Source organism: Lolium perenne, chromosome 2 (genome assembly GCF_019359855.2).
Source record: "Lolium perenne isolate Kyuss_39 chromosome 2, Kyuss_2.0, whole genome shotgun sequence".
Classification (NCBI taxonomy): Eukaryota; Viridiplantae; Streptophyta; class Magnoliopsida; order Poales; family Poaceae; genus Lolium; species Lolium perenne.
The window spans coordinates 66,083,980-66,156,068 of NC_067245.2; the positions used below are offsets into that span (position 1 = coordinate 66,083,980).

The window sequence follows — 72,089 nt, forward strand, 5'->3', positions numbered from 1 at the left end:
GCTCTGTCCACCCTCGCTTGCGCTGCTGTGTCTCTTGCTCCACTCGTTCTTTCAGGAACTGTTGCTGCTACCGCAGGCCGTGGACTATTTTGCCTTGCTGTTCTTTCGGGAGGTGTTGCTGCAAACGCCGTTCCCATGGCCCCGACTCCTGCCATCGCCATGTTGTACAATGCCTCCCTTGGATCTCCGGGAGGTGGCCTGGATGCAAGGATAAAGGCATGTGTCGCCATATACCCAGCTTCTGGTGTCTTGGGGATAATGTTCCCTCTCGTGTCTATCGACATAAAAGACATGTCGAGGTTTTGAACCAAGTGCTCTCTTTCTCCCTCCGGTATGTTTTGCAGCCTGGATCTTGCTCTGTTCCGAGCTTCTCTGTGGCTATCTCCAGAAGTTCCTGAATGTCGACTTAGTTCTGCCCTTCGCCTGCTTGATTCGGAGGCTGCCTCCCTTCTTCTGTTCAGAGCAGTTGTCTGTTTTTCTAATTCCCTTGCAGCTCGCGCGAGCCTATATTGATATGCTTGCAACTCTTCTGGCGTGGCGGTTGTGGACATTGGTTCTGAACCATCCATAGCTCTTGCGGCTCTATCCCATGCTGCTTGTGGAAGTTGAACCCTAACACGTGGTGTAGGTCCGACATATTTACTGCCTAATCCTCGTCTTAGATCGGAGGGATCGACGTATGGATTTCCCAAATCGTCGAAAGCCTCATACGTTTCCTCCTGATCGCGGCTTGGCTCTCCGATGGCATAAATCTGATGATATTTTGAATTCAAATCTTTGCTGGGTTTGGTGACACCATCATAAAGATTGGTGAAGACCTTGCCCATAGTAGTGGATTTGTCGATGAAGTTGAAGCTGTCGATGCTGCTCGAGTCATCGCTTATATAGGAGTCCGCATATGACTCGAAGGACATGTCGATGAAGATCTTGGCGAGCTTTTCGCTTGCCCTGGTGCTGATGAATCGTGGCGATGAAGTCTCCTCTTCGCCTGACTCGATTGACGATGTTGAGTTCGCAAAATCGGAATCGACCGCCGACAATCCCGACGAGATCGGAATTTCGAGACGATACGCTCCCTCTTTCTCGACGCGAAGTGGAATCTTCCGAACGTCATCTCCATAGGCTCCTCTAGATACGCATATGCATCCAAACGGGAGGGCGGGTGAGGAACAAAATCGACAGGACCAATTTCGATCTGTTTACCTCGATCCATCGCGTTGCTTGCTGTTGACGAAGTCGACGATCTTGAACGTGCCATCGAGATCAGATCCTTGACGCCTCTAATTCCCACAGACGGCACCAATTGACAAGGGATTAACTTTTCAATGCCTACGGATTGTAGACTAGGGTTTAGTTAGAAGTAGAGGGCAAGTAGATCTCGAAGGTTTCAGCCGAAAAGTACTCGACGATATGAAAATTAGGGTTTGTGAGACAATGAATCGATGCTTTCTTTGTCCCTCGACTCCCCCTTATATAGGAGGTGGAGCCGAGGGATTCGTGATGTACAAGTTACAGAGTCCGGGAAGGTTTCTGACTCCTCCCGTAATATTACAAGTGTTCTCTCCTAATACAACTCTAGCTTTCCTTAACTAGCAAGTTGGGCTTCCGAATTCTTCTTATCCTTCGGGTCGTGAGCCTTTAGTAAACCCCGGGTACCTTCTTCGGCAGGCCCATTGTGGATGCCTATGTCACCAGGCAACAACGGCACCCCGATAACTGTTCATGGAAGCTTTGCTCGATCGGATAACTGCGATCGGGAGTTCCAGAAGATCGCCTCGAAGTTCGGAGCCAAGGAAGAACTCAACGCAATCGACACCGTTACAGATCACACGCAACCACCAGCCGACAATCGAAACGTAAGATCCGACGAGTTTGACGCTGCAAAGGAAGCCAAGAAGCTACAGGTGCACCCCACTGGCCCGAAGAAAACGGTCAATACGTCGGCTGACCTTACTGGCGCATAGGAAGGCGTGCTCATCGAGTTCCTCCGTGAGCGCTGGGAGATATTTGCATGGGAACCATCCGACATGCTAGGTATCCCCAGGGAACTCGCTGAGCACGCCCTTAATGTTGACCCGACAGCCAAACCAGTGCAGCAGTCAATGCGCCGATTTTCCGAACCAAAGAGGAGACCAATTGGCGAAGAAGTCAGTCGACTCCGTAAAGCAGGATTCATTCGGGGGCTCAAGGAAGCTGAGTGGGTGGCCAACCCTATCATGGTGCCCAAGAAGGACACCACCGCTCTACACATGTGTATCGATTACACCAGCCTTAATAAACACTGTACGAAAGACCACTTCCCGCTGCCTCGCATTGATCAGATAGTCGACTCCACAGCCGGATGTGATTGCCTCTCCTTCCTTGATGCATACTCCAGGTATAATCACATCAAGCTGAAGAAAGAAGACCAGGAGCTAACCGCGTTCATCACCCCACACGGCGTTTTCTGTTACAACGTCATGACCTTCGGGTTGAAAAACGCAGGAGCAACTTATCAATGTTGCATGCAGGCTTGCCCGGGAGAGCAGATTGGGAGGAACATCGAAGTTTACATCGACGACATCGTGGTGAAAACGAAGCACGCTGCCACTCTCATCGATGACTTACGGGAAACTTTCGACAACCTAGACAAGTATAAAATCAAGCTGAATCCCAAAAAATGCTTCTTCGGAGTGCCAGGGGGACAAGTACTCGGGTACTTCATTTCAGCCAGGGGGATTGAAGCCAACCCTTTGAAGATCAAAGCTATTCTCGACATGGAGCCGCCAAAGAATCTGCACCAAGTGCAGCAGTTGGCAGGACGTCTAGCGGCGCTTAGTAGATTCATCGCCAAGCTAGGAGAAAAAGCTTTTCCTTTCTATAACCTGATGAAAAAGTCAGAAAAGTTTGAGTGGACAAAAGAGGCGCAGGAGTCCTTCGACAACCTGAAGAAAATCTTGTCGACATCCCCAGTCCTCGTAACCCCGCGCGAGAAAGAAACGCTGCTTATGTACATAGCCGCAACAACACAAGTCTTCAGCAGCGTTTTGGTTGTCGAGCGAGAAGAGGCAGGAAAATTCCACGGTGTTCAGAGGCCTGTTTACTACCTCAGTGAAATACTCACACCCACGAAGCAGAGATACCCTCATCATCAGAAGCTGGCATATGCAGTATGGAAGTCGGCTCGCAAGCTGTGTCATTATTTCATGGAGCACCCGATTGTCGTCGTAAGTGAAGCACCATTGAAGAACATAATGACTAACCCAGAAGCCACAGGTCGAGTGTCCCAATGGGCCATCGAGATAGCTCCACACGACATAACTTACGTTAATCGAACGGCGATAAAGTCCCAAGTCCTTCCAGATTTCGTGGCAGATTGGATCCAGTCGCAGACACCAGTAGCACCCGACATGTCGGGATCATGGACAATGTATTTCGATGGGTCAAAACGGAGCACGGGCGCAGGAGCAGGAGTGATATTGATATCACCACAGGGAGATAAGATGAAGTACATACTACGTATGAATTTCTCCCTGCCGACGAACAATGAAGCAGAGTATGAAGCGCTGCTGCACGGAATGAGGATTGCGAAGGCATGCAGGGCAACCCGCCTAGAAATCTACGGAGATTCAAACTTGGTGGTGCAACAGTCGATGAACTTATGTGACGCGGTCAGTGACAACATGATCGCCTATCGACAGTTGTATCAAAATATGGAAGCCAAGTTTGAAGGATACGAGCTCAAACATATCGGCAGAGCCAGCAATGAGGAAGCCGACACTCTGGCGAATATCGGGTCCATGTGCTCCCCCATCCCAGACGGAGTGTTCTACGAAGTCATTGCTCAGCGATCGATAAAAGAGAAAGCTTCGGCACCCTCAAAACTGTCGACCGATGAATCAGCGGCAGGCCAGCAACAAACTGTCGAAGAACCTTCACCTTCATCAGCGGAGCAAGTCCTCCTCCTCGAGCCGCTATGGACCAAGCCATTCCTAGCATACCTGACGAAGCAGGAGCTGCCGAAGGATTCTGTGGAAGCAAGGCGGATCGTCAGACGGTCAAAGGCCTTCACTGTGGTTAATGGCGAGCTTTACAAGCGTAGCATCTCGGGTATCTTCCAAAGGTGTATCACCATTGATGATGGAAAAGCACTGTTGCGCGAGATACATGAGGGAACTTGCGGACACCACGCAGGAAGCAGGGCCCTTGTAGCAAAGGCCTTCAGGGCAGGATTTTACTGGCCAACTGCGACGTCAGATGCTCGAGATCTATTCATGAAATGTGACCCCTGTTAGCGCTTTTCTCCAAAGCCGCACGCCCCTGCAACAGATCTAATGACAATACCTCTAGCTTGGCCCTTTGCCCAGTGGGGACTCGACCAAGTTGGACCACTGCCGAGGTCGTCGCCTGGAGGGCACACGTACTTACTGGTTGCAGTCAACAAGTTCACCAAGTGGATCGAGGCAGTGCCTGTTCGAAATCAGAAGGCCAAAACAGCAGTTCGGTTTTTCAGAGGAATAACTTGTCGTTTTGGTATGCCCCACAGTATCGTCACAGACAACGGATCTAACTTCGATTCCAAAGAGTTCCGAAAGTTTTGTGACGACGGAGGAATCAAATTGAAGTTTGCATCAGTGGCCCACCCACAGACCAACGGGCAGGTGGAAAGGATCAATGGTCTAATAGGGGATGGCCTCAAGAAACGCCTTACAGGCGCAGCTGGAGCCTGGGTTGAGGAGTTACCATCTGTGCTATGGAGTTTGCGCACTACACCTAACAGGTCGAATCAGTACACCCCATTCTTCTTGGTGCATGGAGCCGAAGCAGTTCTACCAGCCGATGTTCGGTTTGAAGCTCCTCGAGTGACATCGTACACAGAATCTTCCTCCAATATTGCGCTGCAGGATGCTGTGGACCTCCTCGACGAGGCACGAGATATTGCCTTGGCAAGAAAAACGGTATACCAACAGGCGTTGAGAAATTACCATAGCCGACGAATATGCAGTCGAAGCTTTAATGTTGGGGATATGGTACTTCGGCTGAAGCAAGAAAGACCCTTGAAACATGAATCACCATGGGAAGGACCATACATCGTCACTGAAGTGATACCAGGAGGAGCATATCGGCTCAAAAACCCAGCTTCAGGAAAAGACGTCGTGAATCCATGGAACATCGCACAGTTGCGACGGTTCTATAGATAGGATACAATTGTTTTTTATTACTCGACAGCCCTTAAGGTTACTTTTGCATTATGAATAAAGTTCTAATCATATTTTCTACCTTTTTTCTTCATTTAGGCCCTATCACCCGAACAGATCGTTCGGGGCCCCTACCATTGGCTCTTACTCCCATCGGGAGCGCTGGCCTAAAGAAAACGCTTACACAGTGTCATTGATTAAATACTCTCAACGAGAGCTAAGATTAATGACACACCAAAACAACCAATCCAAGCCTCGAGAAAATACGCGAGTGCTGCAGTCGATGGTTACATTATCACAAAATAAGGCTCAAACCGGTGCACCACGTGACGAAGCCAAGCGTCTAATTCCCTCGACTAAGTCGATGGGTCTCGCTCTTACAAAACTTACATATCGACTTCGCAATAACATTGCAAAATTCAACGAAGTCGTCGAGAGAGCAGGTTGAACTGATCACTCAGCCGCCCTCGACAATAAATTACCAATCAAACTAACATAGCGTGTAACGCACACAGTAAATTTGTACAAAACAATCTTATGCAGGTACAAGGTTATTACATTCATGACTGGGCTCCCTGGTTCCCTTGGTCCCTCAGTTCCCTCTCAAGGCATGACTCCATCCAAGAGATAATGGTATATGCAGGGCCTCTAGCAATATCATAATATTGGCCTAAACTCCTCTCGGTGTTTGCTATGGCTCTCAAGTCTAAGGATGGATAACATGCCAATATCGAAGCAAAGGCAAGTTCAGCACCAGCCACAAGCTCTTTCCGCACTAACTGCCGAATCCTTTCGGGCGACTTGAATCGGGTGAACAGGGCAGACAAGGTTTCGGGTGCCTGGTCCAGAGGAAACAAAGTCTTCCAAACCATCGTGAGATGGGCGTGGAACTTATCGAAGTAGTAATGCGCCTTCTCCACCCGATACTCAAACTTCGCCATGATAACAGCCTTCGGACGATGCAGCCACAGGTCGTGCTTCGGGTGAGCAACATCAGTCATCGCCTCGACCTTTTCATGGATCTTCCTGTTCTCCTCGGATTTATCTGAAGATACAACTGAAAAGGAACGAATATCAGTTAAAAAGAACATCCGAGCTACGCCAGGAATCGGAAGATGGGGAAACACTTACAGCCCAAACTTTCGATGGCGACATGAAGACCATCGAGAGCATATTGCTCAATAGCAGTTGCTATTTCGCCCTTTTTCTTCACCAACGCTGCCATGGCCCGAAGAGAAGTAATGTCTTTATTTAAACGAGACACTTGGTCACGTAAGCGGTGAACAAGGTCAGATTCATCGTTAGTCGAAGGATTTGAGAAAAGCTCGGCACGAGAAGAATATGAAGGAATCTGCAGTACAATCTTCGATTCAGAACGACATTAACATAAAACTCCCATCGAGAGCGTGTGGCATATATGTTACATCCAAAAGATTGTTCGAATTGGCAACAGAGCCGAAATAAAATAGGACTAAGTCAAATTACGATTGGTCTTATTTACAATTAATGAAGCAACAAGTTCAAGGAGGTGTTGACGATGAGCCAGGGGCAGCTTCAGGAGTAGGCTTGGCATGTGCTTCGTCTACCAACTTTAGGAGTTGATTGGCACATGTTACTGCCGATCTTTTGAAGGGTTCAAGGTCGACTAAATGGTTGTCGTCATCCACAGGCAATGCCTTAGATAACTTCCCCAAGTCAGACCCCATCCCATGACCCATTAGCAGCTGGAAAGTAAGAACCGCCCCAAACAATCGAGAACGGCGTTTCAATACCTCCACAGGCTTGGAAGAATCAACAAGAAAAGCATCCGCCATCTCGCCAAGGGTCTTGTCCTGCTTCATCTTCGGGAAGATCATCGAGTACAGCCTCGACAATGCTCCTCTAGTCTTTTGTAGGAGCCCAGGGACTTGGACATTAGACTCAGCAGCAAGCGACAGGGCATCGGATGTGGATTCCTCCCGAAGCTGGTGGCGTCGAGTGACGGTTATATTGGCGGCCTCTGAAACAAAGACAGATCAGTAGCCAGTAAGGAAATACCAAGAAAGAAACTATGTGTCGTGAATTTTACCCAATAAATCCTTGATGGATTCGCGGAGGACGCCCTCCTTTTTATCGACTACAACCGTTGCCGCACGCCTGGCGTCCTGTTCATCCTTCATTTGCTGCTTCAGCTTCGACAGCTCCTCCTTCAGCAAGGCATTTTCCTTCTTGGCGTCGGTGGCAAGCCTGTTGGCCTCCAGCACTTGATCAACCGAAGACTTGATAGTCTTCCGAAGCTGGGCGTTTTCAGCCTCCAATCGAGTAAACTGCTCAGCGAAATCTACCACAGCATCGACTGTGGCATAAATCGGCTGCAGCAAGGGAAATCAAGAAGACTCAGTTGACATGAAGAAAATTCAGCAAAACAAGGTAGAGTAAATACTTACGTGGTCGCGAGCAGCCGACGAAGTAGGAGCGTCGCCAGGAGGAATAACCTTCGACACTGGAATTTTTTCCACGGCCGTCCTCGTGGGAGGCGTCGACTTGGCAGGAGAAGGATTCGGTTCCTTAGCTGATGCCGCTCTCTCAACAGATAATTTAGCCCTCTTTGCGAGAGGAACATGATCGTCATCAGAGCTACTTGAGAAAAGAGAATGATTAGCATACAAAACGACAAAGGTCAAATTACGAAGGAGTAAAATGCTCACAGTTCCAGGTCATCTTCGGCAGCAAAGAAGCCTGACGGCCCCTTGTCGGCAGGAGAAGGCGGAGAAGCTCCAACGGCATCATTATCTTGCTCACTGGGACTTGATTCAGCCGTTGTGATAAAATCCTCGTCTATCTGCAAGCGACGCTTGCTCCTGGTGAAAGCGGCCTCCTCGGCAGTGTCATCCTCTTGGACATCGCTGTCCTCGAAGACCTGTTGGACGTCCTCGGTCCCCTCAGAATCATCGTCATCGTCCTCTGGTTCCACACCGCTTTCCGGCGAAGGAGGATAGCATTGAACGACGGAGGAGGCCTATCAGAAAAAAAGAGGAGGAAGTTTGTAAAACACAACAAAGAAAGAAGAGATGAAAGCAAGGAGTAGCAAAGATTACCTCAGTCGGGATATGGTCAAAATCGTAAGGGGGACGAGCCGATGTCAAGACAATGTTATCCTTCATACTGAGGCACGTCAAGCGGCGAACCTCGTCCCGAAGCTCATCTACCGACAGGTCGGTAGAGCTGATCCTTGACTTGTCGCCCTTGCCAGTATAACGCCATAACTGGTGGGGTCGAGACATTAGCGGCTGCACTCGACGTTGCAAGAACAATGAAACTACTTCAGTGCCGCACATCGTCAAGCCTCCCGTATTCTTCAGGACGACGACCTGCTCAAACAGTCTGTTGGCTGTCACCCTCTCTTCGGGAGAAAGGGCGTTTTGCCAGGACTTCTTCTGGTGAGCTACCAAGACGTCATCGAAGGGAGGGAGATTCGAATGCCGCCCAGGCACTATGGGATCTCGCAGGTAGAACCATTTGTTGCGCCAGCCCTGGACGAATTCCTTCATGGGGTAGTCGAAGTAGTCGACCTCTTTCCTAACAACGAAGCCAACGCCACCGACGACGGGGGGCCATTGCTGTCGTTGTGACGCTTCACGTAGAAGATCTTCCTCCAGAGACCCCAGTGGGGGTCAATGCCAAGGAAGGCCTCACAAACGGTGATGAAGATGGAGAGGTGGAGAATGGAGTTTGGGGTCAGCTGCCAGAGCTGAATCCCGTAGAAGAAAAGAAGGGAGCGAAGGAACTCGTGGGCCGGGGGAGAGAGACCGCGGAACAAGAAGGCGACGAACATGACGGTGAAGCCCTTCGGGGGCCTTGGGCGAGAAACCGCACCTAGAAGACGAATGTCGTCGTTAGATGCGGAGATGAAGCCGAGGGCGCGCAGCTTGTTCACGTCGCGATTGGAAATGGCGGAGGCGCTCCAGTCGCGGCTGACTTTGGCCGCGTCAGAGGTGCTGGCGCTCTTCTTCTTGCCCATGGCGTGCAGAGCTTCTGAAGGAGGAGCAGGGGAGGCAGGAGAGCTTGAACAAGAAGATGAGCAGTAAAGAGGCGTGAAAAGTAAAAACGAGGAGGCCCTCTATTTATGCCGTAAGAATTTGTGTGAGATCGTGGCCATAACTCCACAGGCGTCGTGGGAGGTGGAGAAAATCTAGCTGTATATGTGGCGCTTAAAGAAAGAATGGAACCGGCGGCTCATTATTCCCATGTTGTGCGAAAATCGAGGAGGCGCCTCTGTCGCCGCACGTGCACTAGTCAAGTCCTAAAAATTGCCCGCGCAGAACTAGGGTGGGCCCGCCAGGTCAAGTCTTGTCAATCAAACCACAGCAGCAACACGTCAACAGTGACGTCATAGAGATTGTTGTGAGCAGCCGAAGAAAAATGGAGAAAACGTCGAATGATCTTGCGCCCAGACTCGGGGGCTACCCCCATCAGGAGCGCTGGACGCGCACCTGACAGAATGAGGACTCGAAGAAAAAAGGATGAAGAAAAAGATGGTTGCTCAGTTCGAGTCTGCGCACGGTTGCAAGCGCCCGTGCCCAGACTCGGGGGCTACTCCCATCGGGAGCGCTGGACACGCACCCGACAGAACTTTTTTGCACTCCAGGATCATGCCCGGGGACTTGATTCTGTGTAGGGTAGCGTTGTTTTGTCATCGGTAGTTAACCAACAAAAGTTGGGCACGTTACTCATCATCCCTTGCATGCGGAAAATATATCGGATGACCTGTAAAGACTTGCAGAAAAACTTCGGCAGAGCAGAACGTTCGAGTGGTACAACTTGAGTCTATGCACGGATTACAAGCATCCGTACCTAGACTCGGGGGCTACTCCCATCGGGAGCGCTGACGCGCACCCGACAGAAGAAGATGATGCTGATTCAAGATGAACAAGAACAATCAAGGAGAAGAACATCAGAAGGAGACATGCTTCAGTCTCTACCCGAACTATGTTTGGCTAGACACTCGGGGGCTACTGACGTGGGCATTACCCTTCGGGTAACCGATATTGCCCTATCCTGTATTGTCTAGTTGGAGGCCCATGAAGGCACTTGGAGGCAAGACGGGCCACCTGGACGGCGCACCAGAAGATTCCTTGACGGGCAAGACAAGGAAGCAGCCAAACAAACGAAGATTAGAATTAAGACTACTGTAAACCTAGTCGTACTCGGTTAGATCTCTTGAGACCTGGCCCCCTATATAAAGGCCAGGAGAGAGGCTGTCGAGGGACACAATCAATCTTAGCAGCCTTAACCACCAAAAATCTAGAGCTAGGTCGCCGCAGCGCTTAGCCTCTCGACGAGATCTCAGCCGAACTATTCGGCACCCCATTGTAACCCATTATCTTCATAATCAAGAACAGACAGGCAGGACGTAAGGGTTTTACCTCATCGAGGGCCCCGAACCTGGGTAAATTGCTCTCCCCGCTTGTCTGTGAACCGATGTCTCGTGTCAGCTTGCAGGATTCCATCAACCCTAAGCCCCAATCGGAGGGCATTGCCGAGGAGTACCCTCGACAGTTAGTCCTCATTAATTCAGTACTTACGAATATGGTACTGTATATGATTTCTTTCTTTCAGTTACCCAAAGGAGTCTTGAAAAGATTGGACTACTTCCGATCAAGATTCTTTTGGCAATGGGATAGTGAGAAGAAAAAATACCGGTTGACTAAATGGAGTGTTATCTGCCGTCCAAAAGATCAAGGTGGACTTGGTGTCCACGATCTTGAAGTTAAGAGCAGGGCCTTGCTAGGTAAATGGCTGGCCAGGTTATTAACGGAGGGCGGTGTTTGGCAAGAACTACTGCGGAAAAAGTATTTAGGCTCAAAGGTGATTTCTCAGGTCTTTTGGAAACCAGGTGATTCACATTTTTGGGCTGGCATTATGGCAACTAAAAAGCACTTTTTCCAAAAAAATTCTTTCTCTATTAGGAACGGGGCGATACGGTTTTGGGAAGATAGATGGTTGGGGACAACCACTCTTCGTGAACAGTTTCCAACTTTGTACAGCATTGTTCGTCATAAAGGATATACCCTGGTGAAGGTGATGGAATCTTCTCCTCCCTCTATGACGTTCAGACGAAATATTTTTGGTCCCTAACTAGATGCTTGGAATGAACTGCTTCGACGGTTAGATCAGGGGAGTGATGTATTTCGTTGGAACCTCACTAAGAATGGTGTATTCTCAGTAAGTTCCATGTACAAAGAATTATGCATACCGTCTCAACCGGTAGTGAATAATAAAAACATCTGGAAGATGAAGATACCGCTCAAATAAAGATCTTTGCATGGTATCTTCGTCGAGGTGTGATTCTTACTAAAGATAACCATGTTAAGCGTAACTGGAAGTACCCATCCCGTAGTATTGCAAACATTTTTAGCAATTGGCTAAATGGGATGGATTCTAGGTATAAAATCATTATCAGAGTGGGAGCGATTGCGGTTGCATGGTCGCTTTGGCTATATAGAAAGGACAAGGTTTTTGATGATAAAAATTCTTCTATTATGCAGGTTATTTACCGGTGTACAACTTTGCTCCGTTCATGGTCGTCACTTCAGCGCTTGGAGGACCGAGACCTCTTTATGGAGATATCTACATGATTGGAGAATACGGCCAAGTAGTTTATTTCCCAACATGGGTGGTTGCATAGCCATAGGATCGAAGCCAATACAGCTCTAGACTAGTTGGTTTTTTTTCCTTTTGTTGTCACTTTCTTTTCTTTCTTTCGAACTGGACTTTTGAACGACTGTGTGCATCCTGGTTATGCAGAGACTGGGTGTAATGCTTAAAACATTTTGAGTAATAAACTCGCCCTTTATCGAAGAAAAAAAGAAGAGATTTGGGTGCGCATACCTGCTTTCAGTTCACCAAGCATTTGGCCCCAACAACATTTTCTTCTCCACACAAAAGGAAACTTCTTCGGATTCTATCAATCTTCTTGACCATCCACTTAGGAGGATAAAAAACAGTAAGAAAATACGTCATGGAGGATGTGAGGATAGAATTTACAAGAGCAAGTCTAGCTTCCCTTTCCAGGGCTTTAACTTGCTAGCAATCTTGTCAATATATTTCTGGCACTCAACTTTTCTTGGTTCTCTGCAGCAAGCCGTTTTCTTCCAAAGAAACTTGGTGAAGTTATCTTGTTACCGAAAATTAATGAGGCAGAAAGGATCCAACAATATAGACCCATTTGCCTATTAAATGTAAGTTTCAAGATTTTCACTAAAGTGGCCACCATTAGACTTAATACGGTTGCGGATCATGTGGTCTTGTTATCACCAGATTTTGGACAAATCCAGAGGTGGGCCGTAAGAGAGATGGGCTTGGAAGACTACACGTGGAAGATCTCTGAAGCGGCCTTGCACGGAGAATTTGGGCTAGTTTGCCCGTGTATCTTTAATTATAGTAGATTATATCTTAGATCAAGATTTAGAGTTTGTATCGCACACGGTGGGATATTCCCACGTTAGAAAGTCCCCTGGACTATAAATATGTATCTAGGGTTTATGGAATAGACAACAACTCACGTTCAACCCAAAACAAACCAATCTCGGCGCATCGCCAACTCCTTCATCTCGAGGGTTTCAATCAGGTAAGCGACATGCTGCCTAGATCGCATCTTGCGATCTAGGCAGCACAAGCTCCACGTTGTTCATGCGTTGCTCGTACTGAAGCGTCTTTGATGGCGAGCAACGTAGTTATCATAGATGTGTTAGGGTTAGCATAGTTCTTCGTATAACATGCTTACGTAGTGCAACCCTTGCATGTCTAGCCGCCCTCACGCCTATCTCAGGTGTGGGGGCGGCACCCTGCTTGTTCATCATCTAGTAGATCTGATCCGTTACGATTGCTCCTTGTTCTGCAAGGATTAGTTTAATATCTGCAATAGTTAGGCCTTACAAAGGGGGGGAGGATCCAGCGGCACGTAGGGTGGCGTTCGCAAGTCCTAAACAGGATGTTCCGAGGACCAACGTCATGTTGGTTTTTAGGCCTTGTTTAGGATCGGCTTATGAGCACCGTGCGTGGCCGCGAGGCCCAACCTGGAGTAGGATGATCCGATTATGCGGTGAAAACCCTAAATCGTCGTAGATCTCATTAGCTATATCTTGATCAAGCAGGATCACCAAGTATTCGTGCACCCCGTACGAATCATGGGTGGATCGGCTCTTTGAGCCGATTCACAGGATAACCTGAGAGCCGATCGAGGCTCGTATTTAATGTTTACGTGTATGCCATGCAGGAACTAAGCGAGGCATCCCCATCACCTTCCCGACCAGGTATAGGTCAGGTGGCACGCCTTGCACTTCGCATCGCCGCGTGTGACCGAGAAGAGCATTGCGGGCCGTCGCTCGGAGGGGTCTCAGCCAGCCGCAGCTCTAGGCTCTTCCGGCTCTACCTGTGTTGACAGGCCGCTGCCCGCCGGTGGGTTTTGGCGATCAACACATTACGCACGCCCGGTGGGACAATCGTCTACACCAACCACATCGCCATCTACATCTGAGATGGCGGCGGACGGCACGCCAGTCACCTACGAGGAGCTGCCTGCCGAGCTCAAGAAGAAATATGACGAGATCAAGGTCACCCTCGAAGCCGACCTCATCGGCTCTTTTCAGAGAACCCGTTCCCATGGCATCAGATGGAAGGGATTCTCACCGCAAGGTGCACTCGATGGGATAGATCTCTCTGCCCCGTCGGAGGAACGCACCGAGGGCCTACGGCAGGAGATCAACTACTTGGTGGCTCACTCACTACACCGCCACTCTGAAAACTTGGTCAACGTGTTGGAGCGTCTCGCTCTGCGCGTGATCCAGGAGATCATGAGCCACCAGTACTCGCCGTCAGGACCAGCTCTCGGGACGCATCAAGGAGAGTTGCCGCTCCAGTCCCGTCCACCGCTGCCATATGCGTTGGCAGCACCACCTGAAGTGCCGGCTACACCGGCATTCGTCGTCTACAAGATTGGTGGTGATCCTAGTGACTACCAGTTCTTGACCGAGGCGCCTAAGGAGATCCCTCAAGGATACGCGTGCACGTATGTGCCAGATTGTGGCAACTGGGCACTCTCAAACCAGGCCACAACATCAGGGACTCCGGCGAAAACAGGAGAAACGTCAGCGACAGAGCTTGAAAAGCAGACGTGGCTAACTAAGTACGCAACCCCGACGAAACTCCCGAGCCCAGCTCCTACAGTTGGCTCAGAGCTGGAAAAGCAAGCATGGCTGGCTAAGTACGCCACCCCGGCGAATCTTCAGAGTGCAACTTCTGCAGCCAGCACAGCGGATCAGATCAGTACCATACTGAGAGACCAGTTCGGCATGGTGCCGAAAAGAAGGGCAATCGGCTATTCCAAGCCGTACCCCGATGAGTACGAGATGATCCCGCTACCACCTAAATATCAGCTCCCTGACTTCTCCAAATTCAGTGGATCAGATGGCTCCAGCTCCATCGAGCACGTCGGCCGATATTTGGCGCAACTAGGACCGGCTTCAGTGTCGGATCAGCTACGCGTGAGGCTCTTTTCACAGTCCCTCACAGGATCGGCTTTTGGATGGTACACCTCTTTGCCAGCAAATTCCATCCAGTCTTGGAAGCAATTGGAAGAACAGTTCCATATGCAATACCATTCAGAAGCTTCCGAGTCTAGCATTGCCGATCTAGCACAACTACGTCAGAAGCGCGGAGAAACGGTGACAGAGTACATCCAGCGCTTCAGGAATCTTAGGAACCGATGTTATTCGGTTCGTATAAGCGAAAAGGAAGCGATCGAGTTGGCGTAGCTGGCCTTGCAACACAGCTCAAGGACATGGCCTCCCAAGCAGATTATCCCTCGGCTGGCGCACATGGTTCAGTAAACTATCAGCATATGAACAGCGCCACCCAGACTGTACCAAGACAAGTTCAAGCGTGCGATAGTCATGGTCGATACAGAGGAAGGTGAAGTGCCTGCGGGAGACCAAGAAGTAGCAGTGGCTGAATGGACTCGGGGAGGAACCCCCGTGTCCTGCAAATGGGTAAAGCCACCAGGGCCGCCCAGGGGATTTGATTTTGACGTGACCAAGACTGAACAAATCTTCGACCTCCTGCTCAAGGAGAAACAGTTGACGATTCCTGAAGGTCTCAAGTTCCCCACGGCGCAAGAGCTGAACGGAAAGCCATACTGCAAATTCCACAACTCGCTCTCCCATGCCACCAACGACTGCAGGGTGTGGCGTCAGCACATCCAAGCGGCGATAGAGAAGGGGCGTCTAATTTTCAACCAGTACGCCATGAAGGTCGACACCCAACCCTTCCCCGCCGTTAACATGGTAGAAGTCATCTACCCCGAGGGCTGCCAGCCAGGTCCCACGTTCAGCATCAACATGGTAGGACCTGGGAACTACTCTGGCAAAGATGGAGATGAGGGCAGCTGCTCTCATAGCAAGGACACAGAGGAGGCCGCTCCACGCGATCGGCTCCATCATGATGGCAAGCGCTACGTCACAGAGGGAGAAGTGAAGAACATAAGATATCAACGACCTCTCTCTGATCACCTCCTCAACAAATATGTGAGTCAGTATGACCAACGCCGACGGTCCAACTATGATGATGAAGGAGATCGTCTGGCTAGAGAAGCCAGAAGACATCGTCGGCAGGATCGCGATGAGGAGGAGCACGAGCGCCGTGCCACGGACACATCAAGGGAGCAAGATGACAACGCCAGACACTGGGACTGCCCTTTCTTCAGACACTGCTGGGATTCAGGAATGAGCCGATTGCCCACAATCGGCAATTGCCCAGAATGCAACAAGAAGAAGAAGGAGGCAGCCAACGTGTCTGTGTTCGAGCGCTTAGGGCCTCTCCCGCCACAAAGCAAACGCGCTGAGTCAACTCGTTGGGAAGATCTTGAGGATCCCGAAGACGAGGGACCAGAAGAAGAAGACAGGTACCACCGTCCAAGGTGGTGCCCTGACGGACTCAGCCGTTCACAAAAACGCAGGGTTCAGCGGTTACGCGGCCTGGAGGAAGCCGAAAGGTTATACCTGCATACACTAAGGAAGGCACGGCCGGATCTGGCTGCAAAGGTTCAGCGAGCCCTGGATGAAGAGGGTCGTCCACGGAGAATGGAGTGGCGTCCCAAGCAAAAGAAAGCCGATGATGAAACATCGGCTGGCACAAACATGGTGCTCGTCTTGCCGACAGAGCTTAGTGCTCCACGATTATACGATGCACTCAAGGTGGACGACAGCAGGCGCATCAAGTCAGAGGTTGGGTTGGTTTTATCCAGCCTAACCGAGTAGCAAGATTAAACCAATGAGCAAACCGGGTGAGGCTGATCCTTGTGATCGGCCCCAAAAAATTTTATGGAGGAACATTACAAAACCTTCATCGAACAAGCAATGTGGAGGCCGATTCCAGCAATCGGCCAAAATTATCCTCTGCACATATTCTACTTGTGTTCAGCAACGATCCACTGGGCGGCGGCCACGTCAGCAGATGAAAGTCAGCATGAATCTTTGCGAAGCCGACGTACAAGAGCAGTGCCCTGACTAACCATGAAAGCCGATATCTGCAGTCATTTGGCAGATTCGGCTCGGGGGGCATATAGTCAGATGAACATGTGTAGATAAACATGTGCAAACTTGCGTGCAGTGGAACATTGGGGGCCGATTAAGGAAAAATCGGCTAAATAAAAAAAAATTCGCACGAAGTGAAGCCGATGCGCAGCCATCGACTAGTACAGTCACACAAGACCAAGACCGGCTGGTTATATGCTCAAAGTTCACATCGACATCAACGGTCAGTGCAGGGAAGGAGCCGACCTGGCCTGCAAGGCGCGAAAAGTAGACTGAAGAAGCTCGGGGGGCAGCTCACCCTGAAGGTTCTCTGCTTTGGGGAGCCGATTTTGTTGAAATCGGCTAACTCTGCATGGGCGGCACATTCGGCTGATCCATTACCGTTCTTGCCTCGACTGAGACTCGGGGGGCAGCTGGCTTGGTGGCTGCTTTGTTTTGGAGAGCCGATTGAAGTCGCATCGACTGGCCCTGCATTGTGATCTCCTCTGGATCGGGTTAGGAGGCCGTCGGTTTTTTGCAAGTTGGACCGTCCTGTCGCTGCAAAAGGAAGAAAGGGGCCAGATTCTCAAAATAGCCGATGAGTAGTCATCGGCTAAGGGATTGCGAAAAATTGTGGTCGTATACCAAATCGCAGCCTGAAATTGAGAAGTTCTTGGCCTACGAGCTAACTGACATGGGGTCCGGCTTCATGGGCGTCCAAAAGAAGAGAAATCCGATCCGCTGCTATCGGTCTTGGCATGACAGGCGGAAGGAATGAAATTGGAATAATCAGAAGACCGATTTCATTAATTCAGAGGAGCGGCTTTACAAGAAAGAGCCGATGGCTCTCAAAAGAGGGATCTAGTGCCTAGTACACTGCTACTACTAGTCCTATTCTACTAGTCGTCGCTGTCCTCGTCATCACCGCCGTCGATGTCGTCGGCGCTGCTCCCAGGGAGCTCCTCGTCGCTGCTGCCCCAGCCCGTGGCCGGAGCCTCTTCCTCCTCGTCATCATCATCATCCTCGCTGTCCGCCCAGGAGCGGAAGCGCTTGGTTGGCGGGTACCCGGCGGAAGAGGAAGATTCATCTTCCTCCTCTTCTTCTCCTTCTTCCTCGTCATCTTCGTCCTCGCTGTCCGCCCACATACGCGAGCGCTTCTTCGGCGGGAGCTTGGTGGAGGGAGAGGTCTTGGCCTTCGCTACTTCTCCTTTTTTCTTCTCATTATCGGAGGAGAGGGGGTTCACCTCGGAATGAGGCTTGTCCTCGTTCTTCTTCTTCGGCGAGAATTGGGGGAAGAGGTTTGAGAAGGAGGAGGAAGAGGAAGACATGGCTGAGGGAGAAGAGGGTTTTTTGGGTGCCGATGGCTGGAACAAAGGAAGGGGATGAAGAAAGCTAATCGATCGGCACAGTTAAATAATGAGGAGCCTGGTGGAAATTTAATGTCATTACAGTTTCCAAGGAGATGACGCCAGAGCTATCGAATTTTGCAGAGAAGCTGAGAAGACAGGGCGTAATGATAACGGATACTGCAACAGCTCTGTTCTGCCACGACATGACCCGACGAAGGAAGGCATAATGATTTTGGAAAAATTATTTCCAAAACCAGGGGGGCATGTGTTATCACCAGATTTTGGACAAATCCAGAGGTGGGCCGTAAGAGAGATGGGCTTGGAAGACTACACGTGGAAGATCTCTGAAGCGGCCTTGCACGGAGAATTTGGGCTAGTTTGCCCGTGTATCTTTAATTATAGTAGATTATATCTTAGATCAAGATTTAGAGTTTGTATCGCACACGGTGGGATATTCCCACGTTAGAAAGTCCCCTGGACTATAAATATGTATCTAGGGTTTATGGAATAGACAACAACTCACGTTCAACCCAAAACAAACCAATCTCGGCGCATCGCCAACTCCTTCATCTCGAGGGTTTCAATCAGGTAAGCGACATGCTGCCTAGATCGCATCTTGCGATCTAGGCAGCACAAGCTCCACGTTGTTCATGCGTTGCTCGTACTGAAGCGTCTTTGATGGCGAGCAACGTAGTTATCATAGATGTGTTAGGGTTAGCATAGTTCTTCGTATAACATGCTTACGTAGTGCAACCCTTGCATGTCTAGCCGCCCTCACGCCTATCTCAGGTGTGGGGGCGGCACCCTGCTTGTTCATCATCTAGTAGATCTGATCCGTTACGATTGCTCCTTGTTCTGCAAGGATTAGTTTAATATCTGCAATAGTTAGGCCTTACAAAGGGGGGGAGGATCCAGCGGCACGTAGGGTGGCGTTCGCAAGTCCTAAACAGGATGTTCCGAGGACCAACGTCATGTTGGTTTTTAGGCCTTGTTTAGGATCGGCTTATGAGCACCGTGCGTGGCCGCGAGGCCCAACCTGGAGTAGGATGATCCGATTATGCGGTGAAAACCCTAAATCGTCGTAGATCTCATTAGCTATATCTTGATCAAGCAGGATCACCAAGTATTCGTGCACCCCGTACGAATCATGGGTGGATCGGCTCTTTGAGCCGATTCACGAGATAACTGAGAGCCGATCGAGGCTCGTATTTAATGTTTACGTGTATGCCATGCAGGAACTAAGCGAGGCATCCCCATCACCTTCCTGACCAGGTATAGGTCAGGTGGCACGCCCTTGCACTTCGCATCGCCGCGTGTGACCAGAAGAGCATTGCGGGCCGTCGCTCGGAGGGGTCTCAGCCAGCCGCAGCTCTAGGCTCTTCCCGGCTCTACCTGTGTTGACAGGCCGCTGCCCGCCGGTGGGTTTTGGCAGTCAACAGGTCTTACCATCGCAAACAGCCTTTATGCAAGGACGGAATATCCTTGATGGAGTGGCGGTTTTGCATGAGACGGTACATGAGATGCACTCTAAGAAATTAAAAGGGGTTATTTTAAAGCTTGATTTTGAGAAGGCGTATGATAAAGTTAAATGGTCTTTCCTTCAACAGACACTCAGGATGAAAGGCTTTTCGCTTGAGTGGCGAGCTCTAATTAATGATTTTGTGTATGGGGGTAGTGTGGCTATACGGGTCAATGATGACACCGGACACTACTTCCAAACGCGAAAAAGGGTTACGCCAAGGGGTTCCGTTATCTCCGATGTTGTTTAACATCGTAGTGGATATGTTGGTGATACTCATAGAGCGGGCCAAGTCATATGGTCAAATTGAAGGGGTGATTCCACATCTAGTTGATGGTGGCTTATCTATCCTTCAATACGCCGATGACACAATTCTTTTTATGGATCATGATCTTGAAAAAGCTCGAAATCTGAAATTAATTTTAGCAGCTTTTGAGCAATTATCGGGATTGAAAATTAACTTCCATAAAAGTGAATTGTTCTGCTTCGGTGATGCCCAAGACGATGTAGCTCTGTATATTGCGGGCAAGGCCAATTTCCGATTCGCTATTTGGGTATTCCGATTCACTATCGGAGACTTACAATTGCGGAATGGAAATTAGTGCAAGAAAGATTACAAAAACGCCTCAGTAGTTGGAAAGGTAAACTGTTGTCCCTGGGTGGAAGATTGGTACTCATTAATTCAGTACTAACTAATATGGTACTATATATGTTATCTTTCTTCATCTTACCCAAAGGAATTCTGCATAAACTCGATTATTATCGATCCAGATTCTTTTGGCAAGGGGACAACGAGAAAAGGAAATATCGACTGGTTAAATGGAGTATAGTTTGTAGTCCCAAAGATCAAGGAGGGCTTGGAGTTCATGACCTGGAGGTCAAGAACTCAGCGCTACTGGGTAAATGGCTTTTTAAGCTACTTACTGAGGATGGGATTTGGCAAACTATACTTCGGAGAAAGTACATCGGCTCGAAGACATTATCTCAAGTGGTTTGGAAACCTGGGGATTCACACTTCTGGGCTGGTCTTATGGCGACAAAAAATGTCTTTTTTCGGCATGGGACTTTCTCCATTAAGAATGGTGCACAGATACGGTTCTGGGAAGATGCTTGGCTCGACAATGCACCCCTATGTGAACAGTATCCCGCTTTGTATAGAATTGCGCGTCGCCAAGGTGATACCATTGCAACTGTAATGGCTACCTCACCCCCGAATGTGACGTTCAGACGGGTTTTACTAGGACAAAGACTCGTGGCATGGAACAATCTAATTCTGCGGCTTGGAGATATTCAATTATCACCAGAGCCAGATGAATTTCGATGGAACCTCCAAGTAGATGGTTCCTTTTCTGTAAAATCTTTATACAATGCGATGCTGCTCTCTGATTTACCAGTTGATAATAATAATAAAAATTGGAAGATGAAGATACCATTAAAAATTAAAATTTTTGGATGGTATCTTCGTCGAGGGGTTATTCTCACCAAAGACAATTTTGTTAAGCGGAATTGGCACGGAAGTACACGATGTGTCTTTTGTCATCATGACGAAACCATCAATCATTTATTCTTCCAGTGCCAGTTTGCGAGATCTATATGGTCAGTCATCCAAGTAGCGTCTACCTTGTATCCCCCGACTAGTGTCGCTAATGTCTTTGGCAATTGGCTTCATGGTATCAACTCAAGGTTTAAAATGCTTCTTAGGGTGGGGGCGCTAGCAGTTATCTGGGCGCTCTGGCTATGTAGAAATGACAAGATCTTTAATGACAAAAATTGCTCTTTGTTGCAGGTTATCTACAGATGCACAGGTATTCTCCGTTCGTGGTTACCTCTTCAGTGGGAGGGGAACAGAGACCTGTTTACGGAGGTCTGTACACGGTTGGAGGATACGGCGAGGGATACTTTTTTCCTACATGGGTGGCAGCATAGTCTACGGATAGAGGCTCCACCTAGTTCTTAGGCGTTATATGATTCATCGTTCCGATATGTATTTCGCCTTTTTATTTTATGCAACTTTGGACACTTGAGACAACAAAACGGCTGTGTGCATCCTGGTTATACAGAGGCTGGATTTAATTGCTTCTTGAAGTAATAAAGCATCCTTTATCGAAAAAAAGAGTCAGCCCTATATATGTGCAAGGAAGGGTGCCGATGGTGCAGCCAGAGTCATGAACTCATTGAGCATGATCCAGCAGCTCACAGCGAATGGGGAAGATGGTGCATTTATTCAGGTTGATGCGAAGTCCTGAAGTTTGCCCAAAAAAGAATAGGATATTGAAGACACTTGCCACCTCATCTTTGATAGGGTTTAAGAATAAAGCTGCATCATCTGCATTATAACGACCTTACTTGAACGAATCAAACCACATTATTCTTACCAAACACACTAACCGCTAAGCCAGCGGTCATACGTCCCACACACATCTCACTAAGCACAATGAATTTTGGCACATAAATTCCCGTTGATTTTATTATTAGCTGAGTGGTTAGTGAGTTTGGTGTGATTTGTTTAAATTGTTCACAGAACGTAGGTTTCATAAAAAGAATGGCACACTTTTTATGCGGTATAATAATACACCTTAAACCAGGCAGAGATGGCGACTAGAACTTGGCGCCGAGACAAACCCAGTGCAGTGCATGCGCGTCAAATTTCGCCGCGCCGGCGGATGCGTTCCGGGCTTCCGGCCTGCGGTTGTACGACGACGTCATCTTCGGTTTGCTGCTCGCCTTCTTCTTCGTCTCTCTCCCGCTTGGTCATTCTTAGCAGCAGCATCACTATTCATCAGGCGACAGGTTTGAACTCGTTCAGAAGCCATAATGGTTGATTCCTTCCGGCGGTCGTCATGGCTGCAACGTGGTACGTGCATACTGTATTCTATCATAAAAAATTATACGTGTATACTGTACGTAGCAGGCACACAAAAAACAGAGAAGGAATCACTTTAGCATCGCTTTCTGCCCTCTCCTCTTTTTCCTAGCCATCAGTGGCAGCCCTCTGTACTTAAGGGTTTATCTACTGTTCCCATTGTTCTCTTCGTTGTCATAACTTTGGCATCCGTCTGCTTTTGGCACATCAAACTTCCCAACGTACCAACAGCCTACATAGTGATGGCCCTCAACCTCAGTGATCTGATCATTCAGGCTGAAGGTAGTTCATTGGGGATTTGGGGCGACGGCCTAACTTGGTCGCCCTACAAAAACAGCAAAATTTGGTTCAGAAATAAATGTTCTTACAGTGTTTTTAGAAGAAAGTTTACCTGATCAGCAGATTCAGAAGTGCACTCAGGAAAAGAAGGATGGGCATTGCAAGTTTCCAAGTACATATATTTAAGAGTAAAATGCTCCGTGATTTCATTCTGTGCTAAAAAGTACTGATGACTGCATAAGAAAAACTGTGAGCATCTTTTGACATATTGCGAGCTGAACAATTTCCCCATTTCCAGTATACCACAGAGCCAACTTTTTTTTTTGTCTTTGTACAGCTATCTTTTTAACCTTTGTAGATATCTAGCATATTACACAGTAATGTCCTCTTCTGAGTTTTGAGAGTGATGATTACACATGATAAACCCTCCAAGAATCACTTTCCTCAGATCTAAACTACTATCTGTGCATCCAAAAAGAGGTTCTCTAAGTTACTCTACGAAGACGAACTGTCCTCGTCTGAGGAGCTAAGCTCTCTTCGCGGTTCATACCGCCGTGGCGGCACTGACGTGCCAGCCGTGACACGGAATGACTTACCGGAACCCATCATCACCCTCTCCGGTGTTCTGCCGACGTCCCTGCACACACGGTCCAAGATCAAGAGGAATTCACTCACCACCATGAATACCCTCAAAGGGTGAGGTTCCTCTATGGTGGCATCACCGTGGAAGTACTGTGTGGTCTCCTTTACGCGCTGCAATGCGCTCCTCTCTGCTACTTTCATGCTCTCGATCTCTATTTGCGCTCTTCTGAGAAACGTATCCATTGTCTCGAAGAACTTCGCACTTGAGCCTTGATCGGGGCATGTCTCCTTAAGTTGCAAGACAAGTTTTACCTTCTCGAGGTCGGTTGTGAGTCTCAAGACACTACCACTCAACGTGTCCATCTCCAATGTGGCTGCCTTTTTCACATTTGAAAGCTGAACACTCAGCCCTGCATATACTTTCAGGCCATCCTTCTTGAACTGTTCTTTGCTAGCACTGCCAGGATCTGTTGCTGTTTGATCAGAATCGAAGCCTTCTGAACGGATGATCTCTTGAACGACGAAATGGAGCAATGTTGTTTTACCATCTGCTGACTTGACATCTGCGAGCTTTAGAAGAGAATCAAGTTTGATGGCACTTGCCTTGCCCCGATTAGTACCGTCATTCATGTGGTTCCCAGTCTTGAGAACAGTATCCAGCAACTTCAAAAATAGATTGCTGCTTCTTAAGTCTGAACAAGCTGCCTGAAAATTTTATGAAGGAATATTATATTTTGACAATTAACCTGAATATTTGTAATGTCTGCCATGAATTAATGGAATGCATGAAGGAACTGGCACAAATTCCATAGTGAAGTTCTTCTGGACACAAATAAACGGAAATTAACAAGGATGAACTTCACAAAATGACAAACATCACATGCACCAAAACTTGAATATTGACTCTTTTGTGAAGCATGAAAGTGCAAATGGAAATTTTATTTGATAAAAAATTGAATGGCTGTCTAGGGAACAGATGTAGTCCAGCTAGTTTATACAAGAGGAAGTATTGTAAAAATCAAACGAAAACATTGAAACATCATAGCTGTTTACCTCCAAAGTTCCAAAAGATTTCTTTAAATAATTCACTTCAGTGTCAAAGTTTGCTCTGTAAAGCATTGCATCCACTCTCTTGAAGGCAAAAGGAACATCAAGTACACTTTTCAGAAAGCGCTCGGCAGGATCAATTTTTGATAAGTCACCACTATTACGTTTTAGCTTCAACTCTTCTTCTTTTGTTGGTGCCATCTTAGCTAGTGTTTCATAGAACTCAGGCTTATCCTCTAGGTTTCCTGCTTGTTAATGTATTCAAAGTGTCAGAATTACAATAGATAAAAGTTCCATTATGCAAACACCAAACTATAAGAATAGTCCAATCTACAACAAATACAAAAGAAACCCCTTTCAGGTGAACCCGGCGACCTAATTAAAAATCATGTCAGACAAAAGAAAGAATTGGACTACTTATGTCAGCAGCTAACGGGAAACACACATCAATGTTCAGACCTGCTGCATACTGTAAAATAGTAAATGCAGCCTGAAGACTGAACATTGCTGCACAAGTAGTACTGAACTTTTGATTGTGTAATTCATTGTAACATATGAGCTATATATATACAGTAATGTGAAGTGTGAACAGTATTCTTGGGAGCTGAATTTATACCAAATATATAGATGAGATTTGTTGGTTGCGGACAATAAATTAACAAGGAGTAGAAAAAAGTTGGTTGGATCCAGCCTGCATAGCTAATGTCACCGCCAAAAAAATAGCTCATGAATGTTTCCATGTGGCCTCATAAGAGAAAAAACAGAACCATAGGTCCATTACGATGTCACCCACAGGCATTATACTTTTCTACAGACCGTACTCCGTAACAGAATAAGCTACCAGCTCTTAACAGAGTTTTTCTAATCATTCGAGTTGATGTAAGGGCACATACATAAGAAAGCTCCAAACAATAATACGCAAAGTTTGGGGCATAGCTCAATCACAACAGTTTATTTCAGAACTAGTAATGGGGCTAATCATGTCTGAAGGTGTGCATGGCCAAAGGTCCACTAAAATCCTACAAAATGTATGTTACTTCTATCAAACGATAAACTGAGTGGTGATCATATCCCTCACAACTCATATGTACTATTTTCCAGAGAAATAATCTCGGATTATTTATAACTCATCAAACGAAATGTAATCCATAAAAATAAAGGCGAGGCCATCATATGAATCTGTACCACGACATCAATAATGCATATCTACCGACATGGGCGGATGTAGAGTGTTAGCCATGGGGGGCAGATGCCCCCACTCAAATTTTTGTCCCTTTGTATTAGTAAGCTAAAAACAGTCATTTGCCCCCACTTAGCATGAGATTTTTCCCCCATTAGCACATTTTCGCCCCCTCTTGATTTTGATCCTGGGTCCGCCCATGTCTACCGATTAGAGAACTCGATTGCTAAAACATTTATACCAATAAAATTTCAATATCATTCAGTGACAGTTGGCGTCTCTTTACCAACCTTGTGATCTGTGAGAGCTTGAGAGCGGATTTCTTAGTAATAAATACAGCTTTAGAGGAGAAATGTTATGAAAAAAACACCTCAACTATTTAGATCAGGCAATGGAACCAACACCTTTGTTTGGTAAAGCATGACCTGGGAGAACAATGCATTACTGAAATTACACCTAACGGGAACTACTTTTATGATCCATACCGGCTTCTCTTTGGTGTATAATAATCTCAAATATTATTTCTAAGCATGGAAGAATCTGTGTAATGTTCACCAAGTTAATTTCTCCAGAATGGCTATCAACTACTTTCCTAACGGATTAGTAAGTTTTCAAATCCATTAATGAGACTTGAAAAACTGCCTAAAACAGTTCAAGAATATTTGTTAATAAATTGCATAAGTAACTGAATAATGGAACGTATTTACCACTACCTAGGTCTACCGTCAACAGATTCCATATCCTGTGATACCCCAAGAAATTTCGTATTCATAATGGAAATGATACCCCTCCTAAACAGTAGAAGATGATGTTTTATCCAGTGAGAAAATAGAAGAAAGAAGTTGGCAAGAAATGAAGAATTAGATGAGGAAAAAAAATAGTCTTAAATGAAGGGGCAAGCTTGAGATAACCAAAATTGGCATGGAAGGACTTCAAAACTGCTATATTTACAAAATAAGAGTACAGAAATTCAAAAGCAACTGGCATCTCATTCATATGAAATAATTGGTACTGGTAACTGCATCTGATACCGTAGCAAAAATTAGACCCATAACACCGCCACATGACAAAGCAGAAGCACCAAAAGGTAAAGCGCTTGCGTCTTTGTGAAAGATGCAGATCGCCTCTTTAATCCATGTCGTAATCTCCCTCCCAGCAAGATTGCTTAACTTGACATGAATGATGATGCTATATCACTGATGGTTCTCAAAAATATCAATACCAACTAATCAAGACTTAACCACGTAACACAAAAGAACTAGTTTAATCAGATGGGTCCCAGGGTCCAGGCCCTCAGCTCTGGAAACTCAACTATCCACCAGCAGAAGCTTATAATTCTCCTTGTTGGAACACACTGCATCCAGACGATTTGATCGTGAATGAAAGCAACCTCCCACCCCAAAAAAATCTTGAGTGTGACAATTGAGGTCAAAAGGCAGGACAAGTATAGGAGCCTTCACTATCGGCTCACATCAAAAGAAAAGAAAAGGTGTCATGCAGGGAAGTGGAGGAGAGATTCCCTGGTATGGTAGGCATGTATATTAGTTAGGTGAGCAATACGGAAATTGCTGAATTTATGGGTCTAAGTGTAGCATATGTGTATTTGGTGAACAAGGCGTTGTGTTTAGTCAATTCAGAGTAGTACCAGGGTTACAGAAATTAGCAAACATTTCACAATGTGTGAAACACATGACTAGAAAACAGTTTGATGAAGCACGTGGAACGTGTGACGCGGACCCATAAAACACAAGATTTGGCTCTCAAGCATTGCAGTAACTTCTGTGATCACCACAATATGACAGTTTTAAAGCACATGACCCGTTAAATACTAGCCATAATGAGTACAATCTGGTTAGTAAACTATTGCCAATTTAAGTAAATTTGTCAGTTTGAATCCAATCAATCCCCTCCCCCTTCCTATGCAACCTTAGCATGGGACTCCACACACAGGGGACCAACCAATGGTCTCCAATCGATTGCCAAGTTGCTGCTGAATGTACTTGGTTGAGCAATAACTAGATTGTACTCATGCAGCACTGCCATTGCCATGGCATGTGGCCACCGGAATTGCACGAGAAGAGAACAGAACACACAATTGGCTTGTGCAACCAGGACAGCAGGGGTAGGGGACCGTACTGGAAGTAAGATATTCAGAAACTCACCGTGCACGAGCGCTCCGATCACCTCGTCCGCGGTGACATTGAGCGCCTTGAGCATGATCGCCACGTTCTGCAGCCTCTTGGGGTCGAGCAGCCGGCTCTGCGGCTGCTTCCAGGGGCCTCTTGTCGGCGCCCCCTGATCGGAACTCCCCGCGGCGGCGGGGGCGGCGGCGCCGTTTTTCGGGAACAGGCTCTCCATGGCCGCCTCGTCCACGCTGCGCACGACACCGCACGATTGGCAACGGCGATTGGTGGGTAATGTGGAAGTGTGGAGACGTGAATGGGAGTGGCAGGGCGCTCACCGGAACGAGTCGGAGTTCTTGACCTGGTCCCAGACGGTGGTGCGGCCGGAGATGGCCCGGAGCTTGTCCCAGTGCAGCGGCTTCAGGCTCGGCGGCTGCGTGCTCCCGCGCTGGACGTCGGAATTCTCTGCTCCCCTGTCTAGGGCAGAGGAGGTGTCAGGCGGACTGGTGAGCGATAAATTGGCCAGGGCGGCAGGAGGCGGCGACTCGGCGGGCATCGGCCGCAGCAGTCTCTGCCTCGGCAACGGCGGCGGCGCAGGCGGGCGAGGAGGCCGTGGGTGGTTCGCGCGCGGTGGTGGCGCCGCGGGCGCGGGCGCGGGGACAGGCGGCGGCGGCGGTGCCACCGACACGGGCAGTGGCGCGGGCGCCGGCGGCGCTGTCTCGAGGGTGCTGCGCTGGCTGGTGCTCCGGCTGAAGGAGGACATGGCGGTCTTCCGCGCGGTGTAGAACGTGGCGTGGTCCTCGTCGGAGGAGGAGTACTCCGTCGTGCCGGTCAAAGGCGGGGTCGCCGCGGGCGGCGGCGGGGGCTGCGCGGCGCCCGCGCGCTTGAGCGGCGGCAGCGGGCGGAGGTCGGGGCTGGCCAGCGTCGTAGCCGTCAGCTGGAGCGGGCGGAGGTCGGGGCTGGACCGGTGCTGGCGCACCTCCATCGACGACGTGAGCGGGTCGAGGTAGATCGCGTCGGACGCCGTGGAGCTGGGCGGCGGCGAGCGGTGGCGCCGGGAGCTGCTCCCGACGTCGCTCGGGACCCGCGCGGGGACGGCCTTCGCCGTGGCGGCGGCGCGCTCGTCGTCGTCGCCCGCGTTGTCGGCGACGCGGCGCCAGAGGAGGACGCAGGAGTAGGACAGCACCGCCAGCGCGACGAGGCCGCCCGTGAGCGCGATCGCGATGATGTTGGTGACGCTGGGCGCGGACCGGCCCGAGCTCGACGTGGACGCGGCGGCGGCTGCTGCGGGTGGTGGTGGCACGACGGCGCCCCCGGACGCCGGCGGCGGCGGGGACCACTGGATGGGGAAGAAGGGCTGGTGCAGCGACCGCCGCGGAGCACTGGCCCCGTCGGCATGTTCCGCCGCCGTGGACCAGAGCAGCTCACGTAGCACGAGGGCGAACACTGCGGCCGCGACAGCCCTCGCTGCCATGGAGAATTCGGAATCGACTAAATCTCCATCGAGTTTTAATTTTCGGAACTTTTGCGCGTCGTGGTAGCTTCGGTTACTCGTTTGAGGCGCTGTCTCCGGGGAAGGGAAGTGCGTGTGATATAGGGAAGCTGCGCTTTCGTCCAAACGATGTCACGCTGGCGTCCGGGCCCCAGCATGACGCATGTCCTGGAGGTCAGCGAGACGGCTTGATTCGTAAATCTCGATCGTTCAGGTGTGGAAGAGCCGAGCTAGCCGACCCGCCATTTCGGCGTGTTCAACCGGGGTGGTCACAACGAACGAAAGGGCGAGCTAGCAGACGACGACGGGCATCAATGCGGAGCCATTGACGAGTGGGCCCGAGCTGCCAGTCGTCGCCATCGCCCTGACAGCCAGTAGAAATCCGGAGAGTGAATGAAGCGTAGTCCAGTCGAGAAGGTACGCGTGCGTGGAGGGGAAGACCCGGTGAAAGACTTGCAGCTGCCAGCGTTTATCACTGTCCGCACTTACCTGGGCTCCAGCTCACTTGTTTGGCGTCCCACTGCCAAGCTGGGTCTCACCGGACGGTGACCAGACGAGCTAGGTTGGGGATGAAATGACGCGATTATCCTGATATGTTCCTGTCATCTTTTCCTCCTCCTGCGGTGAAGACACACTGTTCGTGCGTGCCTGTCAGTCAGTCAGTGTCAGTGAGTTTAGCTCGTAGGGCCTGTCGGGAACCCAAGCGGTGGAAAACGTGGCACCCCGCGGCGAGCCGGAGAACTGGCTCTCCGTCACTCCGTGGGAAAACAAAATCTTCCAAGCAAGATCACACCGCGTCGGCGTCCCATCTGAAGAAACTGTAACGGGATTCCAGCGTGCAGTGTGTAATCTCCGGGACAAGAACAGTTTCCGGGAAGAAAGCTGAGAGGCTAGGCTTGTTTTGTTTGGTTGCTCGTAAGTGGCATCTCCAACCAAATCCGCGATCCAAACCGTCTGTTTCCGGTAAATCTATTGCATAGAAAATTCTAAATTTACATATATATTTGGAGTAAATTTGCTTCAAGCAAATTGATAGAACTAACATTGGCTTCATCTTGACGTCTCCTAGTTGTTCTCGTCGGAGTGGTAATGGTTGCGGCACATAGTCTCGTCGAAGTCCTTGACGGTATTTCGCAAAAAAAAAAAGACATTAACGGTGAAGACGACGTGGCCATCATACATGAAAACGACAAAGTGCCTGACTTCAATGGCGTGCGTGCGAGAGAAGCTCCTCCAGCCGTTGTGGAGGAACATGTGGCCTTCGCCGTCGACCATCACCTCCGTGGAGCACATGCCAGTCACACCGCCGGACACACGCAGGAGGACATGGTGGGGCTCTTGCCCATCGGCGATGAGGTGAACCTCTTGGGCAGGCGCAGGTTGGTCATGGGGCTGGGCGACGATGGTGGCTGACTTTGGCTTCTCCTACCGCTCCTTCCTCGGTGACCTCGGCCTCGGTCTTGGCCACTCCCATGGCCCGGGGGCCACCCTAGACGCCCTCCTCACAAGCCTATGCCGCCAGCCATTGCTGTTGACATGCCTATGGTGGTGGTGGTTTGGAATGTAAGAGCATCTCCAGTCGCGTCCCCCAAAGCGTCCCCCAAAGATATTTGGGGCACGTCGGACAATTTTTCGTTCCCAGCCGCGCACCCCAAAGTCTCCTTCCGTTACGCGCGTCCCAATACGGTGTTTGGCGCCCCGAGCCCGTCCCCGATCCACAGGGGACGCTCCGGGCACGCCGGACACAACGAGAAGCGAGGCGGGGAGTGGCGGGCCCGACACGTCAGCGGCACATTCAAGTTTAACCTAACTGTCACCTACCCCGCGACGAAAGTTATTGGCGCGCATCGACGGTACAGTTTCCGCAGAGGCGCGGCGATGCGTCTCGTCGCGCCTAGCTCTCTGTGCCGGTGTTAATGAGCGCCACCGTGATGTCTACGCATGCTTCTATTCTTGTAGACAGTATTGGACCTCCAAGTGCAGAGGTTTGTAGAACAGCAGCAAGTTTCCCTTAAGTGGATCACCCAAGGTTTATCGAACTCAGGGAGGTAGAGGTCAAGTATATCCTTCTCAAGCAACCCTGCAATTACGATACAAGAAGTCTCTTGTGTCCCCAACACACCCAATACATTTGTCAGGTGAGTAGGTGCACTAGTTCGGCTATGGATGATTATGAGTGGTAATTGCAATCTAGAATAAAAATGGCAGCAAGCAAACATGTAGCAGAACTGGTTGTAAACGGTGTTTCAATCTTAGAAACAAGGCCTAGGGATCATACTTTCACTAGTGGACACGCTCAACAATGATATCATAATTGAATACATAGATATTATCACTTCACTATGCTACTCTGAACCACTCTCCGGTTTCATAATAAACACAAATTCATTACGTAGGGCTGCATAAGCATTCCTTAAAGTTCGCATTCTCAATCTATAGACACCACACGCTATCACTTCGACCATACAAATATGGTACTAACTAGACACCACAATTCATAAGTATTTCAGTAAATTAAGCTCAAGAAACAAACACGGTGTACACACTATTACCTTCACACCGTTGGACAAAATTTCCCCGAAGATCACATAATAAAACAACTCGAGTAGCACAATAGTTGAAGAATAACATCTACTTATTCAACTAGATTACAAAGCTCATGATCACATAAAGAGCATACATGGAGAGCTAGATAGTCCACATAGCTACCGGTGAAGCCCTCGGTCTTGGGGGAGAACTACTCACTCCTCATCATGGGAGTCGGCAATGGCGATGAAGATGGCGGTGAAGTCGATGGAGATGGCTCCGGGAGCAATTCCCCATCCCAGCAGCATGCCAGAACAGAGTCTTCTGTCCCCCGGATCTTGTCTTCGGCGGCGGTGGAGCTACATAACTTTTCGTGGATGGAGGTTGTACTATTTAGGGTTTTGCGTCGGGAGGCATTTATAGGCGGAAGGGCGAGGTCGGTGGATGCCAGGGGCCCAAACCACCTGATGAGGTCTAAGAACCCGTGTGTGGCCCGATCTCGCGGATTGACTTCGAAATCAAGAGGGAAGATGGGAAAACGCGAGGAACACGAAGAACACGACGAACACGAGGAACTCCGAGATTCACGCACGCACACCAACCCGATACACCCGATACTTACCCCCGTGGCTCGATGGACCACGCCAATAGAATCACCCGGAAGAGGCACGCGGCAGAATTCCCGGTGAGAGATTGGTGTTGGAGAAGAAGAGATTGGTGAGGGAGAGAGAGTAGCTTGTACTAGAATCTCACTCAACAATATCTCAATCAACAACAAGGATGGCCTTGATTACAGAGGGATGATACCCAAGGGAGACTAAGCTCAAAGTTAGGTTTGAGTTCAAAACAAGTCTAAAGAGGTCTAGGGACGCCCTGGGGGTATATATAGTCTTACAAGGCGTCATGGGCCGAAAAGGTACAAGTGAAACGGTTCGGGCCGAAATAGATGACTTAAGTCGTGCAGGCCGGTCAGGGGGCCGGTCAGACCGGGCCTGTGACCGGGCAGGCCGGTTTCAGACCGGGCCTGGGACCGGGCGGCGACCGGACGAGGCTCCAAGTCCCCTGGATGGCGCCCGGATGTCACGAGCGCAAATCCCGGTTTTGGACCGGGTGGCCCGGTCAGGAGGCCGGTCAGACCGGGCTGGGGACCGGGTGACCCGGTCAGGAAGCCGGTCAGACCGGGTTCTGGACCGACCGCCCATCTTCTCTTCCTTGCGCTCTTCGGGCGACTTCCGGTCCAGCTCTAGGTCCATCTTCGCGTCCAGCTGCTCCTCTCCTCCTCTTGACCATGGTGTGTCCTCCTCTTCGTGCTCTTGATGCTCCTTGTACCTAATGACACATAACACGTCGGCATGAGGTAGCAATCCATCCAAAGGGGTACCAAGATCAAGGGTGGTGAGGAGCGAGTTCACCTCATCATGGAGAGCCTTGACTCGGGCTCGTGTCATCGGTCCACTTGGGGGACTTGTTGGTCTTGGTGTGGAGGTGACCGAAGGCCACCCCGCATCATCTCCCCCCCCTTGGGAAAGAGTCGTCCTCGACTCTTGTTCCTCTTCATCTTCATGACATGGCGACAAGTCCGCAACGTTGAAGGTGTTGCTCACCAAGTACTTGGAGGTGGGGATGTCGATGACGTAAGCGTTGTTGTTGATGCGTTTGAGGACCTTGAAGGGGCCATCTCCTCTTGGCTTGAGCTTGGAGTTGCGCTCACGAGGGAACCTTTCCTTCCGGAGGTGGATCCAAACGAGGTCTCCTTCTTGAAATATCCTTTCCTTCTTCTTGGCGTTGAGGCGGGTAGCTTGACGAAGCACATGTTCTTGAATGGTAGCTCTTGTTTCTTCATGAAGTTTCTTCACGTCGGCGGCGCGCTTGGCGAAGTCCATGTTCGTCCGCTCATGAAGGGGAAGTGGTAGTATGTCGAGTGCCATGAGCGGCTCAAACCCGTAGACGACCATGAAGGGACTCCTTGATGTAGTCGAGTGCTTGGCGCAGTTGTAGGCGAACTCCGCGTGTGGAATGCATTCCTCCCATGACTTCAAGTTTTTCTTCACGAGGAGGCGTAGGAGGGTGGAGAGGCTTCGATTGACCACTTCCGTTTGGCCGTCCGTTTGCGGGTGCGAGGATGATGAAAATAGGAGCTTCACTCCAAACTTTGCCATGATCGACTTCCAAAGATAGCTCATGAACTTGACGTCTCGATCCGACACAATGCTTTGCGGTACTCCATGTAAGCGAACAATTTCCCTGAAAAACAACGAAGCAATGTGTGAAGCATCGTCGCTCTTATGGCAAGGTATGAAATGAGCCATCTTAGAGAATCTATCCACTACGACAAATATGGAATCATGACCATGCTTAGTACGAGGCAAGCCTAGAACAAAATCCATGCTAATATCGGTCCATGGTGCATATGGAATAGGCAACGGGGTATAAAGACCATAGGGATTGGAGGTAGACTTAGCTTGTAAGCATGTGGTGCACCGGCGGCAAAGGCGTTCGACGTCGCGGTACATTCTTGGCCAATAGTAGTGGGTTGAGAGCATGGCATATGTCTTCTCTCGACCAAAGTGTCCCATAAGACCACCTCCATGTGACTCTTGCAAAAGCAATTTTCGAAGCGAAGACTCGGGAATGCAAATCTTGTTAGCTTTGAACAAATAGCCATCATGCAAATAGAAATCATCCACTCCTCGTTCAACGGAGCACTTCTCAAAAATTGGAGCAAAGAAAGAATCGGAAGGATAGAGTTCTTTGATCTCTTCAAGTCCCAAAACATGAAAATCCAAACGAGTTAGCAAAAGGGTATTTTTGCGGGAAAGAGCATCCGCCACAACATTGTCCTTGCCCTTCTTGTATTTGATCACATATGGGAAGGACTCAATGAACTCGACCCATTTTGCATGTCGTTTGTTCAAGTTGTGTTGGCTTTTCAAATATTTCAAGGACTCGTGGTCGGAATGAATGATAAACTCTTTTGGCCAAAGATAGTGTTGCCAAACTTCAAGAACACGAACCAAAGCGTAGAGCTCCTTGTCATATATAGGATAGTTGAGGCGTGCGCCATCTAACTTCTCACTATAGTATGCCACGGGTTTGCCCTCTTGCATAAGAACACCACCAATACCAAGCCCACTTGCATCACACTCAATCTCAAAAGTTTTTGCAAAATTTGGAAGAACAAGAAGGGGAGCTTCGGTAAGGCGTTTCTTCAACTCATCAAAAGCATTTTGTTGGGCTTTGCCCCAAACAAATGGAACATTCTTCTTGGTAAGCTCATTCAAAGGGCAAGCAATGGTGCTAAAATCTTTCACAAAGCGGCGGTAAAACCCGGCAAGTCCATGGAAGCTTCGGACTTGACCAACATTTGTAGGGGTAGGCCAATTGTGGATGGCCTCCACCTTGGAAGAATCAACTTCAATCCCATTAGCGGAAACCACGAAACCAAGAAAAACCAATTTGTTTTGAGCAAAGGTGCACTTGGGGAGGTTAGCATAAAGCTTTTCATGATGCAAGATGCACAAGACTTCTCTCACATGTTGCACATGGTCCTCGAGGTTTTTGCTATAAATAAGAATATCATCGAAGTAGACAACCACGCTCTTGCCAATGAGAGGACGCAAGATGTGATTCATGAGGCGCATGAAAGTTGATGGAGCATTGGAAAGACCGAAAGGCATAACGAGCCATTCATAGAGACCGAGTTTGGTCTTGAATGCCGTTTTCCATTCATCACCAATAGCCATGCGGATTTGATGGTAACCACTACGCAAATCGACTTTAGAGAAAATCGTGGCACCACTAAGTTAATCAAGCATGTCATCTAAACGCGGAATGGGATGGCGGTAACGGACGGTAATGGCATTGATGGGGCGACAATCCATACACATCCGTTGTGTCTCATCCGGTTTAGGCACAAGAATCACGGGAACCGCACAAGGGCTAAGGCTTTCACGGACGTACCCTTTGGCGAGGAGATCTTGAATTTGGCGGTTGATCTCCTTGGTCTCTTCGGGATTGGTGCGGTATGCGGCACGATTTGGGAGCGGAGCGCCGGGTATGAGGTCGATGCGGTGTTCTATGCCGCTGAGTGGTGGTAGTCCATGAGGGAGCTCGTCGGGGAAGACGTCTTGAAATTCCTGCAAAAGAGACAACAAAGACGAAGGAATGTTGGTTAAGTCGTTAGTCGCCGATGAGGGTCCCTTGCATATGAGCACATAGTGCAATATGGTGGATGGGTTCTCTTGGAGCTCTCTCCACTCACTCTTGGTGGCTAGAAGGACACTCTTGGACTCACTCATATATGGCTTGTGGCGCTCACTATCTTTGTGGTGGGTCGCTCCCTCTCCTCTCATCTCACTATGGTGGGTGCGGAGTTGTGCCCTCGCTAAAGCCTTCGCATTATCCGCGATGATTTGGCTAGGAGTCATCGGGCGCAACTCGAACTTCTTGTCGTTGACCTTGAAGGTGTATGTGTTGGAGAGTCCATCATGTATAGCCTTCTTGTCATATTGCCAAGGGCGGCCAAGCAACATGTGGCACACCGTCATGGGTACTACGTCACACTCGATAGTGTCCTCATAAGGTCCAATCTTGAAAGTGACGGTGACGGTATGTTGTATCTTGACGTTGCCCTTGTCGCTCAACCATTGGATATGGTAAGGGTGAGGATGCTTGCGGAGAGTGAGGTTGAGCTTCTCACACAACTCGGTGCTCGCAAGGTTATGGCAACTTCCACCATCTATGATGATCTTGATCGACTTGCCACCAATTCCGGCACGGGTTTGGAAGATGTTGCAACGTTGTTCTTCCATAGCATGAGGTTGTGTGGTTAGCACCCTTGTGACCACAAGTGAGGGACTTGGGTCATGCTCACATAAGAGAGGATCTTCTCCACATTCTTGCTCATAAGCTTCTTCACTTTCCACGGCGGCTTGCACAAGGGCTTCATATTCATCCTCATCAAGAGTCTCGATGTCACCATTCTCCATAGTGATCATAACCTTGGTGTTCTTGCACTCAAATGATTTGTGACCTTGGGTGCCACACTTGAAGCAAGTGACACTAGAGGGTCCCGTGGATGCCTTAGAGGAGGCGGTGGAGGAGACCGTTTGCTTCATGCGACTTTGGATAGTCGGTTTCTTGGATGGTGTAGAGGATGCGTCGGCCTTGGCACTTGTAGCATGAGGAGTTGATGTAGTAGGAGGAGTCGATGTAGCGAGCTTGGAGGAGAAATAGGACTTGGCCTTGGAGTACTTGATGTCCTCAATCACTTGGCGCTCGGCCTTCGACGCTTGGTGGACCAACTCAACCATGTTGGAGTAGGGTTGGAACTCGACAATCCTCTTGATGGGGTAAGTAAGGCCATTGAAGAAGCGAGCAATGGTTTGTTCCTCGGACTATTGGATGTTGGCTCGCATCATAGTGAGCTCCATCTCCTTGTAGAACTCCTCAACGGTCTTGGTGCCTTGCTTCAACTTTTGGAGCTTGTTGAAGAGGTCGGTCATGTAGTGTGTGGGGACAAAGCGAGCATGCACTCCTTCTTCATATCTTCCCAAGTGTCAATTGGAGGTTCACCCTTCTCTTCTCGGAGAGTGAGGACTTGCTCCCACCAAGTGTTGGTGTAGTCTTCAAACTCGAGTGATGCCATAGCCACTTTCTTGGCACCGGAGTAGTTGTGGATGCGGAAGATCTTGTCCACCTTGAGTGCCCATGAGAGGTAGGCTTCGGCGTCGTCTTCACCTTTGAACTTGGGCATGTTGAACTTGAATTTGCCATACATGTTCTCTTCATCCTCCAAGTTTCTTCTACGAGGAGGGGCGCCTTCATCTCTTGCGGCTAGAGGTGGAATAGGAGGTCTTCTACGGCCAACCATAGCATTGGGTTGGCGTTGAAGATGAACGCTTGCTTCACTTGGTTCACGGTGAGGATGTGGTTGAAGATCTTGTCGCGGTTGAGGACGATGCTCAATGTTGGGTCTCTCATCTTGATCATGGTGTAGCTCTCCTCGTCCACGTTGGTCATGGCGAGGGTGGTGACGGAGATCTCGCCGAGGTTGATCTTGAGGACCTTGGTCTTGGGGTTGGTCGTCATGCCCATGGTTGGCATGGCGATTCGCTTGGTGACGATCTTGGTGAAGGACTTGGTCTTGTTGGGGACGCTCATGTGGATGAGCATGGCGATGTATTTCTCCACGCCTAGAGTTGGAGCGGGAGTCTTCATGACGAGCATGTGAGCGATGATGTCGATGATGGTCTTCATGCCTTGAAGAAGAGCTTGGGGACGAAAGGCCACCATGAGAGTAATAGTCTTGTGACGAGCTTGATGAAGAGGAAGTAGAGCGGTGTCGACGATGACGACCCAAGTTGGTGATGGCGCGCTCGAGGCTATCCATGCGCCGCTCCATGTTGGCATCATTGGCCGCCATTTGGCCATTCAAGTTGTCCGTAGCTTCACGAAGGAGGGCCAAGTCTTGGTTCACGGTGGCGAAGTTGTGAGCCACCTCATCGTATTGCTCATCGATGCGCGTCTCGAAGAGGGAGAGTTGCTCCTTGAACTCTTGTCGTTGCGTCCATAGGTTGTGTTGAGTAGCCAACCTCTCGGTGTTGCGGAGGATCTCTTCATCCCTATTGGTATCTCCGTTCCTATCCATGATGGAAAGACAAGAACTATGTTGTGTATGTTAGTGGAAGGAGACTACCTCGCACTCTTACCAAGGTAAGATAGTATTGAGGCAATCCACCAAACCGAAAGCAAGATCAAGTGTATCGGGAACACACACAAAACCACACGCAAAAGCTAGCAAATATGGTGTTAGGCGAGTGTTGTGGAAAGCCAAAAGACAAATCCAAGATCGAGTATGTTGTTAAAAGTGGGTGAGGACCAAAAATCCAAATGTCAATGTGAAGATCACTATAAACACGGAAAAAGTTGTGGAACACACACACGAGATAAGCGGGGTTAGTGCAACCAAAAGTGAGCGGAAAAGTGTATGTATAAGTGCTCGGTGTCACACTAACACAAGGAGAGCCAAAGCTTTGGTTGCAAAGGAAGAGACAACAAGATTCACACGTGGCCTCTCTTCTCCTATCTCTCTTTGCTTAAAAGCTTTTTCTCTTTTGTATATGGCGGCACTTGCACTCGTTTGTATCTTTGGTGGCACGTGGACACTTTGTATGTATGGGCGTATGGATGTATGGATGTATGGTGCTACTCGCACTCTTTTTGTGTTTTTGGGGCTTTTTGACGCACTATGTTAGCGTTAGCCTCGCTTTTGCTATCTTGCCACACGAGTGTTTGCTTGGGTGCCTTACTCAACGCGACACACACACCTCACAATGCGGGGCCACGTGCAATGTCTCGCAATACTAGACAAGCAATGCTCGATGGGATAGATCGCAAAAGGAAGAGGGGTTACAAGGTGAAAGCTGCAAGTTATACCTGCGATGGTGGTGGTGGTGGTGGTGGTGGTGGTGGTGGAGATCGCCGGAAGACGAGGTCGAAGGAGGGGGCGTTGCTGCGCCCGGTCTGGGGCCCGGTTGGACCGGCTCCTGGACCGGCCTGGCCGGTTGTACGGCCGGTCGACCGGATTCTGGACCGGCCCGGCCGGTCTGTAGCCCGGTTGACCGGCTGCTCAACCGGATTTCGCGGGATGAAGCTTTCTCTCTCCTGTTCTTCACGAAAACCAAGCCAAATCGACCAAATCGAAGGGAAACGATGGAATTGGAGGCTAAAAGTTGGGGAAATAGTAGATCAAGCACAACAACACCAGATCCACGGACCAAAACCACTCAAAACGCAACCAAATCACAGATCGGTCAAGAGGCAATTTAGGGCTATTTTTTGGAAAATTTTCTAGGAACGAAATCGGGTGGGTGGGAGGTCAAATCTGCGGTAACCAAGAGCTGCTGATACCATATGATGAGGTCTAAGACCCCGTGTGTGGCCCGATCTCGCGGATTGACTTCGAAATCAAGAGGGAAGATGGAAAAACGCGAGGAACACGAAGAACACGACGAACACGAGGAACTCCAAGACTCACGCACGCACACCAACCCGATACACCCGATACTTACCCCCGTGGCTCGATGGACCACGCCAATAGAATCACCCGGAAGAGGCACGCGGCAGAATTCCCGGTGAGAGATTGGTGTTGGAGAAGAAGAGATTGGTGAGGGAGAGAGAGTAGCTTGTACTAGAATCTCACTCAACAATATCTCAATCAACAACAAGGATGGCCTTGATTACAGAGGGATGATACCCAAGGGAGACTAAGCTCAAAGTTAGGTTTGAGTTCAAAACAAGTCTAAAGAGGTCTAGGGACGCCCTGGGGGTATATATAGTCTTACGAGGCGTCATGGGCCGAAAAGGTACAAGTGAAACGGTTCGGGCCGAAATAGATGACTTAAGTCGTGCAGGCCGGTCAGGGGGCCGGTCAGACCGGGCCTGTGACCGGGCAGGCCGGTTTCAGACCGGGCCTGGGACCGGGCGGCGACCGGACGAGGCTCCAAGTCCCCTGGATGGCGCCCGGATGTCACGAGCGCAAATCCCGGTTTTGGACCGGGTGGCCCGGTCAGGAGGCCGGTCAGACCGGGCTGGGGACCGGGTGACCCGGTCAGGAAGCCGGTCAGACCGGGTTCTGGACCGGCCGCCCATCTTCTCTTCCTTGCGCTCTTCGGGCGACTTCCGGTCCAGCTCCAGGTCCATCTTCGCGTCCAGCTGCTCCTCTCCTCCTCTTGACCATGGTGTGTCCTCCTCTTCGTGCTCTTGATGCTCCTTGTACCTAATGACACATAACACGTCGGCATGAGGTATCAATCCATCCAAAGGGGTACCAAGATCAAGGGTGGTGAGGAGCGAGTTCACCTCATAATGGAGAGCCTTGACTCGGGCTCGTGTCATCGGTCCACTTGGGGGACTTGTTGGTCTTGGTGTGGAGGTGACCGAAGGCCACCCCGCATCACCACCCCTAGGCGCGGCCAGGGCCTGGGCAGCGCCTAGGTCTAGTTTGGCCGCCCTGTGGCGCCTCCTCGTCTCTTCTCTGGACTTCGTCTTTGTTACGGAAAAATAAGATCTTCGGCTTTTGTTTCGTCCAATTTCGAGAATATTTCATGTAAACTTTTTTGAAATATAAAATATCAGAAAACAGGGAACTGGCACTGTGGCATCTTGTCAATAGGTTAGTGCTGGAAAATGTATAAAAGTGCAATGAAATGTAAGCAAAACATATGTAAATTGGTGTAAAACAAGCATGGAGCATCAAAAATTCTAGATATGTTTGCGATGTATCAAGCATCCCCAAGCTTAACTCATGCTCGTCCTCGAGTAGGTAAGTGATAACAAAAATAATTTTTGAGGTGACATGCAGCCAACATAGGCATGATAGATATAATTCTAACAATAGAACTTAGTAACTATGTTACAACATGAGAAGTAACTCAAACAAAGGGTCATGAATAATTGTTCATTGAAAGCAACTGTTTGTTTATGAGCATAGAGAAAACATAGCAAAGTGGTACTCAACTTGTCCTTTCTGAAGTAGCAAAACATAAATTCCAGGACACCTTTAAAGTTCAAAGCGTGACTAGATACAAGTAATTTAAGAATAAGCAATATCATAGTCATGAATTAATCAATAATAAATTTTGGGACTGTGCACACTATACTCAGAATGACAACTATGCTCTCTTAATTCGTGCATAAAGCGAGAAGATGAAGACTCAACATAAAAGTAAAAGAAAGACCATGTGCAGAGGGAAGTAAGATTACTCATGTGCTAGAGCTTTTTGTTTTAAATACAATAGGAGTGTTGAACATGTATATTTTGAGAGGTATGCATGTCTATGTCAACGAATGTCATCAAACAATCTATCATCCTTTCATATAGTGACCTCAAGAGCGGCTCCCATGTAGTTCTCCATTGCACACCATTATTTAGGATCTCTCCAGTACATAATGTACAGAGCATTATTTGTTTATTTTATAGTTTACTTGGGATGGGCACCCAGTTGCCTTGCTATTTTTGCAATATTAAGGACCAACACATTATTCATGCTAGTCACATAATGAAGTCGTGAAAATACAATAAACCATTCCATACTTCTTCATGAGCTGAGAACAAAACACAAAACAGGTAGTAATGTTTGAAGGTTTAAAGGTTTAAAGGTAGCACACAACCAATTCATTTTGGAGTAGCAGTGAAATACCACATATAGGTATGTATGGTGGAAACAACTGGAAAACTTTGGTTTTTGGTGGTTGAATGCACGAGTAGAGCTCATACTCAGTATAGGCGAAGGCTAGCAAAAGACTGAGAGAGACCAACTAAGAGTGCAATAATGACCATAATCATGCATAGCGACAAAACATTATTAATCAAAGCATAAAGTGATATTACAAGTCAAAAATTAAATAATCATAGAGGCTTTAGTTGACTGGTTTGTAGTCATAACATCATGTAAACATGTGCCAAGTCAACCAAATAAAGCATCAAAGGAGAATACCACAATATTATGCTCTGTATGATGCAAACAACACATGATTATTTCAATAGCACATTATGCACTCTCAGCTATTTGAGACAATTCATGCTACAATAATAACTACCAAGCATATGATAAGAATAGCATCCAACATGGCATGCCAAAGTCTATGCCACAGTCTAAACAAGCTTTCTTTTGCATCACTATAAGCATGAAACATGTTACTCGTCTCCAACACCAATCGACTTATTTTAAACAACTCTCATAGATAATAATCAATAAAGACCAGAGAGCTAATCATACTTAAATAAAGAAAAATAAGAAGCTCTGAACAAAATAAGAATAGAAAACCAAGAGCTAAACATAGTACTAGCAAACTAGAACATCAGCATAACAATAAGAGTGAAAACGAGTGTTCTATGCAATGAAAACGGAGCATGTCTCTCTCCCACACAAGAATGCTAAGATCCAACCATATGCTAGATAAAACAAACAAAATAAAACTAAAAACAAAAATAAAGACGCTCCAAGAATAACACATAGCATATGAAGCAATAAAAATATAGTGTCTTGAAAGATGACCTGATGCTTTGTTGATGAAGAGGGGATGCCTTGGGCACCCCGAAGCTTTGACGCTTGTACATCTTGAATATTTTTTGGGGTGACATGGGCATCCCCAAGCTTGAGATTTTGTCAATTTTTCATCTCATTCCATCATTCTTCTCTTCCTACACTTGAAAGCTTTCTTCATACAAAACTTCACACAATTCTTATTAGCAGCATTAGTGCAATCAAAATAATAAATCCATTTGATTTAAGTTCCAACATATATCAAAAATCTATTAAAATATTAGCTACTGAAGCAACTTCTTCAATAAGCTCTTTGCTCAAAAGAACTCAAAAAGAAAGAGATTAAGCGGCAAATGCTAATAGTGGCAGAAATCTGTCAAAATAGAACATCAGGTAAAGATCAACTTTTTGGAAAATCTTCTGTTGCTCAAATCGAAAAATGGTCAACTAACGAAAGTTAGATAATAACATGAGTAATATGCACAAAAATTGGCAGCTCAGTATTCCGCTCTGGCTGTGAATACGAATATTTATAGTGATAGTACATAATCTGTTTTCAGGATAGCAACTTCTCAAAATCTTACTTTCTTCTTATTAGAGGCTATTCTTAACACAAAAACGAGATAAAATGATAAGAAGAGGTTATTACAGAGGTACTAACTTACAAGACTCAACAAAAAAAATTACAGAAATAAAAAAGATGGGTTATCTTCCAAGAGTGCTTTTCTTTAACGCCTTTCAGCTAGGCGCAATAGTTTGAGAAGATGCTCACATAAAAATTATGAATTGAAGTAAAGGAGAGCATCAAGAAGAAAATATAACAAATTTAAGTCTAACCCACTTCCTATGCATAGAAATATTGTACACAAATAAATCCACAAAGAACAAAGTGACAAGCATAGGAAGATAATACAAGAGTAACTTCAAAACTTTCAGCATATAGAGAGGTGTTTTAGTACCATGAAAACTTCTACAACCATATTTTCCTCTCGTATAATAATTTTCAGTAGCATCATGAAAAAACTCAAAAATATAACTGCCACATAAAACATTTTTATCATGAGCCACATGCATAAAATAATTATTACTCCCCACATAAGCATAGTCATTCCCATTAATTGTAGTGGGAGCAAATTCAACAAAATAGCTATCACTATTATTCTCATCACCATAATCATCAAATATAGGAGGCATATTGTAATCACAATTAATTTTCTCCTCAATAGTAGGTGGACTGAAAATAACATAATAATCATTGTAATCATCATACATTGGAGGCATAGTATCATCATAGCACCTCCTCTAAAGCTGCGGAACTAAAAAGATCATTTTCATAAAAACTAGCTTCCTCAAGCTTAGACTTTTCCATAGCATTATCAATAATGGTGTTCAAAGAATTCATACTAATAACATTGATACCAGCATGTAAGTAAAGTTCCATAGGTTTTTTTAGTTTTCTCTTCAAACACCTAATATCCTAACTCAAGATAAATACTATAAAGCTCTCTAATTTTATTGTTATTTTTCATTAAGCCTAACTAGTGAAAATAAAAACAAGAAACAGAAAGATATAATTGCAGAATCTAAAGGAAATAACCTCGAGCACTCACCAACAACTAAAAGACTTAGTAGCCAGAGGATGTGAGTACCTTTTACCTTACCTCCCCGGCAACGGCGCCAGAAAAGAGCTTGATGTCTACGCACGCTTCTATTCTTGTAGACAGTGTTGGGCATCCAAGTGTAGAGGTTTTTAGAACATCAGCAAGTTTCTCTTAAGTGGATCACCCAAGATTTATCGAACTCAGGGAGGTAGAGGTCAAAGATATCTCTCTCAAGCAACCTTACAATTACGATACAAGAAGTCTCTTATGTCCCAAACACACCCAATAGGCCAATACACTTGTCAGGTATATAGGTGCACTAGTGCGGTGAAGAGATAATGAAATACAAGTAATATGGATGGTTATGAGTGGTAATAGCAATCTGGAATAAAAATGGCAGCAAGCAAACATGTAACAGAACTGGTTGTAAATGGTGTTTCAATGCTTAGAAACAAGGCCTAGGGATCATACTTTAACGAGTGGACACTCTCAACAATGATATCATAAATGAATACATATATATTATCACTTCACTAAGCTACTCTGAACCACTCTCCGGTTTGATAATAAACACAAATTCATTACGTAGGGCTGCATAAGCATTCCTTAAAGTTCGCATTCCCAATCTATGGACACCCCACGCTATAACTTTGAGCATACAAATATAGTACTAACTAGACACTACAATTCATAAGTATTTATGTGAATTAAGCTCAAGAAATAAACACGGTGTGCACACTATCGCCCTCACACCGTTGGACAAGATATCCACGGAGATCACATAATAAAACCACTTGAGTAGCACAATAGTTGAAGAATAACATCTACTTATTCAATTAGATTACAAAGCTCATGATCACATAAAGATCATACATGGAGAGATAGATAGTCCACATAGCTACCGGTAAAATCCCTCAGTGTAATATCCCAGGTATTGGGGTTACAAAATAGAGGAAACAGATGTGTGCATTGCATTCATGCATAGAAAATCTGGGGAATTTTCGCGCTTTAAAGTAAAACAGTCACAGTAACTGAAGTTTCACTTGACCTGGGTGGAATTGAAGTAGCTCATCAAGTCAAGCGCTATAAACCTCAATGTGACTTTGCCAAAACTTTGTTTTGGGTAGAGATGATTTGATCTAAGGGGTTAGATCAAATGGAACTAATAATCAACACAACAACACTTTACTCAATGATCAATTACTTGATCTTATTAAAGATCACAACATGATATTCCTTGCCATAACATATGAATATCCATTTAATTGGAAATCAAGTAACAATAATTGGAGAAACTACTCTTCACTTATCTTCCCCATGTCTTAAACTAATCCATGCACTTATCATAAGCCCTATGATATTCATTCTACCTTAATCTTGGAAACAAGACAAGGAGACCCAACTAAGGAATATAATTCTTCTCTATTCTAAATTATTATACATCAAACCTAGAGAGGTGAGAGTCCTATTTTGTTTAGAGAAGCCATGATAAACCTTGAGGCAAACCTTGGATATAAATAACCATATGATCACAACATCATCTTCAAGAGGAACCCTAGAGTATTATTAAAGTCCTTCCCAAAATAAGAGAGACCAATCATACAAATCATAGCTTTGTCTATTTAAGAATAAAGGACAACCATTGAACTAGAGTATTAGGAGTACACCATAACCTAGAATAATCCATTCTTATATAAGAGAGCTCAAGCTATGGTGTTACACCCAAGTTAGTTGAGGCAACACTTGAGTTTGAGGGAAAGAACTATCCATATGTTCTGATGATTAAATCATCATTCCTTAAATAGCACTATAAGATATTATCTCAGGCATTCTCCTGAGATATAAACTATAGAGACAATCATAGTAGTCCCATACAAGAAGGTAAATTAGAAGTGCTATACCTTAATTGATCTAGACAATGCTTGATCATGGAAGTGAGAACCCATTTAATGAGAGATCCCTAGGAATCCAAAACCTTGATCATTATAATTGAGTGATGATCATAAACCCTAAAAAACTTGAGGTAAAGATATTAAGAACAAGATGATCATATATAATATATGATCATGCTTTGGAGATATGTGAGGATAAGTTAAATCTTAATAAGATCAGCAGATATCATTAGCCACATGAAATTATAAGGAGATCAATAATAAACAACCCTAGGCTTAGATCCCAACCTTAACTTTTGAACCACTTGGTGATCACAGGTATAATTCTACCACATTTACATTCCACCTATTCTTCACTTCAGAACCACAAGAAAACCTTTAGAGTAAAACTCTATACTTAATATGGTGAGAAACCATCCATCCATATGACCAAAGTTAACTATAAAAAGAACTATAACAACTTTAGTTACTTTAACAATAGATTAAGGATTTAATAGAGATCTATTGGTATAAGATAAAACCAATTCTCAAGTCCTTAGTAATTAAAGGAGAAAAGAAACAACTAAGCAAGAAACCATATCACCTTGGTTAGGGGAGCTTAAACCCTAGCTAATGCAATATAATGTCATCCCAATTCTATAACCTAGAAGTATATCTCAACCCTAGTTTATGCATCACTATGGTGATCATAATATGAACCTAGTGCACATTTGAGTTCCAAACCACATGCCATTATGTGAACCCCATTAGAACCCTAGAATTGCTCACAAACTACATCTTATATTTCAATTATGAACCTAAGATTAATCTAGTGCTAATTTATATTATTAAGACTCATAGGTGTTGATCAACCACTTATCATTGTAATTAAGATCAAACCATGATGAGAGTAGAATTACTCTAGGCAAATCAAAGTGTTAATAGACCATAACACTAATGCTAACCTTGAAATTGGGTTATCATCAACCCTATAAAACCATAATCATTAAGTGCTCACATGAAATAATATGCAAGTGATTAATTCTTCAAATAGAAAACAAATCTTAATAACAACCTCTGAGATAATATGAGTTGATATTATTAACTCTAATAATTCAAATATATTGAGTCACAAGAAAGACATGCAATAAAAATAAGAACATAAATTCATGTCTATTTGCTATTTTGCAATAAAGCCCACCTATATAAAATGATTGTTTAAGAATAATTTAGTAATACAATGCACCCTTAGTCATAATAAAATTCAAATTAGAAAAATACCTGCCAAATAGAAACTAATTAAAATGTGAATTAAAACCAGAAAACAAAATAGAAAAGAAAAAACAAAAAAATAAAGGGGAGGAAGAAAAACCTTACCTGGCTTACATGGCCGCCACAGCCCACCACCACAGCCCAGTAAGCAGCCCACCACCGCGGCCCAGTCCACTGCCAGAACACAGCCCAGTACCCTTTCATAAAAAAAAATACGATGGGGAGCTCGTCCTCATCCCCTCCGTGCACTGGAGGCCACCGCGACGCCGTGTTCTCCTTCTCCCCCTCGCTGGCGCCTTCTCCTTCATCGGCGTCGTGACGAGGCATTCTTCGACGCCCTATAAAAACCCCAGCACGAACCCTAGCCTCAGTTTCCTTCTTCCTCCACTCGAATTCATCTCAGACGGAAACTTAGCTCGCCCGGTCACCATTACCGCCGGCGATTAAAGCCTTCCCTATCCATGCCAAGCACACCACCATGACCACCGTCCTCGACAAGCTTCGCCCACGAGAGGAATTGGACCGGGGTGATCCCAGCTCGGCGAATTCCGTCAATTTCATCCGAGGCAGTTCGCCGAAATTCGTGACGGTAAGCTCGTCTCCGGCCATCATCGACTTCGACGATCACACCAACGTCATCAGGGTGAGCTTGCGCCTCGATTGAGCTCTTATTCATTGCCTGACATGCATCCTAGCTCCAATTGGATACTCCACCGTAGTTCGCCGCCGCGGAGACACTCGCCGGAGTGATCTCCGGTGACCACTAGCCATCGGCGCCGCCACCATAAGGTTCACCATGTCTCAGAGAGTCGTTTGAGCCCAATAGCGCGCCCGCGGGAGCACCACCGCGCCGTCGCCGTCGACGACTGGATCGCCGGCAGTGAGCTCCCGATGCCACGTCCTCCATTTTGACTAGTCTTCGCCCATGTGGCATATGACGTGGACCTCTGGCCCACTGGCCAGTGACCGTGGGTAACACTAGATAGGGTACCGGTAGCAATTGTTTCTGTTTAATTCAAATTTCATAAAGTCTGAAACTTCAAATGAATTTACAAAATTCATATTAACTCAGAAAAATGAAAATAAGATACTAAAATTCTTAGAAAAGAAAACTCTATCCAATAAAAATATAAAATGAAATTTTTATTTTTAATAAAAATTCAATTATTTAATACTGGTTATTTAAGCTCTTAATTTTAATTCCAAATTTAATTAAAATTCAATAATTAAGAAAAACTTCTAAAATTAATAAAAAAACCAATAAGCAAATCAGGAAAATAATAAAACTAATTTTCCTTTTCTTATAATTTATTAAATCCTTAATAGGAGGATTTAAATCCTAATTAATAATTACCTTAATTATTAATTCTTTAAAAATAATAAAAGGACAAATCCAATATTATTTTAATTTCAAAGATATTAATAACTTCAACTTTATTAATGAAGTTATTAATACAAGAATTATAGAGTAGTTAGGAAACCCTAGTTCCATTATAAAACAAAGTGATAACCCCATAATTTCAGGTGGGATCCTAAAACCCTAATACCAATTAGAACCTAGCTCCACTATTTCATTTGAACCCTAATTTACTTCTAAAACCTAAACCCTAGATCCTCACATGTAATCATGGTATTCGATTTCCATACATAGAATCATAATAGCAATTAAATACTTGCCATGCCACATAAAATGGTAGGAGCCCTATTATCAATAATTTAGTAGTCCATGTAAGCAAACCTATCCACCCTAATTGATCAAATAAGGGCAACTAAATGCAAACCCTAGCTCCTATCCTTAGAGATATCAATCTAAATTAAACATGTTTAGCATCACACCATTATGATGAACCCTTATAGCAACCAGGCCCATTATCATGTACCACCTAATCATACTCCCCTAAACCCCATTAGTGTAAGATAATTATTAAACATCCTATTTAGGAACCAACCATTCTCTACTTAGAGATCCAATGGCTAATACAAGACAACCTCAACCTTAATTGTAATACTTCTTATTATTTAAGAAGTATGTTCTTCAAAAGTTATTCTTTTGAAGAAAATTAAGGAATCATCATCAATCCTACCTAACAGGATCTATAAACCCTAGCCAATTATCACCAATAAGGTATACCACCTTGATAGCAACTATTGGTAATTAAGATGACTAGGCTTAATTCAACAATACAAGCCCTAGTAACTGATGAATCCAACGAGGATGTGATCCATCTACTACTTACTCCAGAAGCAGTGGAAACCATAGTAAACCATAGAACCCCACAACCCTAATTATCATACTTGTTCTTTATTAAAGAACATGTTCTTCAAAAGTTATTCTTTTGAAGTATATGATAATTAATCATTAACCATGCCTTGTAGAGCTAAAATCAACCACTGTTCATCACATGTTAGTGTTATACCAAATGTTACTGTTGTGTGTTATTAGTATTATTATTATGATATATTACAACACCTATTTATGATATCAAGCAACTAATACTTAATAAGAACCTTGTTTGTGAATCACTCTAAAAGTGCAACACACCCGAAACTAATCATTACAACTCACTAATCCTAAATCATCGGGGTTAGGTCACGTTTAGAGCGATTGCATCTCATACTTATGCATTATTGCATCTTTGCCAATCTTTTAAACATCGTCCTTACCGGACGATGATGTTATTTCAGAATTTGGAGTTATCGCGTATCGAAGACCTTGTCTGCATAATCTTGCAGCCAAGAAAGGCAAGTTCATCGCTTGCTCATGTCATTTGAGTATCTTTATCAAATTACTTGCAAAGTACTATGATTATCACTATTGCATAAAAACTAAAACCACTACTTTCATAACTATGAATATGACTATGTGGTGGGCAATGGAACCATGGATTGTGTGGATATGGTGGAGGTTCCATTGCAAGGGTTTATATCCATCTAGGATTAAACAACAAATGTCGTCCAGTGATTCTTGTACCGTAATACCCGTGTTAACCATAAGATCCGGAGTGGGACGGAGTAGTCAAAAGTGTTTCCACCTCTCGTTCATCAACGGATGCGCTTTACCGTAGACACTTGTATCTGTCAGGGCAAGCGGTTGGCTGGGGAAGCCTTAAGTCCCCACGGCATAGTCCGTAGACACTTGTCGCTCGAAGAACAAGCGGTTGGCTGGGGAAGCCTTAAGTCCCCACGGTATTGCGGTCTATGATGGGTTGCAGCTACCGGCGAAGGAGTTTGGTTAACGAGTCCCAAACTGTTGTCGTGGTCGGGGTCCACCCGTGAGTGGGAATAATGGGACCGGCGAGGACCCAGGGTCGGGGTATGCAACAAAGGGTGGGTGTTCGAGGTAGCGGAGGAACATGATTGGCTAGACCTTATACCGGGCCTCACACCAAAGGAAGTGTGGACGAGAACTAGACTCGGTTGGCACCAAGGTTAAGATCTCTTATGGGTAAAGCAGCACACCTCTGCAGAGTGTAAAGAACCGTGACCTGTCACTCCCTGTTCCGGGATATGGAACTGCAAACGCGGCCGGAAAGGAGCTCCATGAAGTTCTAGTAAACCGGTGAAGGCTGACGGACATAGTTCTTCTGAATAAAAGCAACCTTTTGAAGAAATGGTTATGAAAACCTGCATTGGTATTAGACTTTCTGGTCTAATGCCGTAGCTAGTGCATTAAACACCTCTTTCCTATAATGAACTTGTTGAGTACGCTCGTACTCATCCCACTCTTAAATCCCCTGCTTAGATATGGAGGCCATGAAGGAGGATCTCCAGTTCAACTCGAAGACCGAGGAGTCAACAACTACTTCAAGGGACAGAAATCTGCCGGAAGAGTCATATACCACATCCACCATGGAGAAAACCTAGATTAAGAAGTAGAAGGGAACTAGCTTCCTAAACCTAGCTCCTATTTAGCTAGAATCTATTCATAGCCTCAGTAGCTAGTTAAATACTCTACAAATAGAGTTCGTGTTAGGATTAGACTACGAGTCGTTCTTCTGGAGTTTATTTACAGTTTTACCTCATTGTAATGTAGGAGGCTGTGATGATCTTATGTAACAGAGTCTGTGTGTAATTCTATAGACATGCCTTGGACCCGCATATGTTTCTGTTGTACCACTCTGAGCGATATAATACTAGTGGAACGGTGTTTCATTGGTGTTATATCAGACTTGCATACTACACCATGCAGTGGTATGCCGGGTCACCACACTCAGCCTCGGGGGAGAATTACTCACTCCTCATCATGGGAGTCAGCAATGGCGATGAAGATGGTGGTGAAGTCGATGGAGATGGCTCCGGGGGCAATTCCCCGTCCCGGCAGCGTGCCGAAATAGAGACTTCTGTCCCCCGGATCTTGTCTTCGGCGGCGGCGGAGATACAGAACTTTTCATGGATGGAGGCTGGATTATTTAGGGTTTTTGCGTTGGGAGGCATTCATAGGCGGAAGGGCGAGGTCGGTGAAGGCCAGGGGGGCCCAAACCTCCCCTAGGCGTGGCCAGGGCCTGGGGAGCGCCTAGGCCTGGTCTGGTCGCCCTGTGGCGCCTCCTCGTCTCTCTTCTGGACTTCGTCTTCGTTACGGAAAAATAAGATCTTCAGCTTTTGTTTCATCCAATTCGAGAATATTTCCTGTACAACTTTTCCGAAATACAAAACAGCAGAAAACAGAGAAGTGGCACTGTGGCATCTTGTCAATAGGTTAGTGCCGGAAAATGTATAAAAGTTCAAAGAAGTGTAAGCAAAACATATATAAATTGGTGTAAAATGAGCATGGAGCATCAAAAATTATAGATACGTTTGCGACGTATCACACCGCTCCCCCTCCTGCCTTCGGCCTATAAAAAGTGAGGCTCTCGCATCGTCCCTCACACACGAACCCTAGCGCCTTTCTCCCCAACCCTATCCGCCACCATCTCAAGAGTCAAGGGCCTTTCCATGGTTGGTAGAGGCAGAGGTCGAGGCCGAGGTCGTGACCATGGCCATGGACGCAGTCGCGGCCGTGCTGGAGCAGCAAGGGCTACACAGTCACTGTCGCCTGTGACGTCGTCGTATTTCAAGCGAGAGTGGGAGTTCGAGTTCATCGTCGTCCTCAATGGCGACCCACTCGGCATCCAGAGGCTGCCAGACAAGTTCGCCGAGTCTGTCACCAGCAACGAGCCGATTGCGCTGCAGCTGCGGGAGGATGGCTGCGGCTTCTGCCGGTGGCCGGTGGACATGCTCTTCGACGGGCGCGGCAAGATGTACCTCTACACCGGCTGGGAGAAGTCCGTGTGCTTCCCCGACCTCCAAGTCAGCTGCGTGCTCACATTCTCGTACCAATGCGACGAGGAGATGAGCGTGAAGGTGTTCGACGAAACGTCCTGCCACCGGCACTACCACGACGATGACGAAGAGGAGGACGATTGAACACGCCGAGTGTTCTTTCTTTCCAGCAAAAATGGTCATGGAGGTTTCTTTATGTTCTCCCTGCAAATACCAACATCGCTATCATTACGAGCTGGATTTTCCAGTTTAGGTGAGTGTCTGAGTGACATAGGCATCCCCAATGGGCCTGCCGATGATGGTACCCGGGGTTTACTGAAGGCCCACTACCCGAAGAATAAGAAGGTTCGGAAGCCCAAGATATTGTTAAGGAAAGCTAGAGTTGTAATAGGAAGCATTATTTGTAATCTTGCGGGAGGAGTTAGAAACCTACCCGGACTCTGTAACTTGTACAATACGAAACCCTCGGCTCCGCCTCCTATATAAGGGGGAGTCGAGGGACGCAGAAAGGATCGAATAATTGTCTCTCAAACCCTAGTTTTTACATCGTCGAGTACTTTTCGGCTGAAACCTTCGAGATCTACTTGCCCTCTACATCTAACGAAACCCTAGTCTACAATCTGTAGGCATTGACAAGCTAATACCTTGTCAATTGGCGCCGTCTGTGGGATCTAGAGGTTGCAAGGAGCTGATCTCGATGGCACGTCCAGAATCATCGACTTCATCGGTAGCAAGCAATGCGATGGATCGAGGTAAACAGGAAAAAACTGATCTAGTCGATTTTATTCCTCACCCGCCCTCCCATTTGGATGCATGTGCGTATCTGGAGGAGCCCATCGTTATGAAGTTCGGAGAATTCCGATTCAGCGTCAACAAGGAAGGATCTTATCGTCTCGAAGTTCCGATCTCGTCGAAATTTTCAGCGATCGATTCTGACTTTTCGACAAGTGATGAAGAGTTTTCGTCGCCACGTTTCATCGACACCAAGGCAAGCGAAAAGTTTGTCAAGATCTACAGCGACACATCCTTCGGGTCGACTGCGGACTCCTTTATAAGCAGCGACTCCGACAGCATCGACAGCTTCATCGACAAATCTGCTGCCATCGGAAAGGTCTTCACCAATCTTTATGATGGTGTCACCAATCCCGACAAAAATCAATACTCAAAATATCATCAAGTGTATGCAATTGAAGAGGCAAGCCGAGCAGAACCAGAGACGTCAGAGGCTTTCGATGATTTGGGAAACCCATACGTCGATCCCGCTGATCTCAGAAGAGGCTTAGGCACCAAATATGTCGGGACCTCACCTCGCGAAAGAGTCCAACTCCCGCAAGCAGCGTGGGATAGGGCTGCAAGAGCCATGGATGGTTAAGAACCAATGACCACCACAGCTACTGCCGAGGAATTACAAGCCTATCAATATAGACTTGCTCGTGTGAGTAGGGAGTTGGAAAAAGAAACAGCATCCCTGAATAGAAGAAAAGAGGCAGCATCCGCGTCAAGCAGGCGTCGAGCAGAGCTCAGTCGACAATCAGGAACTTCGGGAGATAGTCACAGAGAAGCTCGGAGGAGGGCAATATCTCGGCTGCAAAATATACCTGAAGCAGAGAGAGGCAACATAATTCAAAATCTCGACATGTCTTTCATGTCGATTGATACAAGGGGAAATATCATCCCGAAAACGCCAGAAGCAGGATACATGGCAACGCAAGCTTACATCCTCGCGTCCAGACCACCCCCCGGAGACCCGAGAGAAGCATTGTTCAATATGGCAATGGCTGGAGTTGGAGTCATGGGAACAGCATTCACAGCTACACCTCCCGAAGGAACTGCAAGGCAAAATAGTCCACGACCTACTGCTGCAGTGCAAGATCCACCAAGAACAAGTGGGGCAAGAGATACGGCGGCTCAAGCAAGGGTAGACAGAGCGCGGCAAGAAAGAAGAGAACATCGGCATTCACCAGAAGTTGCCGATGAAGATCTGTGCGGGCTTCCGTGCTTTACGAGACGAGTCCGAAAAACTCGAGTACCAAAAGGGTTTAAGTTACCCGAGAATTTCAAAAAATTCGACGGTCTGCAGGATCCCGAGGATTGGCTCGTTGATTATCTCGAGATGGTGAAGCTGGTAGGAGGAACCAGAGCAACAGCCATGCAAAGTATCCAAGTCCACCTGAGTGGTGCCGCGAGATCTTGGATAAAGAAACTTTCCCCAGGTTCCATCGACAGCTGGGATAGTTTTGAAGATATTTTCGTGAGAAACTTCCGATCCACCTGCAAGAAACCTGCGTCATTGGAAGAGTTGAGGGCGTGCCGACAGAAACACGACGAGTCAATGAGAAAATATATACAAAGGTGGAACATTATTAAAAACTCGGCAGAAGATATATCTGACGAGAGAGCAATAGACGCGTTCGTGGCAGGAATCCGACGGGGAGATTTCGTCGAGGACTTAGGGAGAACCAACCCCAAGACAATATCAGCACTGATGGAGATAGCCAACAAGTGGGCAGATGGAGAAGATGCAATATATAACAAGCGACACAGGTCGCCAGAAGAGGACCGCGGTCGAAATTTTCAAAATAGAAAGTGATTTTCCCGCCAGTTCTACAACAACGACGCTCCCGGCCACATATCGGCTGGCTTCCGAGGAAATCCTGGAGGAAATAGTCGAGATGACTACCAAAGAAGTAATGAACAACAAGGCGACAATAGAGGTGATTCTCGCGGTCACAGGCAAAATAGTGGACCAAGGTTTCAAAGACCCTATGTGTCCCCCGAGGAGATGATGAACGGACCGTGTCAGATGCACTTTTTTCTCGATAGCAACGGAAAGAGACAGTCAGGACATCTCCAAAAAGACTGCCGCAACTTTCAGGCAATGTTCCGAGCCGCAGGAATTGCAAATACCCAAGCAATGAATAGAAATCACCAGGGACCAAGGAGCGAGATACATCTCCCACCTCCTCCCGCGATTACAGACGAGAATCGGCACCAGCTCAGAATAGCGGCAGCACCACAACCACCTCCGTATGTTGATCCTAATTCTAATGGCGCAGTCTTGATGATTCAGAAAGCTAGGCCATCTAACAGGGCGTAGAAAGTAATTTCGCGGCAAGTATTTATGGCAGAAAAGATGCCTCCACCAACAGTCGACTACCTAAACTGGTCGGGACAGGATATCGGCTTCACAATTGCGGATCACCCGCAGCAGGTTCCTCGACCTGGGAAATCCGCACTTATTTTACCCGCAGTAATTGCTGGCTTCGACGTATCGAGAGTTTTCATAGATGGCGGCAGCAGCTTAAACCTTATGTACGCAGATACACTAAGGAAGATGAACATATCCCTAGCAAATCTAGCACCAACTGACACACGTTTTCACGGGATCACGCCAGAGAAACCAAGTTATCCGTTGGGCAAGATTAATCTCGACGTTCAGTTTGGGACCCGAGAAAATTACAGGATAGAGAAATTGGAGTTTGAAGTTGTGGATTTCCCGTCGCAATATCATGCTTTGTTGGGACGACCAGCATATGCTAGGTTTATGGCGGTACCCCATTATACGTATTTACTGTGGAGGTTACCTGGACCCAAAGGACCAATCACAGTCAAAGGAAGCTTCGCGTTAGCTGACAAATGCGACAGAGATTTTCATCAACTGTCAGAAACCTTCGGGATGCAAGCAGAATATATGGCGCCAAGGCAAACTGATTATGATGTTTTGCCAGACACAGGGAGGCCGCTCAGGGAACCAACCTTTAACACAGCGAAGGAATCAAAAGAAGTGCAAATCCACCCGACGGACCCGAAGAAAACGACATCCATTGCAACAAACATGGACCTCGCATAGGAAAGCGCGCTCGTCAAGTTCCTCCGTGAGCACTGGAAAATCTTCGCATGGTGTCCAGCTGACATGCCAGGAGTACCCAGGGAACTTGCCGAGCACCACCTCAACTTGGATCCTCTCGCGAGACCAATCAAACAACCCTTGCGGCGTTTTTCAGAACCAAACCGCAAAGCTATGCTATCAGAAATAGATCGACTTAAGGATGCTGGTTTTATCAAAGAGATATCTACAGAAGCCACATGGGTAGCTAACCCAGTGATGGTGCTGAAGAAACACACGAAAGTCCTTCGCATGTGCGTCGACTTTCGTGTCTCAATAAACATTGTCCTAAGGATCACTTCCCCTCCCAAGGATCGATCAAATCATTGACTCCACGGCAGGATGTGAACGTCTTTCCTTCTTAGATGCATACTCTGGTTATAACCAGATCAGACTAAAAGAAGATGATGAGGCCAAAACAGCGTTCATAACACCTTACGGCGTGTTTTGTTACAAAACAATGCCCTTTGGTTTGAAAAACGCGGGAGCAACATATCAGCGGATGATGCAGAAGTGCCTTGCAACACAGATTGGGAAAAATGTACAAGTCTACATCGACGATGTCGTGATAACATCAAAGAAGGGGTCAACACTGATCGAAGATTTGAAGGAAACCTTCGACAACCTTGACAAGTTTTGCCTCAAGGTTAACCCGACAAAGTGCTCCTTTGGCGTTCCTGCGGGAGAACTTCTTGGATTCTTAGTATCAGCAAGAGGGATCGAAGCTAATCCCGAAAAAATACAGGCCATCGTAACTATGAGGAAGCCAACAAAGTTGAAAGAAATACAACAGCTGACGGGGCGAGTCGCAGCTTTAAGCAGATTCGTCGCCAGACTAGGAGAAAAGGCGCTGCCATTCTACGCATTGATCAAACAAGGGGAGAAATTTCAATGGAACGAGGAAGCAGATAGGGCCTTCGAGAACCTCAAGCCCACAATTTCGACACCACCAATTTTGGTAGCGCCTAAAGAGAAAGAACCTCTCCTACTATATATTGCAGCCACACCCCAAGTGGTCAGCACGGTTTTGGTAGTCGAGAGAGAGGAAGAAGGAAAGCTCCATGGAGTTCAGAGGCCAGTATATTTCATCAGTGAAGTACTGTCGCCGTCAAAACAGCGGTACCCTCAGTACCAGAAACTGGCGTATGGAGTATTTACGACAGCAAGAAAATTGCGACACTATTTTTCGGCGCACCCGATAATAGTGGTCAATGAAGCTCCTCTGTCAAATATATTGAACAACCCAGAAGCTACGGGTCATGTCTCCCTTTGGGGAATAGAACTTTCTCCTCGAGACATCACGTATGAAAAAAGAAAGGCAATAAAATCGCAGGTCCTACCGGATTTTATCGCAGAATGGATGGAGCTACAAAATACGGGACCTCCAGATTTATCGAGAACCTGGACTATGAACTTCGACGGGTCTAAAAGGTTAGAAGGCGCTGGAGCAGGCGTGATATTGGTATCACCCGAAGGCGACAAGCTGAAGTATGTCTTGCGGATGACGTTCCCAAACGCGTCTAACAATGAAGCAGAATATGAAGCTCTCATACACGGGATGAAGATGGCAAAGGCTTGCGGTGCAACCCGACTGAAAATTTTCGGTGACTCACAGTTGGTAGCACAGCAAGTTATGAACCAATGTGATGCAGTCAATGAGAGCATGATAGCATACAAGGAGATGTATAATGAGCTGGAAAAATTGTTTGATGGATGCGAGGTCAACCACATTAGCAGATTGAGCAATGATGAAGCCGATGTCCTTGCAAACATCGGGTCACAATGTCTCACGATCCCTTCAGGCGTGTTTTGGGAAGAAATAAGTGAGAGATCAACAAAGCCAATGAAAACAAAGAAGAAGGAGAAGGAAGAGAAACCTTCGGATGTCACCAAAAAATCACTGGAAGAAGAAGAAGAGGAACAGGAGCTAGTCATGATGGTACAAATTCCATGGATGCAGGCATACATATCATACATCCTAAGGAAAACAATACCCGACGATCCAGTTGAAGCAAGGCGAGTCATTAGGCGATCTAAATCTTTTACTGTGGTAAAAGGGGAGTTGTATAAGCGAAGTATCTCGGGCGTGCTACAGAGATGTGTCACACCCGAAGAAGGACGGATCATCCTGAAAGATGTACACGAAGGAATATGCGGGCATCACACAAGCAGCCGTGCTATCGCGGCTAAAGTCTTCAGAGCGGGATTTTATTGGTTAACTGCAATTGAGGACGCGAAGGAAATAGTGCGAACTTGTGACGCGTGTCAAAGATTCGCCGCCAAACCTCATTCTCCGGCAGCAGAACTGATGCCAATCCCATTGTCTTGGCCCTTTGCTCAGTGGGGTCTCGATATGGTGGGAAAACTACACAAAGCTTCGCCAGGTGGATATGAGTATATGCTCGTTGCTGTCGACAAATTTACTAAATGGATAGAAGCAAAGCCGATAAATTCACCGGACGGCGCGTCGGCAATCAAGTTTGTGAAAAGCATCGTCTTTCGATTTGGAGTACCTCACAACATCGTCACAGACAACGGCAGTAACTTTACTTCCAAAGAGTTCAAAGCATATTGTGCAGAAGTGGGCATCAAACTGAGTTTTGCGTCTGTCGCACATCCACAGACCCATGGTCAAGTCGAGAAAGCCAATGGCATTATCTGCAATGGTATCAAGAAGCGCTTGTTGGGACCATTGGAAAAAGCTCGGCATACTTGGCCAGAGGAGTTTCCAAGAGTGTTGTGGAGTATTCGAACAACACCAAACACGGCGACACAGGAGACGCCGTTTTTCCTGGTCCACGGAGCTGAAGCAGTATTGCCGATAGAAATAGAACATGATGCTCCAAGAGTTACAGAATACGATGAAGAAACTTCGAGAAAAGCCTTAGAAGATGATGTCGACGCACTTGATGAAGCTCGAGATGAAGTCCTGTCACGAGTTGCCAAGTATCAACAGGACCTGAAAAATTACCATAGTCGACGACTGCGACCGAGGTCTTTCCAAGTTGGCGACTTGGTTTTGCGACTAAATCAAAAAAGTCATGAAAAACTCGAGTCACCATGGCTTGGACCTTACATAGTCACAGAGGTAATCGAAGGAGGAGCATACAAAATCAAGAACAAGAAGACGGGGATTGCTGAGCCAAATCCTTGGAACGTGGCACAGCTCAGGCGCTTCTATGCCTAGATGCCGAAATAAAGTCTCCTCTGTAAACATACAATGTACTGAAACGCTCGCGAGTTTTCATACGCACTCTTTTCCTTTTTCGGGGCACCGAGTGGGGCTGGGAAAGGTTTTTAATGAGGCGGGCTCGCGGTGCTGCAATATAATAAAGATAGTGGAGATATATTTCTTATTCTTCGACAGGTTCGGGGGATCAATGCCTTCAAGTTACAAAATATATACAATATAGATAAACTGGACCTACCGAAATATTTCGCCTTGGTACAAGATCACCTCGCCAAATAGAATATTGGAAGCTAAATATAGCGTACTCGCCAAAATATTATTGCTTTGGTCTGAAAACCTCGCAACAAAAATATAGAACGTGACCACCAAGACACTCGGGGGCTCATGACCATTGATAGTAAAGTATATATACCTTCTCGCAATAAGAGAAAAATCTTCGAGATAACAAAATAGTACAAACCCCAGCCAAAGGCTCGGGGGCTGGACGATCAAAAATAACAACAATACATACTTACAGAGTCGACAGCTTTACAATATAGATCATGTTTACAAAGGTGTATCAATGGTGAAACTACAGCAAGAAAAAAAGGAAAAACCCTCAATGGATACCTAGCACATGGTCTATGGTTACTTGTTCATTGGAAGGACGAGTACTATGCTCGGCATAGCTACCCTTCACGAAGAATTCAGCGTCCATCCGAAGAAGTTCATCCATCATATCTTCGGCTACAGGAGTCACCAGATCATCAATCTTGCTCATATTTCTCTTTTTCTTCGACATCTTAGCCAGGCACGTGGGAACAATTTGATCCATGGGCAACTTTGGATGGCAAATCTTTATCATCATCATAGCAAATCTTGCGCCAGCAGAGAGTTGAGCCCGCACAAAGCCATGGATTCGAAGAGCATCTCGAAATTTTTCCATTAATACAGGAAGAGTTTCTGGCATTTTGTTGCGAGGGAACATGGTTCCGTAAACTAAAAATAAGGTCTTCATACAGAAATCAAGGAAATCACGGACCTAACCCGCGCGATCTTGGAATCTGACAATTTGACGGGTACGCTCGGGAGTACCCCAAAAGTTTGAACCATGTTGTGCAGACAGTTTGAGCAAAGCATTGGATCAAGCTTCAACACGTTGTTCTTCAGCAGCAGTATCCAAGAATGAGCCTGGTACATCGAAGAAATTGATAAGGAAGGAAAACTAGCAAAAATAACGTCCAGCATGGTTATAAACAAGAAACATACCTGTCATGTCCAAGCTGGCATCAGTCATCAGCTGAAGCATATAATTTTCTCGAGAGGAAGCTTCGGTAGCCTCAGCAACAGCAGCATCCCTTGCAGCAATGGCTTCTTGTGCCTGTTGAAGAGCAATTTTTTCTCTCTCGGATGCTTATCGAGATTGTTCCATCATTGCAAGAGTTTGTTTTTTCATGGATTGGAGTTGTTGGCGCAACTCTTGCAAATCTTGCGACAGATATTGCCCAGAAGAACCGTCGACAAAGCTGTCATTAACCAGCGTTTTCTTCGAGAATGAGGAAGCAGGAGAAGTATTGGCAGAACAAGGATCGGCAGAATAGTTATCAAATATCAACTGGAAAAGAAAATTCCAATATCAAAGGATTGCACAAGACAGAATTCCATTGATCTTCAAGAAATTTACATGGATATTACATAAGGAGTTCTTCAAAAGTACTAAGGAAATTGTCGCCAAAGCTACTATGGAGACAATAGCTAAAGAAACAATAAAAATAAAAAGAAGGGGCATTCAACTAGACCTCCAGCTTTGATGAGCTAGGAGTCGAAGATGGTTTGATCCCGAGATAGGAAAGGATTTTCTTCGTGTTGGGCTTCGCCGCCTTGATCAACGACCGCCATTTTTTCTGTTCTATCTGTTCTGCGTCGCCTACTTTCGCCCAGTCGATGGTTTGTTGGCTATCAGCAACTAAGGCAACAGTGCTTTCAACAGCGACCTTCATATTTTCCTGGCGCATCTTCAGCCCAAGATCTTCAGGAGGATTAAAGCACTTGGCAAGAGTAAGGAAAGTTGCGGGTTCCTCTTTCTTCGGGAAGAAATAGGGGAAGAGTCGCGACAGCCCTGCTTTCGCTTGATCAATGCCCTCGCGTGCTTCTGTTCCATGAAACTCCAGGAACGAAATGGCGTTAAGGAGAGGATCATTGTCGGGGTCTTCAAGTTCAAATTCTTGAGATGTTTTACCTGTCAAGATAAAAAATATTTGATCAACAAGCAAGAGAAGGAAAGAAAGTCGAAAGGATGCGAATTGGTTCAGATACTTACTGACAAAGCGACGGTTTTGCGACCTTACGCGCTTAATGATCGCTTCCTCGCGAGCAGATTGTGCGGCTATATGCTCGCTCAGCGAAGTCTCGGCATCGTGAAGTCTCTTCCTAAGATCTTCGACACCAGCAGCATCGGTCTTGACCTTGTCAGCCTCTGCTCTAGCTTGGATAGCATCTGATTCGGCCTTCTTACGAGCCTCTTCACTTTGCTCTAATTGTCGAGCAAGTGTACTGGCACGATCGTTGACCTCCGCCAGTTTTTCTGCCAAGAAAGTTAAATATAGTCAAAAACGTCGACAACAAAGGAGTAAGAAAGCAAGGGCACAAAGAAGCAGCAAGGCATTACCTTCAGTCTTACTCGCATATTCACGATACCCAATGAATTGGGCACCGATACGAATAAGCTCTTTGATCATAGGCTGTCAAAGAAGGACAAAGAAAGAAAATATCAGTATGGGAAAAATATGATGGCATAAAGAAGCAAATGGAGAAAATATAGACAGTGACAAGAAAATTAAGAACTTACGTCATCCAATAGAGGGCTAGAAGAGTTACTCAATTGAAGAGTAGGCTCCGGGATTGTTTCAACCCTTGCCCTTTTTGGTGAAGGGACAAGGGGGCTTGAAGGAGCAGTAGAAGCGCCGAAGTTTTGTTGAGGAGGCGAGGATTCCTCTCCTTCAACTAGCATCTCCGAAACAACTAGAGTATCTGACGTACTCGTTCGAGCAGCCACATCAACAGTTGGTACTTCTTCCTCATCATCACTGCGATTAAATGTTGGCAGCATAAAAAGCAAGATAGGAAAAAATATTCGAGAGCAAAAATAAAAAAAAGGGGAAAGAAAGAAGTGACTTACGAACTGATGAGGGCCTCAAGGTATGGATCATAAGCTGCCTCCTGATGTGGAGGAACAGCTTCTTCGGCTTTGGAGGTGCCGGAATCTTCAACATCATTCCTTTTCCTTTTGTTCTTTGGAGAAACAGCAGGAGGAGGAGATTGTGCTGATGCAGTGCCTTCAGAGGCAGCCTCCTTTTCAACAGATCCCGCAGACTTTCGAGAATCTGCGGGTTCATTTGCAAAAGAGGGGGCATCTTGGTTGTCGTCGGTAATAACGGCCCTTTCCTCGACTTCTCCACCTTCAGGAAGGGGAGGAAGCGAGACAAGATTTGGATGGTTCTATATAAAACAGGGGAAGATGTCAATAAAAAGGAATTACAGGAAAATAACAAGGCAATAACAAATCAACTGACAAAAATTACCTCGGGAAGCGCATTGGTGGCGCTGTACGGTTTTACGCGACAGGACGAAGGGACAGAATCTTTTTTGCTGAGGGAAGAGATTTTTTGGACAAGTTTTTCTAAATCCTTGACCTCCAAATCCACCGACAGCCGATCCACGTCCTCGTCGCCAGCATACTTCCAGAGAGGATTTTTGCGAGCCTGAAGAGGCTGCACTCTAGTCCTAAGAAAATAAGCCGTGATTTGGATACCCGACAGCTCTTTGCCGCGAGTATTTTGCAACTCGTGGATACGAGCCATCAAGGTTTCTGTCGACGCCTTTTCTTCTTCGGTAGCCTCTGCGTCCCAGGAGCGGCGGCGAAGGATTTTTTTCGGCGCCATCAAAAGGAGGGATGTTGTCTTCAGCACATCCGTGGTTCTCCTCCTGAATATACAGCCACTTCTTGCGCCACCCTTGAACTAAGTCAGGAAGTTTGACGTCGAAGTAGTCGTCAGTGGGCCGAACAGAAATTACAACGCCGCCTATATTATAGGCGACATTGGGCGAGCCATTACGACGGCAGAAGAAAATGCGCTTCCATAACGCCCAGTTAGGCTGGACGCCAAGGAAGGCCTCGCAGAGGGTGATGAAAATAGAGATATGGAGGATTGAATTTGGCGTGAGGTGGTGGAGTTGCAAACCATAGATAAAAAGAAGTCCGCGGAGAAAAGGATGAATGGGGGCGGAAAGACCGTGGATGAGGTGGTCGACAAAACTTACCCGGTACCCCATTGGAGGGGTTGGGTAGCTCTCCTCACTGGGGAAGCACAGAGCTTTGGGCTTCTTGCTGATCCCCAGTTTCTTCAGCATGTTAATGTCTTGGGTGGAAATCTTCGACCTTTCCCACTCCGCCGTCCCCAGATCCACGGCGGCCATGGAGGACTCCGGCGTATTGTGCCTTGTCAATCGACGCGGTGGCATCAACAATGGCGCAGGGTTTGCAGCTTGGAGACGAGGAGCTCAGGTGGTTGTGGGTCGCAGGAGCAAATTTGCAGATGAGAGCAGGAGAACGGCGCGAGCGGAAGTGCTCGAGGAGGAAGAAGAAGATCTTATATAGAGGTGCGGTCAAGCGGCGGACCGTTCGATAAGGAAAATGTGTGGCAGATGGTAGCCACGAAGACACGAGGGTAAAAAAGTAATTCAACATTAAAGAAATTACGGTACGTGCGCCAGAAAAAGCGGAGGACGTGTGTCCCCCACTTGCACGACGTGTCAAGATAGTGGATCAATTGGGCCCGCAAGGCAGCGGGAGAAGACTTCTCAAAAAAAATTTACTAGCAATCGTGGCTATCGTCAGCAATAACGTCACCTTGGCAGAAGGAAAAATTCGACTCCACAGCTTCATAAAAGGCGACATGGAAAATAATACTGAGCCTTTGATCAAATACAAGTTTTTGATCAAATGCTCGGGGGCTACTTTGAAAAAATGAAAAGATCAAGAAAAGCAAGATAGAAATGGCATGAGCCTATGATCAAATACAAATATTTGCTCATAGCCTCGGGGGCTACTCCCATCGGGAGCGCTGTTCGCGCACCCGAGAAAATATAAAACTTCGGGAGAGAAAGAAAATATAGCGGCATAAGGCGTGGAACCTACAACCAAGCACAAGTCCTTGGCTGTAGCCTCGGGGGCTACTCCCATCGGGAACGCTGTTCGCGTGCCCGATGAAATCATAAAGAAGAAAGACAAAAGAGCAACAGAGTATATTTCGAGTTATAAGTAACTCTGCATATACTCCCATCGGGAAAGCAATATAAGTCATCTTTGACTCAATAAAATGTGCCATTCCGGCAGCCGAATAAGCACTCGACAATATATTCTCAGAACGCCAAAGTTGCGATTAATTTCTGAATGCCGCAAAACTTTGCGAAGGTAAGACCCCAGATCCGTTCTGTGAGGCGTGGCGCCGTCTCTGACGTCGGTTTGCTACTTTTATCCGTATCAACAGATACGAAGAAAAATCCTAACAGACGCGTTAGGTACCCGATAAATATAACTGGGACTCGACAGAATGGTAAGACCTTAAGCGGCACCTGTCGAAGTTTACACCAGTATCCCGAGATCATGTCCAGGGACGTGATTTTGAAGTAGGTTTTTGCGGATTGCATAGAGCAGTTAACTAGTACCTGATCCGTCAGATGAACTAGCCCCAACTACCATTATCCCTGTACAATATAGAAATTTATGTGAAGAAATATAGAAAGGTTTTTGAATTGTCGAGTAAAAATAAACAGTGGAGATTTTCCCTGACTCTACGATTCAAGCAAAATCTCGGGGGCTACTGACATAGGCATCCCCAATGGGCCTGCCGATGATGGTACCCGGGGTTTACTGAAGGCCCACTACCCGAAGAATAAGAAGGTTCGGAAGCCCAAGATATTGTTAAGGAAAGCTAGAGTTGTAATAGGAAGCATTATTTGTAATCTTGCGGGAGGAGTTAAAAACCTACCCGGACTCTGTAACTTGTACAATACGAAACCCTCGGCTCCGCCTCCTATATAAGGGGGAGTCGAGGGACGCAGAAAGGATCGAATCATTGTCTCTCAAACCCTAGTTTTTACATCGTCGAGTACTTTTCGGCTGAAACCTTCGAGATCTACTTGCCCTCTACATCTAACGAAACCCTAGTCTACAATCTGTAGGCATTGACAAGCTAATACCTTGTCACTGAGAGTGTTCTTTCTTGGCAGGGAACATACAAAATTTGCCAGGTCAACTATAGTTAGGTTTCCTCATTTTGCAATGTTTTAATTTGTGGAAACCATGTTCCAAATTATGTCTTAGTTTGTGGAAAACCATGTTTCCAATTATGTATTATTTTGTGTAATGTTCCTCCTCTTTATTGAAATGAAAATGCAAAAAAGAGTATTTTAATGTAAAAACAAGTTTGGGGACGCGTTTGTGGGGCACGGCTGGGGAGCGACGTCCCCCTAACGCGGCACAAAGAAAAAGCGTCCCTCAACCGCTCGATCCGGCGTTGTTTAGGGGACGCTTTGGGGGACGCGGCTGGAGATTCTCTAAGAAGTGAGGCTTATGGAAGAAAATGGCCGCCACTGGCCTGCTTAAAAAGGCTAGAGCATTGGATGTTGGTGCATAGAAAGAAATGACGACATTGATGAACGGCGGGCGTCGGACGGTGTGGCCAGAGGAGGAGCGCCAGAGTTAGCCTACTTCCCTTGATGGCCAGAGGAAGAAGGTTGTTGGGCCACTGCCATACGAGCCCTCATTACACGCGGGCTGACACGAGAGGATACGTGTGTTGTCCGCGCCGACGCATCGGTTTCCCAAATTTGATGCGTCGATGGGACGAAGCGAAAGGGTCGGTCCGTTTGGGTCGCCCCACTGGAGCGTGCGCGGTCGGTCCGCCTATAGGGAGAGGGTTGGACTGGGCTGGGGTTTGACCCCAAGCCAAGGTAGGCAGACCCAGTCGGGTTGGGCCTTAGGGGCCAATTCGGTCTTGTCCAGTTAGATCAGTTGGGCTCTAACCATTTTAGTCGTTTGACTTATTTTTTAGAAAAACATTTGAATTAATAGAGTAATATAAACTTCAAATAAGGAATAAAATTTTGGATAAGGAAAGTTCCCAAACAGAAGTAAAAATAGCAACAAATGTTTTAGAGTCCAAATAAAAATAATATGAGTTCTTCTCTAACTTTAGAAGACAAATTATTAAATCTTAAATTATCAAAGCTCAAACCCTAAGCAAATAATTCCCTAGTTTGTTCAAGATAATAAAAATTCATCTTTAAATTTGAAAATGTATTTTCCCTCAACTATTCTAAAATCTAAATACATAAAAACTAAGGAAAAACATTAATATGTATTAACTTGTATATATAAGTTGCTCCTTAACTCTAATCCATTGTTCACAATTGTTAGTGTTTAAACCCTAAAAAGGTATTTTTCATGATTATTACTTTCTAAAAATGATAAAATTTTAATAAGAATGTTAAAAGCGTGATCAAATTATATTTAAATGTTATTTCTTAGCTTTGATTTTAATTTCACAATTATTTCTTGTAGTTGTATGGAATATATGAAACTCTATTTTAAGCATATATGAAACCCCTAACTTAATAGTTACTTAAAATTATTAAAGAAGATAGTCTTACTTTAACAATTACTTTTAAAAGCTTTCCCAAGAAAATGAAAAGCATGTTTCTATTCTACTAAAGCATTATAAACCCAAGATACAAAGGAAAATTGTTAAATTTATGTCAATAAACCTTGTGTGATTAAGTAGTAGAAGATAAGGGTGGACCCTAAAGTGTTACTTTGGATGTCCATGATCTTTTAGGTAAATTCAAATTCTAGATGAATATTCACTTGTCTTGTTTAGATGTTCCATCTAATACTTACTTAACAATTAATATATGATTATAATAAACCCTAGATCACTAAATTTCATTTGTAGTACTAATTATTCATTAAGTAGTATATTCTACCAAAGTTATTCTTTTAAACTACATAAAAGGTAATCATTAAAACATGTCTTTTAAAGCTTATAACAAATAACTACCCTAGGTAGGATAAGATTATGCCAAAAATTGTATGTTATTATCTATTGGTATGCTTTATTGTTTAAGTTGTAGGACATTTACTAAGTCAATCCAAAACACTAATAAGAACCCTAAGTGTGAACCACATCTAAAAGTGCAACACATAAAACAAAATCAACACAAATCATTAATCTTAAATCATCGGGGTTAGGTTACGTCTAAAACACTTGCATATCATATTAGATATGCATAATAACATCTTTGTCAATCCTTTAAACATTGTCCTTACCAAATGATGATGTTATTTTTAGAATTTGGAGTTATATATCGTATCAAAGTCTTTGCTTGCATAATCTTGCAGTTAACTAGGCTCTCATGCCATTGATTATTTTTATCAAATTACTTGCAAAGTACTATTCGTATCATTCATGCACTTAAAAGCAAAGTATTACTTTTACAATCATGAATATTACTATGTGGTGACTGATGGAACTATGGTTTTTCTTGATGGTGGAGTTTTCATTGCAACTAGGTTATAGTCACATAGGATTAACAAGCAACGTCATCTAGTGATTCTTGCGGCGTATATTGCGCGTTAACCATAAGATCTGGAATGGGACGGAGAAGTGAGTTGTACATTTTTTTCCTTTCGCATATCAACTGACTTGGCAGGTCTAGGTTGTGATTCGGTGGCTTCACAATAGTTTGGGATGGACTTAATCTCCCATCCTTGTTGGATGAAGGGTGCCCTGCCGTCTATGGTGAATTTTCTATAGCATATCATGGGTAAAGTTGTATGTTCCGGGAGAAGTCTACTGAGAAGTCTACTGGGGATATATGAGTGGGACAAAAGAATAGGTATGCCGGGTCACAAAGGAGGGCAATGATTATCGTGAATCTTACAATGAGTCCCACACCAGCAAAGTGTGCATGAGCTTATGACTCAGATGTGCAACAAGTATAAGAATCTTTTATGGGTAAAGTAATGCGAGTGTATTGAATTGTCGCTTGTCACTCTTTGTTTCGGGAAGGAACTACGAACGCGACAGGAAAGGAACTCCATGATTTTCTGGTCAACCTTTTCGGAATAAAATAAAAAAATTCAAGAAATGATTACGAAAACTTGCATTTGCCTGCGACTTTCTGGTCCATGGATGTAGTTAGTGCATGATACACATATTCCTATTATATTGAACGATTTGAGTACGCTAATACTCACTCGTTTCCTCTTGAACCGCCTTATTAGATTGGGAGTCACCGAAAAAGGATCTACCGTTGAACTTGAAGAGGAAGGCCTCAACCACGGACTCAATTGGCACAATTAATGGAGTCAACTTCCACATCAATTATGGGTGAAACTTTGACTAGTAGTAAGAGGGAACCAATTCCCTAAACATACCTTGGACTAATGTTTTTGGTGTACCATTCTAAGGGATGTAATACTAGTGAAACATTATTTCATTGATGCTATGTCAACAACCTGCGTACTGCAACATGCAGTGGTATGTTGGGTCACCACATGCCCTTCATTTGGTCACATGCATCGCACACAAATGCAGAATAAGTATGGTGTTTAGTTACACTGCATAACATGAGGCGTTGAGGTGTACTGTGTTTAACTAAACTAGTTCACCATACTTCGATTCGATATAAGTTCTACATGAAAATGATGCGCCTAGACATTGCGATTCCATTCCATTCTTGCAACCGGTTCCTAATTTTGTTGATTGTTTGAAGGTCCATTTCATGTTTATATTTAGAAGTTTTTTGGAATTTTTTTTGTCAAATTCATCGCAAACGGTTGACTGTTTGAAGTTTATTTCGAAACTTAGCTTCATCTCCTGTTTCAAACAATTTTTCGGTACTAAGGGTGTGTTTGGATTGCTACCAAACCATATCCTACCATGTTTTGTGTCATGACCAAAAGATTGGTTGTTGTTTGAATAGTTAACAGTTGTTTGGCTTGCCAATGCTTCACTACCAACTTTAGCTCAATTTTTTAGCCAATACAGGCCAACTTGTGGACAAGGAATAGCTCAACCAAAATATTAGCTAGCTAAAATTTTGGTAGGGCAATCTTGGGCACAAATCAAACACGCTCTAAGTTATCTATTTTAACATTCGTAGGCGAGTATATCTACATCTTTGCAGACGAGTTTTAGCATTCAAAAACAAGTAGATCTAAAACTTTCATGTCCTCGGTTTTCGTACGGTGCTTGTTGGGAGTGTACGACCCGTCGTAGTAGTTGATGGTCAGCCAAAGCGTGTTGTTCGACCCGTAGTTGGGGTCGGCGAGATGCTCGTAGGTGAGAGGGTGTGGCGCTTCTCGATGAGCGCCGCCAGACACTCGTCTTCCGGCACCGCTAGGCCCCCAACACTGATGTTCTACCTGCTCGCCAGCTTGGTGTCTGGTGGTACGAGGATGTCGTTGTGTGCGAGGAAGGTTGCCTCCTCGAGGTTGAGGCTTGGCCTTCTGCCGAAGCTGCTTCCTTTGCCATTGTTAAGAGACAGTGGAGGTATGAGGAGGTAAGTAGGCGAGTAGCGCCCCCTCCCCCCTAAATGGTCGGTTGCAGGTAGCTAGACGGGCCGGTGAAGCATCCACTCCTGCGTGGGGAGACATAGGATCACGCGGCCATTGGTGTGTGCGGAGACATGTGTCCTCGCTTGGGCCACCGGTGAAGGCAATAAAAGAAGGTTGACGCGGGCCCGTGTTGCAGCCAAAGTGGTTGACTCCTATATGGCGGTAGGTGCCGGCATACCACGCCGCCCCTATGGGTCAGGCCGGTATAGGTGTACCGGCTATTTTTTCGTGCTCCAGAATCCAGGAGCATGCTATGGGGAGTGCTGGTGTGAGTCTAATTCATAGCCGGCACACGAACTATTAAAGACGCTATTAGGGTTGCCGCTGGAGATGATTATGATTTGAACAAACTATAACGGGATTCCAACGTGCAGTGTCATCTCCGGACCAGCAACTGTTTCGGGGAAGAAAAAGAAGGACGGGCTAGAAGCCTAGCAGAATGCCGAGGTCGCAACCGAGGATCATTAGATCTTCCCGAGATTCGGCAGTGCTTGAGCTTCCACTATAACCACCGACTGAACAGCAAACGTGGGGACGGAGCATATGCGACACGAATTTGTCAGGCTGGCAGCATGGCGGGAACCATCCCGGAAATGTATCAGAAGTTCAGTTTTATTGTCCAGTGAACTGAATGAAGTTCAGTCTGAGGCGCCCGCCCTAGTGCTGCAGGAATTTGACCGCAAACCCCAGCCATGCGCTACTACTACTGACAGAAATTGGAATCATCAATGACTTCAGTAGAGTACAATACGGTTTAGTATCAATCGGAGAAGACGACTGCGCTAGCTGCAAGCCGCTGTCGCCTGTCGCTGTACCGTCCGTCCACGATTATTCTCGCATGTACCTGGAGCAAGCAAAGGCTGAAACTTTCCCGTATTATTCATTGAGCTTTTGACACTCACACTTTTGTCTGCTTCAGCTTTCCCTTGCATCTCCTTCCTTCCGGTACGTGCGAACAGTGCAAGGTATACACGCGCTCTTAAGCAAGCATAATGACCACCTGGAAAGACTACCGCGCTGAGTAGCTACAGGCTTACCCCTAGATAGATAGCCGTTTAGAGACCTCGGTGGCTACCGCTTGGTGCGTGCCGGGCTCGTTCCCATGTGTGCGGAATGGAACCCATGGTTAGTTTGGTTCGGCTGGCTCATCGCTCGTCTATGACCAAATGATGATGCTGCTCTGATCATAAGTCCTGAATCCTGATAGAGGAAAGGCCCGGTTAGCTACTCGTCTGTTTCTACGCTCTTGTCAATGTCCGCCTACGTCGCCGTCGCTGCACACGTCTGCGAGGTGCGCGCGAGTGCATACAAGGCCAGGAGCAGGAGAGCACGGGCGGATCGCGATCGTTTCGTCCGCTCTCCCGCTCGCTCGTGCGGATGCAGTATTCACGCTGAATTGATTAAGTTTTCGTAGTCCACAGCCTAACCATGGCTTTGTTGGCTTGTGCCATGAAGGCGGCAGTTTTGGTCCATACCTGCTAACGCTATTTTACTATCGTTAAGCTTGAGCGAGCGACGGCTACGTGGTCACCTGAAGCGGTAGAACGGCTGCGCAGGCGAACACGAGTTGGGAATCGCGCCGACAGTCTTGTAGCTCGATCGGGGCCTCGGAGCTC

The 72,089-nt window shown here is 46.4% G+C and overlaps 1 protein-coding gene across 1 annotated transcript; it reads right to left on the reverse strand.

Annotated features, from left to right (window-relative positions):
• Nucleotides 1-23,002: 23,002 nt before the first annotated feature.
• LOC127332831 (formin-like protein 13) lies at nt 23,003-29,222 on the reverse strand. Its single transcript, XM_051359172.2, has 4 exons — nt 28,007-29,222; nt 27,708-27,919; nt 24,372-24,610; nt 23,003-24,023 (listed from the first exon to the last, which is right to left on the reverse strand). Exons 1-4 carry the CDS (start codon nt 29,140-29,142, stop codon nt 23,232-23,234), a joined length of 2,379 nt encoding a protein of 792 aa, XP_051215132.1. The 5' UTR covers nt 29,143-29,222; the 3' UTR covers nt 23,003-23,231.
• Between the last annotated feature and the right edge of the window lie 42,867 nt (nt 29,223-72,089).

What these genes read in the sequence shown, in the direction of transcription:
- LOC127332831 (XM_051359172.2), bottom strand. Translation starts at nt 29,142, where the DNA reads ATGGCAGCGAGGGCTGTCGCGGCCGCAGTGTTCGCCCTCGTGCTACGT. An exon ending in AAGAACTCCGACTCGTTCCG is followed by an intron (nt 27,920 to 28,006) that starts GTGAGCGCCCTG and finishes TGTCGTGCGCAG; the next exon opens with CGTGGACGAGGCGGCCATGG. An exon ending in AATCTTTTGGAACTTTGGAG is followed by an intron (nt 24,024 to 24,371) that starts GTAAACAGCTAT and finishes TAAAATTTTCAG; the next exon opens with GCAGCTTGTTCAGACTTAAG.